The sequence below is a fragment of the Oryx dammah genome, unplaced genomic scaffold, assembly GCF_014754425.2.
Source record: "Oryx dammah isolate SB20612 unplaced genomic scaffold, SCBI_Odam_1.1 HiC_scaffold_7, whole genome shotgun sequence".
Taxonomy (NCBI): domain Eukaryota; kingdom Metazoa; phylum Chordata; class Mammalia; order Artiodactyla; family Bovidae; genus Oryx; species Oryx dammah.
Window position 1 is genome coordinate 10,417,927 of NW_024070191.1, and position 72,089 is coordinate 10,490,015.

The 72,089-nt window shown below is 38.0% G+C and overlaps 1 pseudogene; it reads right to left on the reverse strand.

Annotated features, from left to right (window-relative positions):
- Positions 1 to 14,462: 14,462 nt before the first annotated feature.
- LOC120865598 lies at positions 14,463 to 35,378 on the reverse strand (annotated as a pseudogene).
- Positions 35,379 to 72,089: the final 36,711 nt, after the last annotated feature.

A 72,089-nucleotide genomic window follows, 5' to 3' on the forward strand; every position in this document is an offset into this window, starting at 1 on the left:
AAACAATCAATCAATCAATCAAACAATCACCTCGAATTCGTTAAGTATTTATTGAACTCCCACCATAGGGTGATCACTGTGCTCAGAATTGGGTGTACAAAGATCAATGGAAAGCAATTCTTGTTCTTAAGAAGTAGTCCACATATCAATAATAAAGAACAAAGTACTAAGTGCTGTAAGAGAGCTATTGAAGCACATGAAAATCAGGAAAAGAATCATAAAAATGATGACAGGAGAGAGGAATCTTGAAGAATGGGTAGGTTCTTTGTACAATGGAACACATGGTATGTTCTGGAAATATCAAGATATTCTACTTGACTAGAGGGAAAAGATAGGAAAGAAATAGAGCTGATAAAAATAATGAAGCAGGGAAAAGTAAAAAGATGTTGGATTTCAAGAAACTTGAATGTCATGATAAATTTGGACTTTGGTCTCCTGGAAATGAAGAAACCTCCAAGAACTGCAAGCTTTAATGTATGGGTCAGTGATCCTCAGGAGGGTATGTGGAGGACAATATGGCCTCACAGGAATCATTTGATAATATTTACAGACATTTCTGGGCTTCCCTGGTGACTCAGTGGTAAATAATCTGCCTGCCAATGCAAGAGATGCGAGTTTGATCCCTGGGTCAGGAAGATCCCTGGGAGATGGGAATGGCTACCCACTCCAGTATTCTTGCCTGGAAAATTCCATGAACAGAGGAGCCTGTTGGGCCATATACAGTCCATGGGGTTGCAAAGACTGGAACACAACTTAGCAACTAACAAATAACAACCGACATTTCTCATTGTCATGGTTGGTGATATTCTAATTAGCATCTAGCGAGTAGAGAGGCATGGGGTGCTGTTAAGCACCCTGCAATATGAAGGACAACCTCACAACAAAGAATACCTAGACCACCGTAGCAGTAGTGCTGAGAAACCCCCGTGTAGCCTGTGGGATGGTTAGAAAGAGTTCTCCATGGTGGACTGCTTTCTTAAGGGACTAATGCTATAGTTCAGATAGAAAACAAAACCAGAACTAAGAGACTAAAGGAACTTCAGAAGGAGACTCAGTGGATATACTGGTAGCTTGTTGAAGGTAGATGGAGATAGAAACACTGAAAATGACTCTGAAGTTTTCAGACGTGGGTAACTCTGGGAATGACTGTGGATCTAATAAAGTTGGGGAAGTTACATGAGTTTAGCTTCTAATATATTGAGATTTCAGTTTCTGTAGCTCATCAGAGGGAGCTGTATCATAGGTAGTTACAAACTTAAGCATCAGGAATTTTTATTTTTTCAAATATTAGATCTTTATTTATTGCTTTAATCTAGGCATATGGACTCATACAACCATCTCAGACATAACAGATGCCCACAATGAACTCCACACTCTTCAATCATAAAGATAGATCGGTGGTGTATGTAGATGGTGTTGGCTCTTTTTTCATGAGAAATTAGTTGTTTTTTGAAAATATTAACATGAGGTGATAGTGGTGTAGGAAATAGATAATCTCATTTAGTTCGGCTGGGAATATTACCCAGTAAAAGGTATTGAGATGGTAATTTGTCAATGTGTTTAAGATCATCCTAAGTCTCTGCCAAGTTACTCAAGTTGTAGGAAACAATCAGAGATGAATTAAAACTTCTCAGGGAAAGCAGTTATCACAGCATGGGTGATAAAAGTGCATAGTTAAAAGTGATGCATGTGCCCCCAAAGCTGGTATAGTGTAAGATAAATCATCATAATTTCATAGGAATTAACTCTAAGGAGACATGAGATTCAGTGTAGGGGAATGGCCAGTGGCATGTGGAAATATCCATGACTTAAGGCTAAATGAAAAAAGAAATGCAGTTATTTATGAACATCTTAGGTGAATAGGTACACATTCAAATAAAAATATTTAATATGATTCTTAATATGATATTAAAAGTGACGTGCATATTCTTATTTTCTGTGTTGCATGAAGGGTGATCAGGGTGAATGAGGCAATAACTGGGGAACATAAAAACCTTAATGAAAAACTGTGGTGTTTGAACTCCATCCTGGAGATGCCAGAATTCAGTGAGAGATTATAAAGGGAGGTATATTCACCGTATTACATTGTTAATTTTAGAGTGAAGTCTAACACATGGTTCTATGAATACACATATCCTAATAATAGGTTTACAGTGGAAGTGACAAATAGATTTAAGGGACTAGATCTGATAGACAGGGTGCCTGACGAACTATGGATGGAGGATCATGACAGTGTGTGGGGGACAGGGAGCAACACCATCCCCAAGAAAAAGAAATGCAAAAAACCAAATGACTGTAGGAAGCCTTACAAATAGCTGTGAAAAGAAGAGAAGTGAAAAGCAAAGGAGAAAAGGAAAGATATACCCATTTGAATGCAGAGTTCCAAAGAAAAGCAAGAAGAGATAAAAAAACCTTCGTCAGTGATCAGTGCAAAGAAATAGAGGAAAACAACAGAATGGGAAAGACTAGAGATCTTTTCAAGAAAATTAGAGATACTAAGGGAACATTTCATGCAAAGGTAGGCTCAATAAAGGACAGAATGGTATGGACCTAACAGAAGCAGAAGATATTAAGAAGTGGCAAGAATACACAGAACTGTACAAAAAAGATCTTCACGACCCAGGTAATCATGATGGTGTGATCACTCACCCTGAGCCACCCTGGAATGTGAAGTCAAGTGGGCCTTAGGAAGCATCATTATGAACAAAGCTAATGGAGGTGATGGAATTCCAGTTGAGCTATTTAAAATTCTAAAAGATGCTGCTGTTAAGTTGTTGCACTCAATATGCCAGAAAATTTGGAAAACTCATCAGTGGCCACGTTACTGGAAAAGGTCAGTTTTCATTCCAGTCCCAAAGAAAGGCAATACCAAAGAATGCTCAAACCAGCGCACAACTGCACTCATCTCGCATACTAGTAAAGTTATGCTCCAAATTCTACAAACTAGGCTTCACCAGTATATGAACTGTGAACTTCCAGATGTTCAAACTGGTTTAAAAAAAGGCAGAAAACAGATCAAATTGCCAACATCTGCTGGATCATCGAAAAAGCAAGAGAGTTCCAGAAAAATAGCTATTTCTGCTTCATTGACTACGCTAAAACCTTTGACTGTGTGGATCACAATAAACTGTGGAAAATTCTGAAAGAGATGGGAATACCAGACAACCTGACCTGCCTCTTGAGAAATCTGTATACAGGTCAGGAAGCAACAGTTAGAACTGGACATGGAACAACAGACTGGTTCCAAATAGGAAAAGGAGTACGTCAAGGCTGTATATTGTCACCCTGCTTATTTAACTTCTATGCAGAGTACATCATGAGAAATGCTGGGCTGGAAGAAACACAAGGTGGAATCAAGACTGCAGGAAGAAATATCAATAACCTCAGATATGCAGATGACACCACCCTTATGGCAGAATATGAAGAAGAACTAAAGAGCCTCTTGATGAAAGTGAAAGAGGAGATTGAAAAAGTTGGCTTAAAGCTCAACATTCAGAAAACGAAGATCATGGCATCTGGTCCCATTACTTTATGGCAAGTAGATGGGGAAACAATGGAAATAGTGTCAGACTTTATTTTTTGGGCTCCAAAATCACTGCAGATGGTGACTGCAGCCAAGAAATTAAAAGATGCTTACTCCTTGGAAGGAAAGTTATGACCAACCTAGGCAGCACATTAAAAAGCAGAGACATTACTTTGCCAACAAAGGTCCATCTAGTCAAGGCTATAATTTTTTTCAGTAGTCATGTATGGATGTGAGAGTTGTTATAAAGAAAGCTGAGTGCAGAAGAATTGATGCTTTTGAACTGTGGTGTTGGAGAAGACTCTTGAGAGTCCCTTGGACTGCAAGGAGATCCAACCAGTCCATTCTAAAGGAGATCAGTCCTCAGTGTTCATTGGAAGGACTGATGTTGAAGCTGAAACTCAAGTACTTTGGCCACCTGATGCGAAGAGCTAACTTCTTTGAAAAGACCGTGATGCTGGGAAAGATTGAGGGCAGGAGGAGAAGGGGACGTCAGAGGATGAGATGGTTGGATGGCATCACCGACTCAATGGACATGGGTTTGGGTAAACTCTGGGAGTTGGTGATGGACAGCCTGGCGTGCTGCAGTCCATGGGGTCACTGATCGACTTCACTTTCACTTTTCACTTTTATGTATTGGAGAAGGAAATGGCAACCCACTCCAGTATTCTTGCTTGGAGAATCCCAGGGATGGTGGAGCCTGGTGAGCTGCCGGCTATGGGGTCGCACAGTCAGACACGACTGAAGCGACTTAGCAGCAGCAGCTTTCTTTATAGATCCATACATACTGATTTTTTCTTCTTTTTACTGAGATCTAACACGTTTAAATGAGACAAGTGAAAATGAAAAGTGAAAGTGTTATTCATTCAGTCATATCACACTCTCTGCGACCCCATGGACTGCAGCACACTGGGCTTTTCCGTCCATAGAGTTCTTCAGGCAAGACTACCGCAGTGGGCAGCTATTTCTCTTCCAGGGGATCTTCCTGACCCAGGGACTGAACCTGGGTCTCCTGCATTGCTGGCAGATTCTTTACCATTTGAATCACCAGGGAAGCCCTGAGAACAAAGTACACATGTTTTAAAAAGACACAGAAGGAATTAGAAAATAGCAAATCTGTAAAGGGCAATCGGTAGGCATGTAAGAGCTGACAGGTACTTGGCAAGACACAGGGAAATGCCAGGATTGCAACTAGAGTTCTTTTTCATCCAAAACAGGTTCTCCATGCCTCAAACTTAACTTTAAGTTCTTGAGGAATTATTATTTATTTAGAATTCACAGAACGCTAAACTTAAATGAATAATCAACGCTTCCTTGCAGTCATGCTATTTTCTCTCATATTTACCTTTCCCACACTTTGAGATGACCAGTTGCATCCTTTCTCCTAAAATCCTTGACAAAGCTTCCCATCCCTTTCACTCAAGGGTACACTGTCCTCACACATGATGGAGAAATGGAAGTTACTGGCCAACGCTTTCCCGGTTGTTGATTGTTAAATGCAAGCGTACATCTATACCAATCTTTTTACTTTCTTCCTATTAAGAATTATTCAATATTGTGAATCTTTTCCCCCCAACCTTATTCAAGGAATTCTTCTCCTTTGTTCTCCATCTCCTAAATTGTCTTCAAAAGTATATTCTAGATTTTCTGTATCCCTTTTTCCTCTTTGTATTAACTGCTCCATCCTCCCCAAACTGAATTCTTTCCCTAACAATTCACTGAAGCTTTTCTCATCAGGAACAACAGTGAATTTTGCTTTACCCCGAGCTTCCTGATTATATTTGCATAGATTTTCTAGCAGGTTTCAACAGTCAGTCACTTGCTCTCCCTTGAAATACATTCATGGAGCCAGGGTATCCTTTAAATTTTGCTGGCTGCTTACATTAGCATTATTATCTGTCTTTCCTCTACCCATTCTTTGCAGGCTGAAATTCTGGATTCAGCGTGTTGCTTACCACCTTTCTACCTTTATCTCAAACTGTACTATGTTAGGGGTCATCTACTTTCCCGAGTTTTTAAATACCACCTAATTGTTAATAATTCCTATTTTTTTTAAAGCCATCCTAGATGGCTATTCTGATTTTTGGATGTGTATATGCAAGTCAGTTTCCTTGTTTGTTTTATGGACATCTCATATAGTGTCCAAGCCAAAACTGTGAACTATTTTCTCCCTCATCATGCTAAATGGAATCATGCGTTCAGACACTAGTGCAAATCAGTTGCTGAGAAGTTATTGCTGTTCAGCCACTGTTTACTGTTTTTACCAACATCTTAATCTAATGCAGTTAGACTAATGCACTGTATCTACTTATTGTCTTCCTTATTTGTCTTGTCTTTCTTGATCTCTAGAATATTATTTTCTTATGGCAGGAACATTATTTTGTGCACAATTGTACATGGGTCACCTCCAAAATCCTGGACACCAGTGAGTTGTAAGGTTGTATATTTTTCTTCCAGTAGACAATTAAGGAGACATTGTGACTTAAATAACTGAATAGGACATATTTAAACATGAGGAGTTACATACTGAATTTGATAATGTTATCTTTAGTAGACCATATGGTTCAGCTATTTTAAACATCTGCCAAATCAGGACCTGAAACCTAGATATCGAAAACTTACAAATATATCAGATTTGAAGTGATTCAGAATACTAGAATAAGCTGGGATGCTTTCTTATATGTTAACTATGTATTCCTATTATTAACTTAAATATTAAATCATATTGCAAATAATTGTATTTTGATAAAAATACAGTAAATGGCCGTGAACATGGTACTAATTTTAAACAATTGTATTCAAAGCAGAAGGAGAGTTTGCTTCCTATTCTTTTGATTTAAATTCAGGTACCATTGAGAGCTCACTTCTCACTTGCAGGATATCTTCTGGGTAGCAGTTGGGACTGTGGTTTGCAGGGTCAACTGATGTTCGTATTTCTGTCCCTTCACTTTGGAATCTATACTCTACCTTTGTTGCCTTTGAGTGATGCTCACTTCGATTCCTGCATGCCCCATGATGCTGCCATCGCCTAGCAGTAAATAGCATATGCTGCCTTGTTTAAAATTGTTTTGAAACCTGGTTTCTCTCTACACTTTGGATGAACTTAGTTTTGCTCCTAACACTACAGTCTTTGAGTAATGAGAGTTTTAGAGATATAATTTAGATGATGATCATAGTGGTGGTAAAGAATTTGTGGTAAAAAAATATCGATGATAACGATAAAGCAAGAATGTCTTAGAGTCTCTGCACAGAGTAGACCTTGGATATGATGCTATGGGGCTGACTTAAATTAGCACCTACTTAATTAAACAAAGGAAGAGCTAGATATTTCTTTAATTCATTAAGGATGTATTTTAAAGGGGAGTCAGAGCACATCTGGTTCTCAAATTGTGACTTTTCCTCAATCAATAACCTCATCTCTAATGTACTTATGTGTTAAAATGCATCACATTCTACTGGGCTATACAAAAATAAAATACTCTTTTATTTCAAGAGAACATTTACTCTCCAATCACAAATTGTGAGTTAAACATTGGACATTATGACTAAAGTTGTCAATAGTGTGCTAAATTTGTGTTCAATGATTATAATATATAGTATCTTTATCAGTATATAGATAGTATACTATCTTTATACTAATTATAAAGATAGTATAAATATAAATTTATTTAGTATAAATATAGTATAAATATAAAGATAGTATAAATATAAATGTATTTAGTATTTAATATAGTATAAATATAAAAAAATATAAATATATATATAAGTAAAAGATATATATATATTAGTAAAAGATAGTATACTATCTTTTATAGTATAAATCTATAGTATAAATCTATACTATCTTTATTTAGTATAAATATAGTATAAATATAGTATATATATAAGGATAGTATAAATATAAATTTATTTAGTATTTAATATAGTATAAATATAAAATAAATATAAATATATATATTAGTAAAAGATAGTATACTATCTTTTATAGTAATATTAGTATCTTTATAGTAACTTTTAATTTATGCATATTAATGAGTTTCAGTCAGTTCAGTCACTCAGTCGTGTCCGACTCTTTGTGACCCCATGAATTGCAGCACGCCAGGCCTCCCTGTCTATCACCAACTCCTGGAGTTCACTCAGACTCATGTCCATCGAGTCCGTGATGCCATCCAGCCATCTCATCCTGGGTCGTCCCCTTCTCCTCCTGCCCCCAATCCCTCCCAGCATCAGAGTCTTTTCCAATGAGTCAACTCTTCACATGAGGTGTCCAAAGTACTGGAGCTTCAGCTTTAACATCATTTCTTCCAAAGAAATCCCAGGGTTGATCTCCTTCAGAATGGACTGGTTGGATTTCCTTGCAGTCCAAGGGACTCTCAAGAGTCTTCTCCAACACCACAGTTCAAACGCATCAATTCTTCAGCACTCAGCCTTCTTCACAGTCCAACTCTCACATCCATACATGACCACAGGAAAAACCATAGCCTTGACTAGACGGATCTTAGTCGGCAAAGTAATGTCTCTGCTTTTGAATATGCTATCTAGGTTGGTCATAACTTTTCTTCCAAGGAGTAAGCGTCTTTTAATTTCATGGCTGCAGTCACCATCTGCAGTGATTTTGGAGCCCCCCAAAATAAAGTCTGACACTATTTCCTCTGTTTCCCCATCTATTTCCCAGAAGTGATGGGACTGGATGACATGATCTTCGTTTTCCAAATGTTGAGCTTTAAGCCAACTTTTTCAATCTCCTCTTTCACTTTCATCAAGAGGCTTTTTAGCTCCTCTTCACTTTCTGCCATAAGGGTGGTGTCATCTTTATATCTGAGGTTATTGATATTTCTCCCAGCAATCTTGATTCCAGCTTGTGTTTCTTCCAGTCCAGCATTTCTCATGTTGTACTCTGCATATAAGTTAAATAAACAGGGTGACAATATACAGACTTGACGTACTCCTTTTCCTATTTGGAACCAGTCTGTTGTTCCATGTCCAGTTCTAACTGTTGCTTCCTGACCTGCATACAGATTTCTGAAGAGGCAGGTTAGGTGGTCTGGTATTCCCATCTCTTTCAGAATTTTCCACAGTTTATTGTGATCCACACAGTCAAAGGCTTTGGCTAAGTCAATAAAGCAGAAATAGATGTTTTTCTGGAACTCTCTTGCTTTTTTGATGACCCAGCAGATGTTGGCAATTTGATCTCTGGTTCCTCTGTCTTTTCTAAAACCAGCTTGAACATCAGGGAGTTCACGGATCACGTATTGCTGAAGTCTGGCTTGGAGAATTTTGAGCATTACTTTACTACCATGTGAGATGAATACAATTGTGCGGTAGTTTGAGCATTCTTTGGCATTGCCTTTCTTCGGAATGGAATGAAAACTGACCTTTTCCAGTCCTGTGGCCACTGCTGAGTTTTCCAAAGTTGCTGGCACGTTGAGTGCAGCACTTTCACAGCATCATGTTTCAGGATTTGAAACAGCTCAACTGGAATTCCATCACCTCCACCAGCTTTGTTCGTAGTGATGCTTTCTAAGGCCCACTTGACTTCACATTCCACGATGTCTGGCTCTAGATTAGTGATCACATCATCATGATTATCTGGGTCGTGAAGATCTTTTTTGTACAGTTCTTCCATGTATTCTTGCCACCTCTTCTTAATATCTTCTGCTTCTGTTAGGTCCAGACCATTTCTGTCCTTTATCGAGGCCATCTTTGCATGAAATATTCCCTTGGTATCTCTAATTTTCTTGAAGAGATCTCTAGTCTTTCCCATTCTGTTGTTTTCCTCCATTTCTTTGCATTGATCGCTGAAGAAGACTTTCTTATCTCTTCTTGCTATTCTTTGGAACTCTGCATTCAGATGCTTATATCTTTCCTTTTCTCCTTTGCTTTTCACCTCTCTTCTTTTGACAGCTATCTGTAAGGCCTCCCCAGACAGCCATTTTGCTTTTTTGCATTTCTTTTCCATGGGGATGGTCTTGATCCATGTCTCCTGTACAATGTCACAAACCTCATTTCCATAGTTCATCAGGCACTCTATCTAACAGATCTAGACCCTTAAATCTATTTCTCACTTCCACTGTATAATCATAAGGGACTTGATTTAGGTCATACCTGAATGGTCTAGCGGTTTTCCCTACTTTCTTCGATTTTAGTCTGAATTTGGCAATAAGGAGTTCATGATCTGAGCCACAGTCAGCTCCCAGTCTTGTTTTTGTTGACTGTATAGAGCTTCTCCATCTTTGGCTGCAGAGAATATAATTAATCTGATTTTGGTGTTGACCATCTGGTGATGTCCATGTGTAGAGTCTTCTCTTGTGTTGTTGGAAGATGGTGTTTGCTATGACCAGTGCATTTTCTTGGCAAAACTCTATTAGTCTTTGCCCTGCTTCATTCTGCATTGCAAGGCCAAATTTGCCTGTTACTCCAGGTGTTTCTTGACTTCCTACTTTTGCATTCCAGTCCCCTATAATGAAAAGGACATCTTTCTTGGGTGTTAGTTCTAAAAGATCTTGTAGGTCTTCATAAAACCGTTCAACTTCAGTTTCTTCAGCATTGCTGGTTGGGGCATAGACTTGGATAACTGTGATATTGAATGGTTTGCCTTGGAGATGAACAGATATCATTCTGTCGTTTTTGAGATTGCTTCTAAGTACTGGATTTTGGACTCTTTTGTTGACCATGATGGCTACTCCATTTCTTCTGAGGGATTAATGAGTTTACAGTATAGAAAATACATATTTTAATGTCTGTCCATAGTTACACAAATGTGCTTATTCCTTTCTTTGCTAAATAAAATTCCATTATTGCCAACTATTATTTAAAAAGATCATATTTCTCATTTAACTTTTACCTAGCTCAAAATTGTAAGGTAAGCAAAAATAATTAAACATAGATTTCAAGCTGGTATTTAAGAATTGATTCTTCCTTGATGCACACATTTTCATCACAGAAATAAATCTATCCATTTATATTTCTTTTAAAAATTTATTTAATTGGAGGCTAATTAATTTACAGTATTGTGGTGCGTTTTGCCATACATTGACATGAATCTGCCATGGGTGCACATGTGTTCCCCATCCTGAACCCCCCTCCCACCTCCCTCCCCATCCCTTCCCTTTGGGTTGTCCCAGTGCACAGGCTTTGAGTGCCCTGTTTCATGCATTGAACCTGGACTGGTCATCTGTTTCGCGTGTGGTAATATACATGTTTCAGTGCTGTTCTCTCAAATCATCCCACCCTCACCTTTTTCCACAAAGTCCAAAAGTTTGTTCTTTATATTTGTATCTCTTTTGCTGTCTCACATATACGGTTGTTGTTACCATCTTTCTAAATTTCATATATATGCATTAATATTCTGTATTGGTGTTTCTCTTTCTGATTTACTCCACTCTGTATAATAGGCTCCAGTTTCATCCACCTCATTAGAACTCATTCATGTGTGCTCTTTTTAATATCTGCGTAATATTCCATTGTGTATATGTACCACAACTTTCTTATCCATTCATCTGCCAGTGGACATCTAGGTTGCTTCCATGTCCTGGCTATTGTAAACAGTGCTGTGATAAACATTGGGGTACATGTGTCTCTTTCAATTCTAGTTTCCTCGGTGTGTATGCTCAGCAGTGGGATTGCTAGGTCATATGGCAGTTCTATTTTCAGTTTTTTAAGGAATCTCCACACTGTTCTCCATAGTGGCTGTACTAGTTTGCATTCCTACCAACAGTGTAAATGAGTTCCCTTTTCTCCACACCCTCTCCAGCATTTATTGTTTGTAGACTTTTTGATAGCAGCCATTCTGACTAGCGTGAGGTGGTACCTCATTGTAGCTTTGATTTGCATTTCTCTGATAGTGAGTGATGTTGAATATCTTTCCATGTGTTTGTTAGCCATCTATATGTCTTCTATGGAGAAATGTCTGTTTAGTTATTTGACCCATTTTTTGATTCAGTCATTTATTTTTCTGAAATTGAGCTGCATGAGCTGCTTGTATATTTTTGAGGTTAATTCTTTGTCAGTTACTTCATTTTCTATTATTTTCTCCCACTCTGAACTCTGTCTTTTCACCTTGCTTATAGTTTCGTTCATTGTTAACAGCTTTTAAGTTTAATTAGGTCCCATTTGTTCATTTTTGCTTCTATTTCCATTAATCTGGGAGGTGGGTCATAGATGATCTTGCTGTATTTTATGTCAGAGAGTGTTTTTCCTGTTTTCCTCTAAGAGTTTTATAGTTTCTGGTCTTACATTTAGATCTTTAATCCATTTTGAGTTTATTTTTGTGTATGGTGTTAGAAAGCTTTCTAGTTTCATTCTTTTACAGGTGATTGACCATTTTTCCCAGCACTACTTGTTAAAGATATTATCTTTTCTTCATTGTATATTTTTGCCTCCTTTGTCAAAGATAAGGTGTCCATAGGTGCATGTATTTACCTCTGGGCTTTTGATCATTGATCTACATTTCTGTCTTTGTGCCAGTACCATACTGTCTTGATGACTAACTTTGTAATATAATCTGAAGTCAGACAGGTTGATTCTTCACGTTCCATTCTTCTTTCTCAAGACTGCTTTGACTATTCAAAGCTTTTTGTATCTCCATACAAATTATGAAATTATTTGTTCTAGTTCTGTGAAAAATATTTCTGTTTTTATATATTAAGTAGTAGAATAATTGAATATAATAGTATGTTGAATAATTGTGAGCCCTCCACCCAGCTAAATAACTTCCATTTACCTGTATGTTCTTTCTGTTTGATTTACCAAATTGTTACAATAAGTAACTACATCAGGAGAAGTCATATAAACTTTTATGAAATTTTACTTCAGAGACTTCTATATAATCTGAAAATTTAAATTCAAAATACAAATGATAATTGCACAGAGAAATTAGTAACGGAAAACATTGGAATTTATTTATTTATTAATTTGTAAATCTCAACTGTTATTGTGTCCTGAGTGTACTAGCCAGGACCGGTAGCATTTTCTGTTTACTTCTAATAGAGAGGTATGGGTAATAACAATTGCTGTATTAGTTTTACTTGCACGATGAGTAATGTGATTTAATTTGTAGGCTTAGCACATATTGATTTTATAAATTAGCTATTCATTGTTTAGGGTGGGCACATTACATGAAGATTGTGGCTTTATAAAACTCTGAATTACACTCTGGCAGTTATTTGAGACTGTTTCATGAGTCTTGATCTTCATCATTTGTGGATATCTAACTCTCAATATTAAATATACATAGTCAATTTGACATTTACTTGAGTAACTTAAAATTGTATATTATTTTGAATCAAATAACAGGACACCCAAATAAAAAATGGCAACAATTATAACCCTTTGTACTCAAAGAGAAAAAAATATGAAAAGTAATGCAATTAACATTTTCACTAAATTTCTACTTTGGAATTAGAATAAGGATAAAATAATATATCACCAATGTAATGATAGTCTCATGTTTGAAGAGTTTTCTTTAAATTTATTGTATGTGTAACTAAGTTTGAAAAGGATGAAATGAATTGTTCAAAGTCACATTAGTTAGTAGCAAAAGGCCAAGGGTGGGAATCATGGTAATCTGTAGTTCAATAGGGTCATGAAGCATTCACATTCGGCAAGAATTTCAAATATCTTCCATCTCAGTCTAAAGGATTAAGAAACTTTTGTCATTTCAGTTTGCTACTTGGACTTCCTAGAATGAAGATTAGTGAGATACAATGAAAATAATGAAGACTTTTGAAATCCAGATAGATCACAGTTTGCATATCAACTCTGACATCCCGTCTTTGAACAAGTTCCTAAATATCTTTCATCTCAGAGTTCTTGTTTTCTCATCAGTAAACCATATTTTGTACCTCAGAAATAGTCAAAGATATATAACTGAGGCCACTGTCTACAAATTTTTCAATAAGTATTAATGCTTTGTTCTCCCAGTATGGTGTTTCCCAGCAGATTATGTTGCTGATCCAACCTAGGGTTTAAATAACAATTTGATCCAGCTATAAAACAATGTATAAAGAAGCTGGATTCAAGTGAAGGCATGACTTGCTTCCAAAATATGTGCAATCAAAACAAGGAGGGAGCTTCCTAATATCACAAGAACTCATAATAAATAGTGATTTCTATAAATGAACAACAGTGGAATTAGAAAGGGAGGGAGCAGAATGGTACCAGTGGAAGTGGAGCAAATGACTAATTCATAATCTCCTTCATTTACCTGGTTCTAAAACGTACAGTTCTTGTGTAAAAAACATTTTGATGCAACTCAGTGTTTTTTGGAAGAAAGTTACTCTGTCTTCATAATAAAAAGATATTTATAATACAATTAAAATGATAATATCTAGAAGTTTTGTGTATTTTATGATGTTGTTATTGTTCAGTCGCTAAGTCATGTCTATCTCTTTGTGACCCTATGGATTGACTGCAGAAGGCCAGGCTCCTCTGTCCTCCATCATATCCTGGAGTTTGTTCAAATTCATGTCCATTGAGTCAGTGATGCTGTCTAACCATCTCATCCTCTGCTGCCTCTTCTCCTTCTATCTTCAGTCTTTTGCTTAGCATCAGGGTGTTTTCCAATGAATTGGCTCTTTGCATCAGGCAGCCAAAGTATTGGAGCTTCAGCAATAGTCCTTCCAATGAATATTTAAGATATTTTCCCCTATTTTGAGGTGGAACCACATCTTATGCTGAGAAGTATGAGAACATAATGTTAATGTTGGTAGAATAGAATATTCTACATTTTTTTGTTTTGCATTTAAGGCCAATCCGTTGAGTATTTCAAAATATCCAATATTTTGAGGTATTTTTAAACTTTTATATGCAAGTATACTCTTTATTTAACTTTTAAAACACTGCTATATATGAATATTAAAATAATAGCAAGTAGTGAAAGTATGATGATTATAATCTTTCACTCTGTTAACTATTAAAAATAAAATGCCAGCAGTGAGTCTCACTCCTGGTCCTGGTGAGAAGTCTGACACTGAGCACCACCTCAAGAATGATCATCATCTTCATATGCTTCTCCATTGAACGGCACTGTTTTTCCTGATCTGAATCAAAGTCCACTAGTTTTACTTGGTCCATTTCATCAATCTTTTTTACTTCCTTTTCAGGAGTTTTTCTAGCAAAGAGAGTTTATCAGGGGAGAGAAAGCCATTCTTGGAAAGTTTAACCTCAATTCAGTGATTAGGCAGCCCTTTTCATATAGTCTATGATAAATTGGCATGCCTTCATTTAGCACACCCTTGATGTCTTTATGCTCGACAATCTGACCTGGATGAGAAGTGATGACTATGGTTTGGTCGTCAAGCGTAGATTGCCTTTTGGAAGCCACACAAAACTTCAGCCAGCTGCAAGTTCATGCACACGAGATGGTATTCTCCTCCAAGTAAAAACATGGTCCTTCTGATCTAAAGCAATGATAATATCCTCTGTCTCCAATCCTGGTTCTTGATCTTCTTCACCATGGAATGTTATCTTCTGGCCATCTTTCATGCTTTTGTTAATATGAGATTCTAGAATTTTCTTCTACATACTAAAATTCTCATTTAACACTAGTGTCACAGTGAAGTCCAGTCTGGAAATATTAATGTCAAAATTAGGGATAAATATAAAGGAGTGACAGTAAACAGTGCCCTTTCACATCTATGCTCAACAATCAGGAACTTGTCATTGAAGAGTTAAAAAAAAAAAGCTATAATCCATAATCTTAATCTTACTACTCTTTGTTTCAAAAACAAATCATGCCAAAATCTGCTCAAATCTGTAGATAGATAGCCAGGGAAAACTGTTCTGTATCAGCCTCTTAATCCTTTCTTTCAGTTAAACAACATAAAAAAGAACATCACTTTCAGCATCTGACGATTCCCAAGAAGGTGGAAGCAAGAAGATGTAAGCATCACCTTTTGAGAAAAATCTATTCCAGAAAAGTTCTTTCATTTTCAAGATTGTCATTAGACAAACTGTTGAAAATCGGTCTGCCCACATAGTGTTGTCATCTGAAAGAGATGAATAAATTTAATCAATTCAAGTAATCAGTAGGATGTTTTGTCTACATGGTGAATCCAAATATCTGTGCATTTGAACGTTACTAAAATATCTGGAGAAAAAGTTGAACTTTTACAATTTTGACAAGAGTGTCTTTCCATTTGACATATTTAAGCTGTCCCACTTAAATTAAAAATCTGTCCTTAGTTCATACTTCTTAGTAGTTTAAAGTTTGTGCATTTTCCCATGTTTATAATTAATTTTCATATACTTTTACATAGAGCTGTTTTAACTAGCTTAATATATTCAGTCAGTAGAGTCACATCAGATGTTTTAATACATAAACTAAGAAATTTAATTGATCAAGAAATATTCAAATCAAATGATATTGATGTCACACAATATAAGGCTAGAGTAACTCCCTTCTTAGAACTCCAAGTGAGGAGGAGGTTTTGTCCCTGTATAGTTTAGTATGCCAAGAAATATAGTTTTTTAAAGATCCTGGAAATGCTGATAAAGTACCAAAATACTTGATCGGGAATAGCCATGAGCCCTATTATATTTTATGCGCCAGTTAGCTCTTAATGCATTTACATGTCTCAACACATTATTAAATAAATATATTGAAAAAAATAATACCATAGAGATATTCTTGAACAATATGCCAGGTCCAGAATTATTTGGGTTGAGATTTGGATTCTGAATAAATCCCATAAGAGATGGAATGCTCTAGCTCAAGATTTTGTTTTTCCCCCCTCATTTTAAGAGGGAGAAGTGTATTGACTGGCTTCTTTCACTCAGAAACCTGGTGAACGTCTTGGTTAAATGAGACACTCGTTAATCAAGAACCTCGCCTACCTTGGTATTAGAATAGAGAATTTCCATTTACCCTTTGAGAAGCACTTCATTATATACTATTTGGTAAATAGTAAAGCTTGGTAAAGCTGATCTACAATATTTTGGCCACCTAACACAAAAAGGGGACTCACTGGAAAAGACCTTGATGGCTAGGGATGATTGACGGCAGGAAGAGAAGGGGCACAGAGGATGAGATGGTTGGATGGCGTCATCGACTCAACATGAGTTTGAGCAAACTCCAGGAAATAGTGAAAGTCAGGAGGCGTGCTGCCGTCCATGAGATTGCAAAGAGTGAGACGTGACTAAAGTGACTAACAATAGCCTCTCATGTCTAAAGGTAGGTTATTATTTTCTAAATGGCAAATAAATCTATATTAAAATTCAAGTCATAAGGTAACCAACTGTCATGGTTGGCCTGGAATAGTGACTTCCTGAGAGGCAGGGATTTCAGTGGGAAGTCTGGGAAATCGCCAGACCGGCAAAGACGTTGGTCACCATATCTGTAAAATAGGTTCATTTTCTGAAGTTGTTTTTTTTTTTTTTAAATAATTTGCCAATTGGTTAATAGCTTTAATAATTTTGTTGTTTTTCCTTATAATATCAAGTTTGATCATGTTATCTCTGAATTTTTAAAATTCACTTTACTTAGTAAAATCTTAGAGGGAGACCAATACAGGACAAAGAAGCTCCCATTAAAGGATTTCCCTTAAAAAAAAAACCCTTTGTGGTTCAGAAGTAAGCCTGGTTTTCATGCCATTGTCAGGCCCATCAGTTATATTCTGTACTTAAGGATAAAAGATTTCCTAATGTCTTCTGTGGAAAAATAGGATTCTCTTTCTTTCTACATAAGTAGCCTTCCAAACCTTCATCCTTGGCTCTTTGAACAAAATAGGAGAGGAAGTTAGAAGGTTTTGCAGGAGCTGCAAGTTGGCTGAACATATCTAAGCTAAGGATACCTTGATTTTAGGACCTCTACTTTTGAATGAATAGATCATCTTTGTTCTCTCTTCCTTTGGTACTTACTGAGTTGGAAATTTTTACCACACATGATCTCTTGCAGCAGAAAGCAATGTTAGTACAAACAAAAGGGGTATGAATGGAAATTCGTGACATGTGCCTGCCATTTTCTAGTCTAGATGACCTGCACTCAATCTTAGTGATTTTGGTATTAAATCTGTCTGTAATTTCCATTTACAGGTAACAGCTTTTACAAAGTTTTTTTTTTTTTTTCACTTTCAAAACATCCATAGTAATGTATAGACATCTATGTCTCTGTATACTTACTTCAGACTTATAGGCAGTTCAAAAAAAAAATAATAAAACTTTGGAAAAAAAAGTCATTTTGGTGATAATGATAACTTGCTTGTTCGCTTTTTAATTTATTGGAGGCCGAATGAAGTCAAACTCTTAGCCTTTTATCTCTTTGCTTATTCTTGTTCTTTGTCCAGTTTTGTTTTGGTGTTAACATTTTTATCTCTCAGAATTTGTATATAGAAGATATTATTAACCCAGTTAGCATACTTATTGCAAATAATTTTCCAAAAATGTCACTTGACTTTTATTTCATGATTATTACTTGCAAAATATTTAATTATATTTTCAAAGTTATTGATTTTTTCCCTTAGTTATTTGTTTTTACTGTCACTTTTCTGCCTAGGGAGGGATGTAGCCATATTTCTTAATCATATCTTCAGTTCACTGGCAAATAAATAAAATGAAATAATTTTTTCAATGTTTTCTTATTTTTCTTGCATTTTCACTTATATGGCTCTAATCGAAGGATAAAACTTTTGAAGGACTGTCAAAATAGGCAAGAAATCAAAATTATTTACTAAATACAAAGTTGACTGCACCCTTCCTGATATCAATACCAAGCTCTTAGGTTTCTCCGGGAAATATACCCTAAGGAGCATATTGTTAATCTTTTTTTTTTTTTAAGAGATAAACTGAAGCTTTACATCATAAAATACTACTCACCTGACAGATTTAAGTAGATCATTTTAGTCCTTTCTCCCCTCTCCTTGGAAAGTGGCAGCCACATCATCCTTACCCTTCTTTCTTGTCAAGCATATTTAATAACACGCTCAGAAGCAGATGGACACACACACTTGACGTGAAATCAAAAAATGTAAATCATCTCAACCGAGAAATTCAGGTTAGTCATCGCAGAGTATGAATACTTGAATCCAGTCTCTTCCCATCTTTTGACGTTAAAGCTGGGCCACTTAACCTTCCCCCTATAGACTTAGTTTCATTTCACAATTTAATTTCAGGGTTAGGGAGAAGGAAAAACACAAATTATAGGACTGACAAGAATAAGAATAAAGAAGATTGTAAACCATTTATAATGGTTTTCCTGCATACAAAGTTACTTACTGGATGCTTTACATATTCTCATGACAATCCTCAATGATGAATTAATTTGCATTATACCCCTTTACAAGTGAAGAATTAGGAGTAAAAATGTACCAAAGGGCATAGCGCAGCATGTTTTCCAATTGGGGGCAGGAGGAGAAGGGGACGACAGAGGATGAGATGGCTGGATGGCATCGCTGACTCGATGTACATGAGTTTGGGTGAACTCCAGGAGTTCGTGATGGACAGGGAGGCCTGGCGTGCTGCGATTCATGGGGTTGCAAAGAGTCGGACACGACTGAGCGACTGAACTGAACTGACATATAATATATTAGTTTTGGGTGTACAACATGATTAGATATTGGTATACATTGTAAAGTGATCACCACAATAGGTCTAGGTAATTTAATAATCTGTTACCATCCTTAGTTACAAAAATTCTTTGCCTTTCATTTTCTTGAAACTGCTGTACTGATTTCCATAGTGGCTACTCTAGTTTACATTCCCACTAACAGTTCACAGGAGTTTCCTTTTCTGAACATTTTCACCAGCACTCATCTTTGGTCTCTTTAGTATTTAGTCTTCTAAGAGGTATGAGATGATACCTCATTGTAGTCTTGATTGACATTTCTCTGATAGTGATGCTGAGCATCTTTTCTTGTGCCTGTTGACCATCTGTATGTTGTCTTTGGAAAAAGGTCTTTCAGTTCTTCTGCCTATTTTTTAATTGGATGTTTTTTTCCTACACCAAGATGTGTGAGTTCTTTGTCTATTTTGGTTATTAACTCCTTCTCAGATATGTGATTTGAAAATAATTTCTCTTATTCAGTAGATTGCCTTTTCATTTTGTTCCTTTGCTGTGCAGAAGCGTTTTAGTTTGACTTTGTACTTGTTTTGCTTTTTATGCTAGATTTAAAAAAAAAATCACCAAGACCCGTGTCAAAAATGTTACTTCCTATGTCTTCTTCTTGGAGTTCTTTGGTTTCAGGGATAGTACTTGAATGTAAATTCAAGTCTTAGGTCTGTTTTGAGTTAACTTTTGTGTAAGTATAGTGGTCCATATTAATTCTTCTGCATGTGGCTGTCCGGTTATCTCAGTACCAGTTACTGAAGAGTCTGTCCTTTCCTCATTATATATTCTTGGCTCCTTTGTTATAAATTAATTGACCATGTGTGTGTGCATTTATTTCTAGTCTCTCGTTCTGTTCTATTGACCTATGTGTCTGTTTTCATGCGAATACTTTACTGTTTTATCTACAGATCTGACTTCAAGGCCAACCTTTGAAACAAGTGGGAGACATTAACCATGGTCACTGCCATTGTTGTTGACACCATATTTCCTTAGTAATAAGACTAATGTCACATACCTGACTCCGTGAGTCCCTGCTTTATGCCAGATTAATCTAGAATGATACTGTGCAGGTATGCTAAATCACTTTAGTCGTGTCTGACTCTTTGCGATCCCATGGACTGTATAGCCCATCAGGTTTCTTTGTCCATAGGATTCTGCAGGCAAAAATACTGGAGTGGGTTGCTATGCCCCTCTTCAGGGGAATCTTCCTGTCCCAGGGATTGAACCCGCGTCTCTTACATCTCTGCATTGACAATAGGGTTCTTTATCCCTCATATCACCTGGTAAGCCCCAGAATGATACTGTCCTCCCTATATTTCTGTTCTGGAAAGTGTCTAGATTTCCTAAGCACTATCACAATATCCTTTGCAACCAAGTCCTCAGTATACATCACTCAACATCTCTTGTTGCTAATACTCTATTTGCAAACTTAGCCTCCATTGATAAACAGACAGCTCTTTGGACACTAAACACTCTACACCTCAGATTCTCTACCCCTGAGTTGAGACCTCATGAAGAACTGGCAGAAGAATTAAGAGAAACAGGATCCACAGAGCACTTAGTACAGTGCTTGTCACATAGTAAATGCTACATAAATGCTTATCAGATTCTTTTAAAACTCTTTTAAATTCCTGTTTCATTTATAATCAAGATTTCTCTGTTGCACAGTGCCTGAAGGTTGCATTTGGAATCAGCCTTTAATTCATCTTCTGAATCTTAAATGTGGCTTTTCCAGAGTTTTCCATTTACAAAGAGAACACATAGCCTTTATAAATGGACCTTAGACCCCACTGAGTTCACATATCTTTAATGGAATTGTAAACGATTTTTTTCATTTTTTAAAAACACTTTTATAAAAATGAATAGCTTTGACAGGACTAAAATAGAAATGTAGAATTAAAAATATTATCCTTTACACTTGGCAAGGGTATATATTATTTCATAAAACTTTTATGGGATGTGTATGCATTAGGTTGCAATGTACATTGTATATCTTATTCTGGGTCACAGTCATTACAGTTTGAAATAAATGAGTCCGTATTACTCAGTATTTAAATTGTATGTCTAGAGTGACTTGAGAATAATTGGATTCTATAATCTCACTGTAAAAAGAGACATAATAATCTACATATGTTCACAAAATTCAAAGCAATATTCAGTGAATAGTTTTTTTTGTTTTGTTTTGTTTTAGTTTTTGCTTTAAGAGAGCATAAGCTTCTTTCTGTATATTTACCCCTTTCTAAATGTCATATTTGAGATTTGTATGGGCAGGAAGAACTGTAAACTGTGCTCTTAAATATTTGGGATAGAAATCCAACATCCCAAGTACTACATTATATAAAACTTTAGCTGATACATACATGGGCTTCCCGGGTAGCTCAGCTGGTAAAGAATCTGCCTGCAGTGCATGAGACCCTGGTTTGATCCCTGGATTGGGAATATCCCCTGGAGATGGGATAGCCTACCACTCCAGTATTCTTGGGCTTCCCTGGTGGCTCAGATGGTAAGGAATCTGCCTGCAATGCAGGAGACCTGGGTTCCATCTCTGGTTTGGGGAGAGCCCCTGGGGAAGGGAACAGCTACCTACTCCAGTATTCTTGCCTGGAGAATCCCATGGACAGAGGAACCTGGTAGACCACAGTTCATGGGTGGTAAAGATTGATTTAGCTCAATAAAATAAGTATTAGAAATCTTTGTTTTAAAAGCAAATTAAGAAAAATCTTAAAATTTACCTAGATTTTCTATGAATTACCTGTTCTTCAGCTAATCTATTTGCCAGTTTCTCCTATAGAAGACATATTAATTAAAATTCAGCTTTAAAATATTAACTTTCATTGTTTTCTTATTTTTCTTTATTTTTAATTCCTTTCCCTTATCTCTCTCCCTCCCTTCGTTGCTTCCTTCCTTCTCTATTTTTAGGAGATGGAGTCTTTTCTAGAAAATTGGTATAAATCTTGACTAGATCCTTGAAATGCAATTGGATCTAGAGGATCAATTTTTTAAAAAGATTCATGTGTGACTGAACATATTCTTTAGGTTTTTTCTAAGTATGGGATAAACCTCTGTTTTTAGAGATTATGATTTATAGAGAATAAGGAATAAAGTGAAACAATTTTCTGCCTTTGAAAGGGATATAATTCCCATGAATTCCTTTCACAAAGCATAAAAAAAGATGATTAACCAAGCAAAACAGTTGGCCAGTTCCTTTATCTAGCTGTCTTGAATTGAAAAAAAATTACTTACAATTTAGCTCTATACTTTTATATGGATGTGTGTATTAGGAACTCAAGTACATTCATAAAAATAGTGTCTATGAAATCTTAAGATGCTAAAATACTGTTGTCAGATTTTACTGTCTCTGAGAGTCTTGCCATGAAAGGTAAATTAATTTTAGTTACATGTAACTTAGGTATAATATTTTTTTGCCCCTCTTAAGTTGTGGAGACTGTGCAGTTGTTATAATTGATCTTGCCTAATTGAAACCTCCACTGAGTATAGACCTTGTTAATCTGTTTTGGTTATAAACCCAGTTAGTCTGGAGGGATTTTACAGACCTTGTTACATTCTTTTCACAGATTTTACTCCTCTCATTTCTTCTCTAGAGACATTTAGTCAATCGATGCTACCAAAAAAAAAAAAAAAAAAAGGAAACAATGACACTGGGTTTTTGATGCACCTGGTTTTTTATATACATGCTTCTCAGATGCAAGTGAGTTACCTGCAAGTGAATTTCTATCTTGCCTCTGTTATTCCATACTTAACCTGATCCTATCCCTTTGAATATCTTGAGTGGCACCTTGGAGAAGCAGTCACTTGCACATCCATTCAAGACATTGTTTCCCGTACTCTGATTAAATACTGCAGACAAGTGGGTACTCCAGACATTACTTTTAATTCTTATCCTTCTTATTTAAATATTAAATATAAATTATGACAGTCTTCTATTATTGAAATAGCTTTACCGATTGTGGCTTTCCAAATAGCATGATTATATACCTTGCTCGATGGCTAATATCTAAGCCATATCTGAATTTAGCATTATATTTTAAGTTGGCTTTGAGTGTGGACATTTTGTTAGTAATCGATTGGCTCATCTTCCTTGGGCAAATTCTGTCAGTCCTCACATAGCAGCATGTGGCCTGAAACCTGGCTTTGAGGAATTCACAATTAAGTGTTGATAAGATAGTTCACAAATAGTCTAATAGAAGGAGGACTGTGATTTGGACAAAAGGGTAGGTACTAAGAGTAACAGAATAACAAGACACCTTCCGTCTTTCTGGTTTTCTTTCAGTCCTTGTCTTTGGCTCTGATGCCTGTTTTTGGAAATCAGGGGCCATGTGTGATGATAATTGCAGTGTACCTGGGCTTGCCATCCTCATTGCTAGCCTGTTTTGGCCTTTATCCAGACTATTTGCATATCCTTATCCCCCAAAGAAATCAGCTCATTCTCTGTGAAGACAGTGCTAGCCATGTGCTCCTACCCTGGTGTTAAGCACAGATCTCATCTCGAGAAGTCTTGATAGAGTAATTGAGGCCAAAGCTGTTATTGTTAAATCCAGAGTTTACCTTCTTGAGGAAGACAAGTGACTTGTGAGCCCGTGGAATCATAAAGTACAGTTTATTCAATGTCAGCTCTGTCTTCTCCATGAATCCCCTGTGAATTTCATACTGACTTTGGATATTTGGACACCAGGATATGAGATAGCCCAGCTGGGTTTGGAGAGCCAGATGCCCTAGGTACTTCCATGCCTTTGAAGACACAGCTGCTCATGCGGCAGCCCTGGAGTACCGCCAGCCACTTGTGGGCTAAGAAACAGGTGAAGCTCGGGAAAATGTGTTCTCACAGTGTCAATTTTAAATATATAATAAGCTTATAATAAAAATGATAACAAACCAACAAATGGAATTGCTTATAGAGCCTTACTATGACAAGCAGTGCATCTCATTCTACTCATGGTTTATCTTGTACCAATATCAGAGCAAGCTATGAGGTAGAGATTATGGTTGACCCTACCTTCAGCTGGGGGAAAAAAAAAAGGCTCTGAGCAAAGTTAAGTAATCTTCCCCCAAGCTGAGCAGTAAGGAAGTCATGGAGCTAAAATTTAAACCCAGAAAAGGCTAACTCTAGAACCAGTGATCAAAACACTGCACTGGTTTTGAGGATTTTGGGGAAATTTCAACTCCTCTAACAATGGCAGTCACGTTTTAAAACATATTTATAAATGCTGTATCAAACATTTTAAAACTATGACAACCTTTCTTTTCTTTGAGATGAATTGACGAAAAAATTCTTTCAGAATGTTGTTAAGGGAGCAGATTGTACAACATTTAAAAAAAAAAAGCAATTCCAACAATTTCATTTGTATTTAGAAATGAGACTCTATTTGATTCTTTTCAGCTCGTTACAGTTGAGCTATTGTTTAAAAGAAAATTGTTTAATTTATTCAATATTAAACTTATAGCCTGAATTTTTAAAAAATAGTTATTATTGATACCTCTTTGAGAATTCAGTCACTTCAGTTGCTCAGTCATGTCCAGCTCTTTGCGACCCCATGGACTGCAGCACACCAGGCTTCCCTGCTGCTGCTGCTGCTAAGTCGGTTCAGTCGTGTCCGACTCTGTGTGGCCCCATAGACGGCAGCCCACCAGGCTCCACCGTCCCTGGGATTCTCCAGGCAAGAACACTGGGGTGGGTTGCCATTTCCTTCTCCAATGCATGAAAGTGAAAAGTGAAAGTGAAGTCACTCAGTCGTGTCTAACTCTTAGCGACCCCATGGACTGCAGCCTACCAGGCTCCTCTGTCCATGGGATTTTCCAGGCAAGAGTGCTGGAGTGGGGTGCCATTGCCTTCTCCCCAGGCTTCCCTGTCCATCACCAACTCCTGGAGCTAACTCAAACTCATGTCCATCGAGTTGGTGATGCCATCCATCTCATCCTCTGTCATCCCCTTTGCCTCCCGCCTTCAATCTTTCCCAGCATCAGGGTCTTCCAGTGAGTCAGTTCTGCGCATCAGGTGGCCAAAGTATTGGAGGTTCAGCTTCAGCATTGTCCTTCCAATGAACATTTGGGACTGATTTCCTTTAGGGTGAACTGGTTGAATCTCCTTGCAGTCCAAGGGACTCTTAAGAGTCTTCTCCAAAACCACAGTTCAAAAGCATCAATTCTTCAGTGCTCAGCTTTCTTTATAGTCCAACTCTCACATCCATACATGACTACTGCAAAAACCATAGCTTTGACTAGATGGACCTTCATTGGTAAAGTAATGTCTCTGCTTTTTAATATGCTGTCTAGGTTGGTCATAATTTTTCTTCTAAGGAGCAAACGTCTTTTAATTTCATGGCTGCAGTCACCATCTGCAATGATTTTGGAGCCCCCCAAAATAAAGTCTCCCACTTTTTCCATTGTTTCCCCATCTATTTGCCATGACGTGATGACTAGAGTCACTTAGGTAATAAAAATATGGCTGGTTCTGCAGTATTCAGGTTTATCTTCTCTTTTGTAAAGTGTAGCAAAGGTAAAGTAAAGTAGTGTTCATTTAGTATTTATAATGTTAGCTTTTTTTTTTTTAAGCAGAAGTGATTACTGAACACTTACATGTCAGGCACGGTAGCAAGCCCTGGGGAAAATAATGATGATTGATCACATACCTTCCAGTAAGTGGAGAGAAGAGACCAGTAAATGAAGCAATAAGCCCTGTGTCAAAGGCTGTCCTGCATGTCCTGGGGGTACATGGCACCCAATACCAGCCTAGGAGAGGCACAAAGGTCATGGGATAGAAAGAGCAGAGGAAGCTTCTGTCCGGAGATGTGCTCTGGAAAGCAAGTGGGAGCTAGATGGAGGAGCTGGGTGGCAAAAATCCTGGGCATATAAAAAAAGATGATTCATGGGGTATACATTTTCCTTTTCCAAACTATCAAGGAGAAGAGAAGCTAAGAAATCTAAAAAGACATGAGCTGGAGCAGATGGCACTTGGCATTGTGTATCTTGATACATAGTTTTGATCTTGTTCTGTGAAAATGGGATGTATCAAGATTCCATTTGAGAGTCAGGGTGGGCCATAGTCAGATTTGTAATTTGGGATGATCATTTCTGGTGATGGTAATGTCAGAGCGGGGAGCCAGAATGGGAGGGAGAATACCAGCTAAGAGTCCGCATGGGTAATAAGAGTGATGCCAGGGGCCTGAGTTGAAATCAAGGCAGGGATGACGTGCTGACAGCTGTTTAATGGGTAGAACTGAAGACTTGGCAGCTAAGTGGATTGGGGCTGGGAGACGAAGTTGTAGGAACATGTCTCAAAAGTCTCCCAAGAATCCAGTGAGAGTATTTTTAAGTTGTTGCTCTTCTTCGAGACTGGGATAAAGGAGGAAGAACAAGCTGGTGGCTCTCTGGTGGGGCTAGGAATGTAGCATGGTATCCTAGTTTTTGATTCATGTAGTTAGCCAATGGTTAGGATGCCTTTAGAATTTCCATTGTTGACTTATTGGCCCATTTTAATTACTGTTCTGCTAATGAATCAACTGTTTCCTTGTATACAGAGAAAACCAGTTTACATTAACATTTCAATAAAAATGACATGAACGTAATCTCTGATTTACGTATTCACTCTTTCCTGAGTATGGAAGTATGGTGTGGTGATAGACAGTAGGTCTCAGGTCAAATGCTGCCTGGGTTCAAACCCTGTTTCCAGACTTAAAATTCCCGAGACTTTGGACAAATCACTCAACTTCTTTGTGCTTCAGTTAGTGTATCTTTGCAAAGAGGGCTTCCCAGGTGGCACAGTTGTAAAGAATCCACCTGCCAATGCATGACACGCGGGTTCAGTCCCTGGGTCTGAATGATCCCCTGGCGGAGGAAATGGCAGCCCACTCCAGTATTCTTTCCTGGGAAATCCATAGACAGAGGAGCCTGGCAGGCTCAGTCCATGGATTGCAGAGTCAGATACAACTGAGCATGCACACACATAATGAGGTCAGTAACTCCCCCAGGAATTGTTTTGAGGAACAAATTGGCCATTGTATGTAAGATGTCTGGTACATGGTAATCGCAAAAGGTCATTAATTAGCATCTTTTCTACTTCTGTGCTAAATCTTGTTTTTGGAGCTTTAAACACAAAGTCAAATGGGACATAATTATATTAGGCTGTGGTACTTTGTCTTTCATTAACTCACTAATCAGATGTGTTTAACACTAGAGAGTTCATGTCCTTTTCTTTGTAAATAAATTTTAGTTTAGTGACATCCTCTATTTTTAGATTTAAAAAGTAAAAAATGATTTCACTGTTTCCTGGAAAACCATGCTACTCTAATTTAATGGAAAAGGATGTTGAATTGTGAGCAACTTCATCCTGAGTTTGATAAACAAGTTATTGAAAAGGAGAAACTACTTTTTTCATGTAATTTGGAAACAATTTTCTAGAACAATATATTTTCTGATTAAAATATTTTTAGTCTATTTTGCTTTGTATCATGAGTTGAAGTGTAAAGTATTTACAACACTGTTAGCCAAATATTTAAACAATATACTTTATGGCAAGATTTTTTTTCTTTTCTTCCTTCACATTTATTGTGAACTTATATATCCTGAGAGTGTTTCTAGGAAAACTAGGTGAATACAGATCTGATTTTCCTCCATTTAGTTTTAAACTTTGTGCTTTTAGAGCTGGTTCCATGAACAACAATGAGTGAAGCAAGGCAAAGGTGACTTTCCAGAATGGCACAGGAGTTGTTAGAAAGAGAAGATTTCTTGTTCTAATGGGTGGAAAACTGTCTTTTCTTCCCAAGGTAAACAATATCACATCTGCAGACCATGGAGAATACAGAATCGAACATGTATTGAAATAATAAATTGGCAGTAACCATTAATGTTCAGAGCCCTGAGACTTAGGCAGCCCCTTCCACTGCATTCCAGAGCACCACCTACTTCTACGGACTCCCATAAAGCATCACTACTCAGTGTGTGCTCAGGCATACGCGCAGGCTTCTTCAGTCTCCTTTTAGGGTGTTCTTAAGCTCCAAACCACAAACCAAAACAACGCTAAAACACGATTTACCTTCTTCAGCCACTGGTGAACAGTGAGTTTTCCAGAGACTACTTGATATGTGATACCACAAAGCAAAAGTTCCTTGAAACAATTCAAAATAATAACATTTTCTTCCCTTTTATTAATGTGAATTGTAATGTTGTATTAGTTTCAGTTTCAGTGTTAGTTGAAAAGAGTTCATTGAGATTACAAGCAAATCAATATTTAGATCCCATGTTAAAACTAATCCAGCTCAAGAAAGAGAAAATGGATAAGAATTTTTCTACTATTCACCCAAATATTTGTCCCTCCATGAAAATAAAAGTGGAAGATTTTCCATCTCTGATGATCATTTCCAAGTGACATAATGTATTAGGTGGATCTAAGTGGAAGAAATTTTAACTGGGAACATACTTTTAACCAGAACAATCAACAGATTGATTAGAGAATACCCACTAATATTATTTGTCTCTTTTGACTCTAAATACAATGTTAATCATAAATATAAATCATAGTTTGTAGGACATTTAGCCCCATAGAGTCACACAGGTTCCTTCTCTCAGGTAAGACCCTTTATGGATGTCTGTGATGACTAAGCAGGGACAAAGGCATTTATGTTACATTCCTGAACAGGGGATGCTTGAAAAATTGTTGTCTCTGAGGATTAATGTTGTGGCAGCAAAGGGTGGATTGGCGAGGAGAGACCAGAGTCCAAGAAAATAGCTGGAAGCCTCTTAAAGATGTTTGGGGTAAAGAATTCCACTGTTAAAATGGAAAAATTAAAAGAGAGAGAGAGAAGATGCAAAAGAGAAACTGCAGAAGGAGGACTCAAAAAATGATGCTCTCAAATTAGGTCATATTAGTAGCAGCAGAGTCAGAAGCAAGTCAGAGTTTCTAGACGTTACCAGTGAGTCCAGTGGCTGGCAGATTGTGATAAGGAAGACTTGGTGCACAGGGGAAAAGAAAGAATTCAGTAGTGAGCAAAAGTTTGCCTTCAAAGCAATACCAACAAGTTAAATGTTTTGTACTAAGTTGTGAATTAAAAAAAAAAAAAACAACCTTGGATTAAAAATGAAGCATTGGGCATGAAGTCTCCTGGAGCAGAGAAACAGTGACAAACTCAGTCAAAAGGAGGACTGCCCTGAACTTGAATGAGTTGGAGGAGAGAGGTGAACCTGGACCACTGTTGCAAATTGGGTTGTCTCATCTTTTCAGGCAATCTCCGTGCACCCTGAGGCTGCAGAGCACGGTGCCAGAATCTAGCTGGACCTTTATGAACTGTCATGTAGGTGGAGAAAAGAGTGTACACGTCTATTAAACCTTGAGGCTATAATCAGAAGCAATCAACACATATTTCAAATGAAGTGTGAGTTGCTCAGTTGTGTCTGAACCCTTGGAACCCCATGGACTGTACCCCACCAGGTTCCTCTGTCCATGGAATTCTTCAGGCAAGAATACTGGAGTGGGTTGCCATTCCATTCTCCAGGAAATCTTCCCAACCCACAGGTTGAACCCGGGGCTCCGTCATTGCAGGCAGATTCTTTACCATCTAAGCTTAATCATATATGTCATTATCTTCATTAACTACTTGTGGAACTAACGTCACTGTAATGACAGCATGTTTTGGCATATAAAAAGTTGTCCATCCATTACGGAAATAACTAGCACATCTCCTGTTTGGATAGGGGTAAGAATGGCAGCTTCTGACAGTGGGAAATGTACATAATGAGTTTCACTGTTTATTTATTGAAATTGTCTGAGAAGAAAGAGTGACAAGTAGGCTAATAACACTCTTAGTGTCAACAGTGGGACGCTAGCGCTCTCCTTACATGGCCGCTGTTTAACGATACTATGTATTTATGAGACATTTTAACCTTGGTTGTTTTTAACTGTGAAATACCTAGATCATATTATGTATAAAAAAAGTATTGACTGGGAATCAAATTTATGGAGAAAAATATCACCCTTTGGGTTGAAAAATTGACCGCTACTAGAATATAATTTCTGAAAATGCAGCCTGAAGGCAATTCACTAGAGGGTAATTTTTCAGCGCAGTAGGCAAGTTTTCACAGGATTCTGACAGCCTCGCTCTCCCTTTCTCTCTTTCCCTTAACCTTTAAGGCATATTTTTGTTCTAAATATGCTTCAACATTATTACTCCTTAAGACATCTTGGTTAATTCATATAGTCATATGACATATGAAGCATAATTAATGCCTAATATCAGAGTCTGGGTTGTTAGTCAAGATTTTTGAATGATTAATTTGCAAAACAATATAAACATATTAAGTCTAATTTTGGTCAGCAATGATAGACACATGTACTATTTTGTGTACAACACCCTAAATAATTTCCCAGCTCCTAGGTTTTTTTTGTTTGTTGTATTTTTTTCCCCTTTCCTTGAGAATTCAAACACTGTCTGACTTTTCTTTTCAAGCACGTAACACTGGCTATGTCATCCTGCTCCAGAACCTTCGGTGGTTTCCTAGTGTTTGATAAAAGTAGAAAATTCTAAACTGGCAAGTAAGGATCCTCTAATCCAATTCCAGGATGTTGTTGTTCAGTCATATCCTACTTTTTGTGAGCCCGTGAACTGCAGCATACAGGTTTTCCTGCCCTTCACCATCTCCTGGAGTGTGCTCAAAGTCATGTCCATTGACTCAGTGATGCCATCCAACCATCTCATCTTCTTCTTCTCCTGCCATCAATCCATCCCAGAATCAGGTTATTTCCTCAAGTGTCGGCTCTTTGCATCAGGTGGCCAAACTATTGGAGTTTCAGCTTCAGCATCAGTCCTTCCAATGAATACTCAGGGATGATTTCCTTTAGGATTGACTGGTTTGATCTCCTTGCAGTCCAAGGGACTCTCAAGAGTCTTCTCCAACACATTTAGAAAGCATCAGTTCTTTGGCTCTCAGCCTTCTTCATGGTCCAACCCTCATATTCATACACGATTACTGGAAAAACTGTAGATTTGACTATATGGACCTTTGTCAAAAAAAAGTAATGTCTCTGCTTTTTAATATGCTGTCTAAGTTTGTCATAGCTTTTCTTTCCAGGAGCAAACATCTTTTAATTTCATGGCTGCAGTCACCACCCACAGTGATTTTGGAGCCCAGGATAATAAATTCTGTCACTGTTTCCATTGTTTCCCCATCTGTTTGCCATGAAGTGATGGGACTGGATGACATCATCTTTGTTTTAGAATGTTGAGTTTTAAACCAGCTTTTTCACTCTCCTCTTTCACCTTAATCAAGAGGCCCTTTAGTTCCTCTTCACTTTCTGTCATAAGGGTGGTATCATCTGCATATCTGAGGTTATTGATTTTGTCCCAGCAATCTTGATTCCAGCTTGTTCTTCATCCAGCCTGGCATTTCACATGATGTATTCTACATATAAGTTAAATAAGCAGAGTGACAATATGCAGCCTTGACATACTCCTTTCCCAATTTGGAACCAGTCTGTTATAACATGTCTGTTTCTAATTTTTGCTTCCTGACCTGCATACAGGTTTCTTAGGAGGCAGGTAAGGTGGTCTGGTATTTGCATCTCTTGAAGAATTTTCCACAGCTTGTTATCCACACAGTCAAAGTCTTTGGTATAGTCAGTGAAGCAGAAGTAGATGTTTTTCTGGAATCTCTTGGTTTTTTGATGATCCAACAGATGTTGGCAATTTGATCTCTGGTTTCTCTGCCTTTTCTAAATCCAGCTTGAACATCTGAAAGTTCTCGACTCACATACTGTTGAAGCGTAGCTTGAAAAATTTTGAGCATTACCTTGCTAGCATGTGAAATGAGTGTAATTTTGTGGTAGTTTGAACATTCTTTGACATTGCCCTTCTTTGGGACTGGAATGAAAACTGACCTTTTTTGGTCCTCTGGCCACTGCTGAGTTTTCCAAATTTGTTTGCATACTGAGGGCCGCATTTTAACAGCATTATCTTTTAGGATTTGAAATACCTCAGGTGGAATTTCATCAAGTTCACTAGCTTTTTCGTAGTGATGCTTCCTAACACTCACTTAACTTCACACTCCAGGATGTCTGTCTCTAGGTGAGTGATTACACCATTGTGGTTATCCAGGTCATTAAGATCTTTTTTGTATAGTTCCAGTATGTGTACCGGGAGAAGGCAATGGCACCCCACTCCAGTACTCTTGCCTGGAAAATCCCATGGACGGAGGAGCCTGGTGGGCTGCAGTCCATGGGGTCGCTAAGAGTCGGACACGACTGAGCAACTTCACTTTCACTTTCACTTTTCACTTTCATGCATTGGAGAAGGAAATGGCAGCCCACTCCAGTGTTCTTGCCTGGAGAACCCCAGGGATGGGGAAGCCTGGTGGGCTGCCGACTATGGGGTCGCACGGAGTTGGACACGACTGAAGCGACTTCGCAGCAGCAGCAGCAGTATGTGTACCTGATTATTCTCCTTACATGGTATACTCGTCACCCCCTCTATGCCTTTGGTCATGGTGAGGATTTTAATACTAGATTTTATAACAAAGCAGTAGCCGAAGGTGGCATTTAATAGGCGTTTCCCTTAGGAGCAGTTTTTAATAGTAAGTAGTGCACAAAGTTTAAATATTTCAGGCATTCTTTGTAGATTCCTTTAAGGTACATTTGATTTTATGAGTAAAGGATGTAATAGGAGTTTAAAGAAAAGAGAGAGGGATAGAGGGAAAGAGAAAAATAAACACAGAAAGAAGAGAGAGAAATCTATCTATTTAGTTGCAAAGTAGTTATGTTACAAATCCAGTCAAATGAGAAGCTCTCCTTAAGAGTTATTTTGGACACAGATTTCATTCCACAGTTGGATTTTCTTTTCTTTTCCTCTGAGCCATTTAGGCATAATAACTTATATTGGGATGTTAAATATTAATAGTTTTATATATTAATGATAGGCCTTTGCTATATTAAATTATAAAATCTATTCTGTTAATAGTAAAAATCCATATCTTATGAGGTGGTGTAGATCATCGTAACAACCAATACTTCAAATTAAGAAAGAAAAAAAAAAAAAAAAAACTCTTGGAGCTTAGGACTGACCTGGTTCCATTTTATATTCAAATGTTACCTTAAATGTCTTGGTCTTTTCACTATAATCTATATAGATAAGTGTTAGTTGCTCAGTCATGTCTGATTCTTCCCGATCCCATGAATTGTACCCTGCCGGGCTCTTCTGTCCATGGAATTCTCAAGGCAAGAATGCTGGAATGAAAGAAAAAAAAAATACTAGAATGGGTTGCCATTCCCTTCCCCAGGGGATCTTCCTGACCCGGGATTGAACTTGAGTCTCCCCTGTATAGGTTAATCTGGTAGCTTTTATAAATTTGTGTTTCAGACTAAAACTATTGAGTGCTCCCAATTTTTATATTTTTGGGCATATTCTTTTAGTCTCTCTAAATTTCTTCTCCTGACTCCTAATATCCTTTATAATGATTCTTCTGTCTAGCTGAGAACTTAGGTATTTTTTCTGCCTGTTTATTTTATGACCTATGCCACGACTTCCTCAGTAGATGACCTTGGATAAGTTCCTCACCTGCCTGAGCCTACGTATTCTTGTCTGTATAATGGGGATAACAGTAATACTGACTTCAGTGAGGTTATACATGTAGAGAAGCTGATGTGTGCTTAGATTATAGTAAGCACCCAATAATAAGCATGCTGTCAGAAAGATGAGAAGCCTATGTGGGTGAATGTTTAACTGAACATCTTACTGTAGCCCTTGTGTCAATCCTGGATGTCAGATTGGCTGAGAAGAAGAGGTGCAATGTAGTGCTCAACAAGCCTTTTTTCATAGACTTGCTGTAAGTAAGCAGCATGATATTTTAGAATTCAAGTATTTTTGAAACTCCTTTTGAAAGTATGGTTTCTAGGCAGTCAATAGTCCTTTATTCCACTACACGCCACCAGTAAAAAGAGAAAAAAATCATGAAGAAATATTGAGTAATTCCTTGCTAAAAAATCCAATTTTTAATTTATAGCTTTAGGCATGAAATAGTTTTATTTTACATTAATTGCTAAGTTTGGCTATTTTGTGAAATATTTTGATCAGGCCTCATTTATTTAATTGACTTCACTTCTCCATGTATTCATTAAATCATTCCACAAATACTTATTAATACTATGTGTTTGGCACATTGCTAACTGCTTAGAATACTATGGTAAACAAATAAGGCTCCTTGTCTCAGAGAGCTCGCCATCTCTAAATAACTTCTCAATGTATTTATATCTTGACATTAAAATTGACATTGAACATTTCTTGAAAACCAATTAGGAAAACATCTACACCAAAATTATATTTTTCCTGTACTATGTAATTTTCAAAAACACTACCGCTGTGTAACATATACAGATATATCCAAATAATGTCAATGTGATGAATTAAAAGAAACATTGCCTTTTCTTATTTACAAATTAGATTTTGAACTGTTTATTTAGGTGCAGTTTAGCATAAAATATCTCTAATTTTCTCATCATTCTGGTAAAACTACTTCAATATGCATCTATATTATGTTTAATGAAAGCATAGCTTGGATTTGACAGGGAGAAACATCGATTTTACATATAAATTCTGACCATTTATGCACTTACATGGGTTAATTTGCAATCAGACTTGGTAGGAATCGGAATATATGAATAAAATTGTACATAAATGTACAACAAGTAAAAACAGGGCTTCTATTTTTCTTGAATACTGCAGTGAACAACTGGAAAGTGGTATGTATGAACATATACCTGGTCTTTCAAAGATGCAACTTGGTGGGGTTTTTTTTGTTTGTTTGTTTTTTCCAGTGATGTAACAACAACCCCTAATATATGGAGCAGATGCACACTTATAATAAGCTTCTAAATAGTGTGGTAAAAACCAGAAACAAACTTTGCTTAATATGACATTGTTTGGAAGGTTGGTGGATTGAAGAAGGGATTTTTTTTTTAAGCCACTCATAATTTTGATGTCTTTTTCTCAGTTCTAACCCAAAATGTGTTGAACACACAAAAACCATTTTCCAGGGCTGAAGCTTAGGCTTCCCAAACATACATCTCTCAAATCTGCCTAAGATGTTACTATGCAACCCCGTTTTATTTTTTCATCCATTTGCATTTTTAGATGCGTTTCTCTCCCTCTCCGGTTATTAAAGTTGGCGGCTGCATGGGGTAGATAGTGAGCCCCACTGTATGTCGGTGTCTTCGTGGAAATCACCTGGGGCCGAGAGTTCCGTCTTTCTCACTTTATCGTATCTGGAACACAGATTTGCTCTGCTCGTCATATTTTGGCATCTGTGAATCACCGTCATGTTGTCATATTCGCAGTTACAAAGTAGCCGATGGGAAAGGAGCCAACTACTTGAGGCACTTTCAATAGGGGGGAAAAAGTCTGATTTCAGCATTATTCATTGGAAATGCTACTTGTGAAAGCATTTACTTCAGTTTCTGAGATGCTGGCAATGACTTTAATAGGCAATGCATAATCTTGCTTTTTAGAAAGGCTCCTATGTGCTAGAGAGCGAAGCAACCAGTAATTATTGAGAGCTACAGGTAAAATGGCACGTTTAGGAACCCAGAGTGAATACTTATCCGTGACTTATTTACAGTTTATCAAAAGTTCCTGCAACTTAAATGGACAATGAACAAGTCATGTCAATAGAGGTTATTTATGAGAATTAATTCTCTTTTTTTTTTTTTTATACTCTTCAGAGAAGTCAGGCTGTATGTTAAGACCGGTGGAAGCGAATTAATTCTCTTAATCATGTACTAGTCCCTTATCATTTTCCCTTTCTTCATAAATTACAATGGGCAAAATTAAAACTAAATTTTAAAATTAAGTGAATTCAGGGTAAATCCTGAAAAATAGTAGCAAATAAATTTGTTAAAGAAAAGATCTAATGTTTTTAAGTGAAGTTAAAATCCATCATAAGTATAGGCAAAAATGCTAAAAATATTTTAACATTATGTTTTGTTTTAGCTCTATATATTTACTAAAGGTGTCTCAGTAAATTAAGTTCCCATCTCTGTGTACCTATCTATTTGTATATTATTTAAGTTAAGAGGATTCCTTTTGGTAACCTTCATGGAGTGTAAACACACACACACACACACACAGAATGACTCTACAACTTCTAACTACATTAAGGTTCTTCCAACTCAACTTAAACTTTGAATTTATGAATCTTCTCAAATGGTCCCCTAGTAATTTTATATACATTTTGCTGTTGTTTGAATGACTGTGGTGACTAGATGGCAGTGCTAAGGCAAATATCCCAGGAAAGCTATTCATTTACAATGGAGTGTATAGATATTTCCTTAAGCAAGCAATTATAAAACTTTTATTCTATGAATACTATCTGTGGTTGTATACTTTGAAAAATAAGTCTCAAAGGACTGTAGTTCAATAATTCTGGAAATTCTACACATTCAAGTTTTACTTAGAGCTTCAGAATGAACATTAGCATTTAAAAGTGTCTGCAGAATCCTTCAATAAAAACACTTTACAAAAACACTTTTAAATATATTTGGCCACCGATTATTTTTTCTCCCTTAAAACACAGCTGTACCCCAGGGAACATATTTTGTTTGGAAAATCTATCTTAACAGAGAGACTCATGGCTGCCTACAACGATCGAAGTGTCCTTCAAAGCAGAATGGTGAGATACATACGTATTCTAGAAGAATCAGCTTGTTTAGTCTTTTGGCAGTTCTGTTCTAAACCCACATTTTAATCATTCAGACCACCACATTATTCAGAACACCACTCCTAACACAGGAATGCTAGTCTTTCCTAGGGATTATATCCCCAAATCTTCACAGCGGAGTCATCTAAGTTTTCAGTCTTTCTGTGGATGGTATCAGGAGAAGGGAATGGTAACCCACTCCAGGGTTCTTGCCTGGAGAATCCCAGGACAGAGGAGCCTGGTGGGCTGCTGTCTGTGGGGTTGCAGAGTCGGACACTACTGCAGCGACTTAGCAGCAGCAGCAACGGATGGTACAAGGCCCAGGCCCACACTGATGATGTGTGGGAACATGTTGAAGTTGGGTGGCCTCAGCCTGCAGTGGCTTGAAGCAAGGTTTCCATTCCTGGCCATAGGTTAAGTGGGGTCATGGAAATGAGAGCACCAAACCCTAGCCACTAGACCAGTGGTCAGTGACAAGGCCCTGGCCCTTTGGCTTTGCAAAGAAGATTTCCCACAAAGACAGAAAGTAGTGAAACAAGGAAAGTGGTTATTAGGAGGAAAAGAGTACTGTGCTTGTGGATAGACACTCCCGCAGACTCAGAGTTGCAGTCTTGTGAATCATTTTTATGGGACGTTTCTTCCAGGTTTCCTTTGGTCAGTCATCTTGATTTGCCTCGTTCTGAGTCCATATTTGGTTTATCTCTGTATCCTCTCACATGTGCACATGCATCTCTTAGCCGAGATTAGTTTTGCCAAAGAGGACTTTGGGTAGTTGGCATCACTTACTTAGGATGACACTCCCTCCATTTTTGACCTCCAAGGAGGCTTTCTGTGAATGTGTAGTCGGGAAGGTATCCTGGATTTGAGAATGAAAAGTACGTGGTCTTTCCTCTCTTATCTGGGCAGGGCCCAGCCTCCTCTGTCAGTTGTCCTGCTATTCTTGCCTAGAAGTACCATTCCACAAGGAATGAATCTCGAATTGCTTTACCCTCTGGTGGGTGGGGGCATCTGCTTCCTGCCTCAGTGTGAGCCATTTTGCAGAAATATATGCGTGTTAAATGAGATGATCTTCTGAAATATGACAAATGATTAATGCCTTTAATATAAAAAGAACTTCTACAAGTGAATATGAATTAGATCAAGAGTCTATCAGAAAAATAAGCGAAGTGTGTGAACAGGCAAATTCCAGGGATGAGAATAAAAGTAAGCTTTAACTCTATATAAAAAGAAGTTTGCCTTCAATAGTGGACGTGAAATCCAAATTAGAGCAAAAGGAGATCTCGTTTTCTTTCACCCATCAGATTGCCATATGGATTCACATCTAGAGCTGGTGAAAGTGTAGGGAAATTGACACTATTAATTTACCAGTGGATTATGAATTATAACTTTATTTAAAGTATAGTCTGTCAGGAGCTATTAAGATTATAGGTGTATCTCTTGATCCAGTATATTTAACTCTGGAGGGAGGAAAAAAAAATAGACATTACAAATTTCTTCCTGGCTGAGTTCTTCAACCTCCCCTCCCTCTTACCTCCCAGCCTTCTGCATCCACCTATACAGATCCACCTCCTTATCCCGTCCACTGTAAGCTCAAATACCACTGCTGAGTCAGTCAAGGTGGAGCTGAGCATCTGGATAGCACTGCTTATGGTGAACTTACAGCCACTGCTGCTGGCCAAGTTCCAGGTACCACTAACCCACCCAGTCACCATCTCTAGAAGCTACATCTCCCACTATCCTTGTGCTGTTTTTTTCAGTTGAGATGACTTCCTTTCACGGTGGATGAAGTCAGGCTTCTTAAATCTCGAAATTGCAGCTTTTGGGAAATGTAGCTCATTTTTCATACACACATCGCTACCCCTCCCCCAGTGCACACAGGATCAATACAGTGAATATGAAAGGTCTTCTGAAAGACGCTGGTCCAGGGTAGTTGGTGGTTTTAGTCACTCAGTGGTTTCTGACTCTTGCCACCCTGTGGACTGTAGCCTGCCAGGCTCCTCTGTCCTTAGGATTCTTCAGGCAAGAATACTGGAGTGGGTTGCTATTTCCTTCTCCAGAGAATCTTCGTGACCCAGGAATCAAAACCAGATCTCCTGCCTTGCAGGAAGATGATTTACTTTGGGTAGTTGAGCTATGAGGGATGCCCTGCCCAGGGTAGCAATCCCTGACTGCTGTGTCCTTAAAGACTAGTTGACTGTCCTAGACTCCTTTCAACCTCAGGGTAACTTCCCTCCCAGGAACACTTGACCTTCTTGATCCGGCCTTAATCATTAGCGATTTAGACGACCAAGGATGACCATTGGATGTGTTTGTATAAGTCAGATGTGTTCTAATTCAGATGACAGTTAGGAACTCAGGGTCCTCTGGAGCTCCCTCCATCTTTTATGCAGATACTGGGAGGAGCATCAGCACCCAGGCTTAAACACAGCGAAATACATTGAGGAAGGGCTGACGACCATTTCTCATCAGACCCTTACCCAAGCAGAATATCCTGCTAAAATAACTGAAGATGATGGAAATTCTCACACTGAGGCTGCCTCATGGTGTTTAGATGCTATTTCTCTCAAGACAATATTCTGGAAGCATTATTTTCCTGCCCTTGTTTACCTAATCAAGCTCATTCTTATGAACCACACATGTTCACTCTCTCCTGCTGGCAAGAATAGCCTCTCCAGGAGTCCAACCCACCACACTCATCAGGTTTAATTTCTGCCTAATTGACTGCCTTGCCAGATCCTCCTTCTCTGTTCAGATTCTGATTTCAGAGTCCCCTGGGGTTAGCCTTCTCCTCCCTCCCCACCTCTTCTCATGAGATCATCCATATTCCCAGTGTCAAACTCAGCCTTTATTTTTATACCTAAATGTGTATCTCTAGCCCAGTGATCGTCAACCCAGAGAAATTTTGCCTTCCCGCCATTTGGCAGTGTCTGGAAACATTTTCATCACAACCATGTGAGGGATATACTGTCATCCAGTAGAGAGGGGCAAGAGACAAATGTGTGCTTTGTAGGGTAGTTCACAGCTTAGGACAGAAGCATCTAGATTTAGAGAGAATGGTGTGGAGGTTGAAACTCCCTGTTGCTGAGACAAGCTCTGTTCTAGAATCATGTATGCAACATTACCACTTAAATGTCAGTGTGGTCCACACACTTGATACTGATAAAACAGAAATATTTTCTTCCCCAATTCTGTGTTATTTTTCCTGTTTCAATCCCATCTTGGTAAATGGCAGCATATCCTATTTTGCCTCCCTGAGACCTGGGAGTTAATGGTGCTTTCTCTCTGTCTCATATCCAATCTCTCTCACATCAGCAAATCCTGGGAGCTCTATATCCCAGCATCATTCTGGCACCATCCCTGTGTCTCTCTCTCACTTGTAACTGCTGTATCCAACTCCCATCATCTCTTTCTTGGTCTTTGCAATAACCTCTTAACTGCTTTCCTGGCTTCCACCCTTGACCCTTGCTAGCAATTGACACAACAACAGAATTTTAAAAATATAAATTGGACCAGTGCCACCCCTCCTTCCAAACCTCAGTGTTGTCCCTTTAGCACTTAAAAAACAGCCCTGAAGTCAAAATCTGCTCCTATGCCCATCTTCCTGACCGTGCTCAGAAGCCTTCCTACTCAAAAGATTTCTGCTCACAGATTGCAGCAGTTTTATCCCCATCTATGCCTTCCCTGTTGGACTTCCTTCTTCCTGGAAGGTCCTACTGCTGGGTTCCTCCCAGACTGATGGCTGCTTATCATTCATTCCTATCTTCCATTAAATGTCATATCTTCTGAATGTACTTTCAATGTTATGCAAAATGCAGTGGCCTCTCCCATCCACTGGCAGTGTGCCATCTGTTCTCTCATAGTATTTAAGCTGCTTTGTTCATTTTTAATATCACTTTTAAATTTAGATATAATTGAAAAGTAACATAGTTCTAGGTATACAACATAATGATTTGATATTTGTATGTATCGCAAAATGATTACCACAATAAATCTGGTTGACGTCCATCCCCATCCATCCATCCCCATACATTGTTACAATGTTTTCTTACTGATGAAAAATTTTAAGATTGATCTCTTAGCCAAATTTCAAAGACACAGTTCACTATCATTAACTATCGTCACCATGCTATTCCCTCCTCATGGCTTATTTAATTTATAGTTGGAAATTTGTGTCTGTTCACTCCTTTCACCTATCCCCTCACCCCCACCCCCACCAGTAATTAGCAGTGTTCTCTGTATCCATGAGCTTGGTTATTTATTGTAGTGGTGGGGGTAGTGGATTTTTGGATTTCAATTACAATTTGTCTTGCTCTGTCTGATTTATTTCACTTAGCATAAGACCCTTAAGCCTATCCGTGTTGTTGCAAATGGTGGATTTTCTTTCTTTCTCATTCCTGAATTGTATTCTACTGTATATACATACCGCATTTTTCGATCTGTTCATCCATCAGCAGACCCATAGGTCGTTTCCATATCTTGACTGTTAAAAATAATGTTGCAGTGAACACTGGTATATAAATATCTCTTTGCCATAGTCTTTGTTTCCTTCACATATATTCCCAGAAGTGGCACTGCTGGATCGTATGCTTATTCTGGTTTTTAATTTTTGGAGGAATCTCCATGTGGTTTTCCACAGTGGCTGCATCAATTTACATTCCCACCAACAGGACACAAGTGTTTCCTTTGCTCTACATTCTCACCAACATTTGTTATTTTTTTGTCTTTTTATTATTAGCCATTTTGACAGGTGTGAACTGACATTTCATTTTGGTTTTGATTTGCATTTCTCTGGTCATTGGTACTGCCAAACACCCTTTCATGTAACTGGCCTCCTGTTTGTCTTCTTTGGGAAAAAAATGTTTATTCAGATCTGATTTTTTAATCAGATATACTTTTTGCTGTTGTGGTGTGTGAGTTCTTTTTGTATGTTGGATATTAACACGTTAAGAGATACTATTTGCAAATATTTTCTCTCATTCAGGGGCTTGACTTTTAATTTTGTTGATGGTTTCCTTTGTTGTGCTCTGCTTTTTATTTTGATTCAGTCCCACTTGTATATTTTTGCTTTTGTTGCCTTTTGTTATCAAATCCAAAGAATCATTTCCAAGACCTGTGTCAAAGACAGTTTATGATTTCTTCTCAGAGTTTTATGGCTTTGGATTTTGTGTTCAAGTCTTGGATCCATTTTGAAGTAATTTTTATGTGTTGTTAGGGGTCTGTACGGAGAAGGCAATGACAACCCACTCCAGTAGTCTTGCCTGAAAACTCCCATGGATGGAGGAGCCTGGTAGGCTGCAGTCCATGGGGTCGTGAAGAGTCAGACACAACTGAGCGACTTCACTTTCACTTTTCACTTTCATGCATTAGAGAAGGAAATGGCAACCCACTCCAGTGTTCTTGCCTGGAGAATCCCAGGGACAGGGGAGCCTGGTGGGCTGCCATCTATGGGCTTGCACAGAGTCAGACACGACTGAAGCGACTTAGCAGCAGCAGCAGCACCAGGGTCTGTAAGTTAGGGATATGGTTTTCTTCTTTTGTGTGTAGCTGCCCAGTTTCCTCTGCGTCATTTATTCAGGAGACTATTCTTTTCCCCAGTGTGTATTCTTGGGTCCTTTGTTATAAATTAATTGACAGTGTTTGTATGTGTCTAGTTCTGGGTTCTGTTTATTTCATCAATCTATGTCTGTGTGTACGCCAATGCTATACTGTTTAGATTACTGTAACTTTTTAATATAGTTTGAAATCAGGGAATGTGCTGCCTCCAGCTTTCCTCTTTCTTATGATTGATTTTGCTGTTCTGAGCCTTATGTGTTTTGTTCATTCCATTCTCCTTGGTGCACTCCCATAAAGACCCCTGTCTCCTGTGTTGGTTACACTAATTATGGTTTTCATCAATACAAATGATCAGCAATAAACCATTCACTGTTAGCCTGACATTAAAGCTTTGTAGAGAGGCTAGAGATCATAGTTTTAAAATTGAGTAAAATATTTCCAAACAGCAGTGTGGACCCACGTAAGATGATATAGCTTGGACATCTTTCCCAAACTTTGCCTGCCTGCCAAAATTAAAATTAACAAAATTAACAATTTCCCTCAGTTCTCTCTTCTGTTATCATTTTCTCATGGAAATAATCCTCTGTTACCTAACATTGTATTTATTCCTGTTTCATTTTCAACTAGATTATGGATTTGCTTAAAGGCAAAGATTCTTTGTATATTTGTATCACTTGCAGCATAGTGTTCCACCTTAAAACAAAACAAAACAAAACAAAACAAAACTCTGAGACTCCTCTGTATAGCCAACATATTTCAGATGTTGTGCAAAAAATTTGTGATATGTATTTGGCACTCATATTTTTATTACTACTTGATTTTCTGCTGAGTTCAGGGTAATTGAGGCTTTATAGTATTTCATATTCAGCAAAGCCTAACTTATATAATAAATATCACTTGGTAACTAATATACCAAGAAGTAGAGCAATAGAGTCACTGAAACTGTTATAAAAACTAACATATTGAGGGTGAATTATGTGCCCAGCCATATTCTAAATACTTTTAATATGTTAACTCATTTAATCTTCATAATAGCCCTATGAGATAGTGATTATTTTCCTCTTTTGACATTTGATGAAACAGTGGCAGAGAGAAGTAATTTGCTGAAGGTCACACCATAATAAAGAACTACTAAGTGCCCTTTCAACCTAGGCAGTATGATTCCCAAGTCAATATCCTTAACCTCTAACCAGTCACTTTTGATAAAAAATACAATTGACTTTGTACAGGACTGTATACCTTTAAAGTAAAAGAGTTCTTTCCATCTAGATGTGACTTCTTAAAATTATAGAATGGATTTATTACTGTATACACTACACAATTACAGATGTCTCAGCCTTCCACTAATTTTGGTGATAAATAATAGTATTTCTGCTTTCTGATACAATGAAAAATTCTTTTTTTATCCTCTATGAAAATGCAAGACTTTAGTTGAAAACAGTAACATATCTCTGCATAGTTGGTTGGGGGAGGGTGGAATGCAGGAAAATAAATCACTCTACCAATGCATCTTGGCAGCGTAATCATCTATTTCTAGCAAAGAGCAAAATAGACATTATATGACACACTCTTATTTGAGATAATCTTTTATGTTTTGCGGTTAACAATCCAAATAAATCAATGTGAGCAAAGTTTAAGAATAAAAAGATAACCCCAAATCCCTGTAATTGTCCTTTCTAGCAAAAAGAGTACAGTTGTTATTTACAGCCACAATGAACCATGCTAATTTTCGCAAGAGGCTAGAGAGGCAGCATATTCACTAACAATAGATTTGCATAACAACGATGAAATGCAGAAATAAAAATCTCCATTAAAAGCTTGTTAGAGGCCAGCCTGGAAAAGAGAAATTAAAAAAGATTCCGAGGACATCTCTCACTAGGTAGCCAACTCAACGCTAAGAGCCATCTGGTCTCTTTTCATGCTCCATATCCACTGTCCTCACCGACGTAGACATGGACATGGTTTTTGGTCCTCTAATTAAGTGGAATCAATGTGGAATGGTAGGGCCGAGCTGCAAGACCATTTGCATCATTTTTTTGACAAGGTAATTGCCCGTCAGTAATTAGGCTTCAAAAGGATCTCACACCAAGGGAACGAAAACGTTCACCAGAGAGATGACTGCTTTCGTTTACTAAATCTTAACTTCACAGTGTATTAGATAAATCACAGGTTGAGACACCATCAGTGCCTCATAGATGAAAAAATGTGGTATGTAGGTGTGCATTTAAAAGTCAGGAGCCAATTCTACAACGGAAACAGAATTTGGAGGAAATAAAATCTTTTCTTTACCACCTAGTAGCTCTATGCCTTTGAGATAGCATATATGTCTTGGTTTAATTTTGCTCAATTATAAAATTACAGTGATGTACACCAAAGTGTTGAGCCAAGTCTCCCAAGTTTTTCCTGAACTTCAATAATCTGAAAGCTTTAGTCTGTTAACCCATCATCTTCTCTTACCTCTCATTCTTCTTATTTCTTACCTGATACACTCAACTGAAAATTGCAGCTGTTGTCACTCATGCCAAACCTGGAAAGATATTCTATAAATTTCTGTTCACAGATGGTCAAAACTCTATCAGTTATACCACTTAAACATTTTGGGAATATGTTGCTTGCTGCTGCTGCTAAATTGCTTCAGTCATGCCTGACTCTGTGCGACCCCATAGAAGGCAGCCCACCAGGCTCCTCTGACCCTGGGATTCTCCAGGCAAGAGTACTGGAGTGGGTTGCCGTTTCCTTCTCCATATGTTGCTTAATTCTCCCTTTGTTCACTTCCCATTGCCTCTGTCTCTGTGACATTCTTCACCTTCTCAGTTATGGATTGCATAAAAAGTCTCTCAATAGGCCTGTTTCCCTAACTGTAACCAGCCACCATACTGCTAACCTGATTAGCAAAGTAAAAAAATATGATATCAGTCTTCCTTTTTAGAATCCCCTGTATCCTTCAGTTAAACAAGTAGAAACATCTTAACGGAGCATAAAGATTTGGGCCCTTCATCATTACTTCCTTTCCCCACTAATTTAGCCAAAGTGATGTACCGAATAAAATTCTCCCCATTGTCTTTGACTTTGATCTATTCTTTTGCCACTGTGTGATTAAATTCCACTGTCTTTAAGAGTCACAGTTGGACGTCAACCTTCAAAGAAAGGAAAATGTATTACCTCACTCACCCCAATAGTGTATCACACACACACACACACACGAATTTAACCAGAGTACTGAACGTCTGAAAGAAGAGGCCGATTTCAAGGACCTCAGTGTTCATACAGTCAGCTCTGTATTTACCCATCTCTGTGGAGAGTTTATTTGAAAACTGATGGTCTGAGGGGGACATTACTGCTCCCAGTTGTGCTCAAAGAGGATTTTGCTTTGGCCTGATTACTAAGAGGGTAGCGAGCTCTTCAGTTCAGTTCAGTCAGTTCAGTCGCTCAGTCGTGTCCAACTCTTTGCAGCCCCATGAATCGCAGCACGCCAGGCCTCCCTGTCCATCACCAGCTCCCGGAGTTCACTCAGACTCACATCCATCGAGTCACTGATGCCATCCAGCCATCTCATCCTCTGTCATCCCCTTCTCCTCCTGCCTCCAATCCCTCCCAGCATCAAAGTCTTTTCCAATGAGTCAACTCTTCACATGAGGTGGCCAAAGTACTGGAGTTTCAGCTTTAGCATCATTCCTTCCAAAGAACACCCAGGACCAGTATTGTTCAGAATGGACTGGCTGGATCTCCTTGCAGTCCAAGGGACTCTCAAGAGTCTTCTCCAACACCACAGTTCAAAGCATCAATTCTTCGGCTCTCAGCTCTTAGGAGTGTTGAATGGCTTCCCCTCCCCTGTCCTCACATCCAAACCATCATCAGTACATTCGGATGGAGGAGTAAACATCAGCTGCTGCAGCCCGTGGTTGGAAATTAGCTGATAAATGTGAATGTGTTGATGGCAGAGAGAGAAGCTGATAAGAGGTTTGCCCAGAAATGAGCCCAGGTTGCCTGTAAGTGGCAGTGATTTGGGCTGTGGTCCAGCTGCTGAAAACCTTATAAGTTTATCCCACATTGTTCTGATTTTACTTAAAAATATTTAGGGGGGTTCTTTTTATGATAGCTGCATGGTACAGGAAAAGAACAGTGAGGACATTTTCCACCTTATGTAACATAGAATGTGGGCAATCATCAGGCCTTAAGGCTTATCAGCTTCTTCAATGTTTTCACTTAAAATTGGCCTTCCCTTCTGAGTATTCACATAAAGCTGATGCTTCCTCCACAGAATGTGTGCCATGTGGGTAGCCTTGCTCAGACCTGCCCTCAATTACATGTAATGCATAGCACCTAGCTTTCATTGGTCTGAGAAGTTCCCCCATTTAGATGGTAGATTGAGGTTCACTCTACCTATAGGGAACCAAGCAGAGCTCAAACTTTCTCTCTGCAGTGCTTGAAAAGAGAAAACTGAGCAAAACACAATTGCAGTTTTGCAAAAAAGATCCAGTTTAGGATTCTTGGGAAGAATCTTAGAGAAAAAAAAATGTTTGAAATTTGTAAGCGAAGTCAAGGGTCATAAAGGTGAAAGGACTTTCTCAGCTTTCACACTGGCCAAGATCCTGGCTTGAGACCAGGAAGAGGGTCACTGATGGGAGCAGGAAAACTGGCCAGTATCTGTAACGTCATGAGAAGGTGTTGTGAGAAATTAGAGTAGAAAAAGTCAGAAAGTTTCAGAGCAACAAGCCTTAGAAGCCAGGTCAAGGGTTTTCAGATTCATTCTGAGTAATAACCAAAATATTTAAGTAGTGCTGAAACTTGATTATATCTGTTCCTTAAAAACAAAAACAAACAAACAAAAGAAACAGTTCTCTGCCATGTGCATGGATAATGGATCAGGGGTGAGGTTAGGTGTGTGGACAGCAGAGGAGTTATGGAGGTCCCATAACAAGGCGAGTGACAGTCATCGTAAGAGATTGTGGAAATTAATCTATTGTGGTGGTTTTGGGGAACAAAAACTATTTATCTTCAAGGACTTGAAGTTGTTGTTTTTGTCCTGAATGCTTCCATTTATATCAAAGCAAAGAGACACCTAGAAGTCATCCCTATGGGCAGGTGGATATTTACATCATATGATTTACTCAGTTTTGGCCTGAATGGCTGAGAAGGGCATCTTCAGAGAGGGAACATGGCCTGCCATTTGCAGGAGCAGTCAAAGGTGATACGAGACAGTGGGGCACCAGAGGTGACAGAGGGTCTTCTGGGAGCACAGCCCAGCCCCACATCCAACAGCATCATCAGGCCACCTCTCCTTCCATCCCTGAGCACCTCTTACCCTGTCTCTAAATCTTATTAGAAAGAGTCCATCTAGGACTCTCGTGAGAAGCGATTTTCCTGTCCTGACAATTTAACACTCAAGTGAACTCAGATGAATTTACACCAGGAGCCACCTCTGTTTGCAAATTCGTATCAAGACGTTATCAATTTTGCAAGTCTTTGGCTCTGTTTTGAGGATACAGTTAAACTCGGTTAAAATGATATTTTTCAATACCTACAGGCACCTCTCAATATCCAGATTTGTGATACATTTAGACAGTAGGAGAAAAATGCATCTGTGTAGTCTTACATATGCAAATAGAGTTCATAAGAAAATTATTCTTGATTTTTTTTTCTTTCTTGCTTCTAAGAAAATGAATTCAGGTCCTGTGGGAAAGAAAGTACCGTCAAAGGAGTTTCTTCTACAGCTAGTATTTCTCCTACTATAGCCTAGCCTCTGATTAGGATTAAATGTTATATCGATTCAAGCCAGTGTTGTTTCAAGTACAATCTTGGCTGCATATTGTGTGGGACCATGACTTTGTTTCATCTCAGTGACAGTTGTCAGGCATTGTAAATAAAAATCTCTCTGACTTTAATGTGTTTCAGTGAAAAGTATATGAGAAATTGAAATAACTAATGCAATCTTTGAGAAGAGTACATCTTATATTAATAACTTTTCTCTGGTTTTTTATTTTTATTTAGTAGGAATGAAAGTTGCTCTAACACCTAACCCTTAAAACTTCCAGCATAGACATTAACTCCCATGTGTCATATTACAGTCACTGAGCAGAAGGTACTGAAATCTACAGCCGTGACCTGGATAATGTGCCCCGTAATTTCTGTTTTTGCTCTCAAACATGAAACTCGTTAGCTTTTGTGCTTTCAGTGCACATGTACTGAACAGAAAGGCATTTAATTATTATAAGCAAGGAGGTGAGTTTAATTTTTAGTGAAAAAGAAGCTAAATGAGATCAGGAAAAGTTTTTAAAGTTGGCCTATAATTGTGCTGCAGATAACAATGGATCATCCTTTATTTTACATACTAGAAACCAATAAATGATATGTTTTATTTTAACAGACAATTTGCTGCCAGAACTGTGCTTTTCCTCTAAAAGGTAAGTGCATTTTAAGAATTATTATATAAAATTATCATGGTTTCTGATTTATAGCTTTGAAGAGCCTATTAATTTTAAAGTCTCATGGTTGACAGCTGTGTTGTTCAAAGGCAAGGATATATAGTATTAATTATCTTAAGCTCCAGATTATTGTTCATGGTGGAGACATTGCATATAAAGGACAGACTGGCACTTTTTTTCTCTTTTAGTAGGAATAATTAATTAACCTAGTGACTTTAAAAGAAATACCTGTTGAAGTAAAATACAAAGAACACAGTTTTAGTTTTGTTAATTTGCTTCACTTCTGGATGGCTTTTGACAATTTTCATGGAAATTACCAGCCAATTGGAGCTTGCCTGCAGTTTTTGCTGCTGATCTTTCTTGATTGGTTGCTTGGTTGACTTAGTCATTTTGAGGGTGAAAAATGGTTGTATCTTCTTGGTAGTATTTGACAATTACACTTTTATTGAATATATAGACTTTTAACATTTTGGTGTAATATATTGGGTTTATTCTAAAGGAAATAAGCCCTGGGTGTTCTTTGGAAGGAATGATGCTACAGCTGAAACTCCAGTACTTTGGCCACCTCATGCAAAGAGTTGACTCATTGGAAAAGACTCTGATGCTATGAGGGATTGGGGGCAGGAGGAAAACGGGATGACAGAGGATGAGATGGCTGGATGGCATCAGTGACTCGATGGACGTGAGTCTGAGTGAACTCCAGGAGCTGGTGATGGACAGGGAGGCCTGGCGTGCTGCGATTCATGGGTCGCAAAGAGTCGGACACGACTGAGCGACTGAATTGAACTGAACTGATTGGGTTTAAGTATGGATTAAATTTTGTTGCTGCTTCAATCTAGTAAGTAAATTTTCAAAAATCCTATGAGGTTGAAAAGTAATCTTAATGCTTGAGTATAGTGTATTCTATGTTTACTATGTAATAGGAAGCAACCAGATCATGGTCTTGTGTTTCTTCTTGCCCGTCTTGAAGCATTCGGTCAGACAGTGAAATCATGACAGGATTATTAATTACCCCAGCTGTAATTACTCTAAGCAGTATGCCCAGTCTAGCAGGCATAGAGTCTCTAGCAGGCATAGAGTCTGCTTCTTGATAAAGGTGTGGTCTTTGTCTTCAAATGATGCCCTTCAACACTTTGCACTGCAAACATCGATCTCTATTACCGATCTTGATTCCATATCTTGTTGTTTCTGTATGTTGGTTGCCGACCATCACATTTTTACCATTACATTTGTGGATGCTGGAAGGTGAGGTTCCACTCTCTTTGCGCCACTGGGCCCTGAGATGGGTTGTAGTAACCAAGTAGCTGTATGTGTCCCTAAGTTGTTAAGAATGAGTAAATTCATAAATTATCACTTTTACCACCTAATAGTTGTTTCTTTGTATGCTTTGTATTTGTGTGGTCTGATGATCTTGGTCTATTAGCCCAATTTATTGTATTAGGACCCTCATGCCAGGTTGTTTAGTAAGCAAAGAAAAGCATTTTGGGGAAAAATAAAAAACACTGCTGCTTTTCAAAGTCCTGCAACTGTTATGATTGGAGCCCATGAATAAGTGACAAAGAGATATTTTTCAAAAGCGTAGTTCAAATTCTCCCTTCACAGTGGGTGTTAGCTAATAATAATTTCAACAAAGTCTTGTTACTGTTTAATCTGAACTATATAAATGTGTGATATGTAAGTTACAGTCAGTGTTCAGATCCCATTGCCCAAAAACAACCAAAAGAAGTTGAAGTTTCAAGCATGTTCCAACACCCCACCCCCTCACATGCTGTGATGGAAAGAACACGGACTTTGGAGTCAATTAAAATTCATTTGTACACCTAATCCCAGCTCTTACCCTCTGAGCAACCTGAGGTAAACTCCTTAACCTCTCAGAAATAGTTTCACTGTTCTTCAAACTGGATATTATCATACCTACAATGCCAGCCTGCCATCAAGATGCCAGAAGGTGACTTGTCAGTTCCTTACTTTCTAAGAGTTCATTTCTTATTATGGACAAATTTCTTATTGCTCTATATGATAAAGCAATAGTTTTACAGTGTGCTTTCTTCTTCTTGTGTCTTTTTGTCTTGGCTCTGCTGACTTGGTAAGATATTGAGATTTATAAACATGAGGGCATTGTGTCTTGCTCACTGTTTGAGGAGATGTTGTTATATTCTGTTGGTGGTGTCTGTGTGTAGAATCAGGGGATTGTCCCCAGGCATTTGTGGACACAGACAACACTTATTTAATACTAGCTCTTTATATATCTTAAATATTTGTCTTTTCTTTGATGTTCCTACTTAGGGTCCCACATCTGCAGTTTCAACCAACTGCAGATCAAAAGTGTTTGGAAAGGAAATTTCAGAAAGCAAGCTTGAATTTAGCTTAGCTCCAGATATCAAGCTTGAATTTAGCTTAGCTCTAGAAAGAGAAGCTTGAATTTTCTGTGCACTGGCAACTATTGATATAGCACGTCCATTAGGTATTCTTTTTTTTTTTTTAATTTATTTATTTATTTTTAATTTTTACTTTACAATTCTGTATTGGTTTTGGCATAGATTGACATGAATCCACCACAGGTGTACATGCGTTCCCAAACATGAACCCCCCTCCCACCCCCCTCCCCACAACATCTCTCTGGGTCATCCCCGCGCGTCAGCCCCAAGCGTGTCATATCCTGCATCAGACATAGACTGGCATTTCGATTCTTACATGATATTATACATGTTTCAATGCCATTCTCCCAAATCATCACACCCTCTCCCTCTCCCTCTGAGTCCAAAAGTCCGCTATACACATCTGTGTCTGTTTTGCTGTCCTGCATACAGGGTCATCATTGCCATCTTCCTAAATTCCATATATATGTGTTAGTATACTGTATTGGTGTTTTTCTTTCTGGCTCACTTCACTCTGTATAATCGGCTCCAGTTTCATCCATCTCATCAGAACTGATTCAAATGTATTCTTTTTAATGGCTGAGTAGTACTCCATTGTGTATATGTACCACAGCTTTCTTATCCATTCATCTACTGATGGACATCTAGGTTGTTTCCATGTCCTGGCTATTATAAACAGTGCTGCAATGAACATTGGGGTACATGTGTCTCTTTCAATTCTGGTTTCCTCTGTGTGTATGCCCAACAGTGGGATTGCTGGGTCATAAGGCATTTCTATTTGCAATTTTTTAAGGAATCTCCACACTGTTCTCCATAGTGGCTGTACTAGTTTGCATTCCCACCAACAGTGTAGGAGGGTTCCCTTCTCTCCACATCCTCTCCAGCATTTATTGCTTGCAGATTTTTGGATCGCAGACATTCTGACTGGTGTGAAGTGGTACCTCATTGTGGTTTTGATTTGCATTTCTCTAATAATGAGTGATGTTGAGCATCTTTTCATGTGTTTGTTAGCCATCCGTATGTCTTCTTTGGAGAAATGTCTATTTAGCAATTTACAAATAATGTAGAGTATATAAGAGGGTGTGCAGTAGGTTATATGACCTGAGACTTGAGCATTTGTGTGTTCTGGTATCCCAGGAGGTTGTTGATCCAGTTCCCCACTTGGATACCAAGGAACATGTATGCTGAAGGTTGGAACCAGGGCCCTTTTCTTGCTTCTTTTATTCCATTAACTAGAAAAAAATCTCCTTTTTTTGCAATGCTTTCTATTAAAACACTGCTGGGTAATTGGATAGTTAAATAGTTGAAAATGGTTCAATAACGTTCCTAGGTAATATTTACATTTTAATGAGCTTTGTAATGGTCTAACCTAAATGCAAGGGAGTATGATGACCTCTGTGGCAGTGGGAATCATTTGAGGCCATTAAGTCTTTGCCAGGCAGCCCTATAAACTATAAAAAGTAGAGTTGCTTCCTCTCCGTCCTTACGGTAAAGCTTCTATGTGTGTGCACAATCTCTCATTCATATTCTTTCTTCCCCTCTCTCACTGCCTGTAAAAAACTTTAAATTGACAGAGATTGATATCCAAGCCTCTTCTGAAAATTGTAAACACATTTTCCTCTGTATCCATTTTAAATATCCTCTGTTCTGTTCTCCAATCCCTTAGGTTTTATTAGTTTCTTCCAAACTTTAAGAGTAATTTCCATTTTTAATTGTGTTTACTTGTCACAGATTTTCATATACCTTAGCCAAACAGTTCCATTAAGGTTGGAAGGTGTTATCTAGTGTTGCTCATTGGGAAATGAGATGAGGTTGCTTGGCTCATCAGAAGAGCAAAGATGGGTTAATGCTAGGGCTTTTGACATCCAATCCACTCCAGGTAGGCAGACATTATTCTATCATGTAAAAGCAATTTATGTGCTATTTCTCTTCTACAGACTTATTCATATGTATGGAAATAGGAGGGAAAAAGAAAATCAGACAAAATGTACTGCATGTGGTAATGTGACTGAACTCTTCAATAAGTCAGACTTTCACCAGGCTGCTTGCCAGGATAAACTCAGTGTTGACAGGGTGCTTGATTTTTTGGGGAAAAAAATTAAATAAATAAATATATATATATATATATATATATTAGAAAGCCTAAAATGAAAATACTTTACAAATGATAAATAAGAAATTCATTTTAAAAATAGAGTTCTCTGCTTAAATAATGGAATATGTATATGACATTGCTAAGCTTTTTGACAAAATAGGCCCTGCTTGCTACATTTTGTTGGACACAGTTAACGGATTCTGGCAAGGAAAAAAAAAGTGGATTCCCCAGAGAAAATTTTAATGTCATTCCAACTGCATTAGCAATAAAGACTTAAATTATTGATATTTGTTTTCATCTCAAAATTTTATGTGGATTTATTTTCTGTTATTGCTGAAAAGTGACTGCTGGGTTCCAGTGCTTGCAGAAAATACCTTTTTTTTTCATCTCAGTTCTTTCATCTGCTTGAGTGTAGTGGTTCACTCTACTTGAGCCAAAGCTTACCAACTGTATCTGTCATTACATGAATTTTCCCCAGTTGGCCAAATGGATGCTTTATCTGCTTCTTGATTAATTTAAAAAAAAAAAACTATGTTAATTTTGATAAGTTCAGATAGGTTAAATGATCATGAGAGGATTCTTCTTGAAGTGATTATCCATCCACGCATTTAGTTTATCTCAAACAGGTTGCAAGTGAGGTAGGACTGTCTGTATATTATCAGGGATTGCAACTGTATGAGAAACACTCAAAACTAAAGTTAACCTTTCTGAAAGAAGTTCAATTTTATCATTCATTTTTTTCCTAGAAGACTGAAAAATCTTTTCCTTTACAGTTAGAATGCCCTCTCTTAACACTAACATTGTGTTGGTATACTCTTGGTTGTCTCACCCTGTTTGGTGGTCTCTCTTTTATTTTTGATCACTACTCCCAGTCATTTTCAATAACCATTAAGATGTCTGACAAACAATGTAGCAAGTTATGAAAGTGAAAGTGAAAGTCACTTAGCCGTGTCCGACTCTTTGAGACCCAAAGGGGTATACAGTGCATAGAATTCTCCAGGCCAGAATACTGGAGTGAGTAGCCTTTCCCTTCTCCAAGGGATCTTCCCAACCCAGGGATCGAACCCAGGTCTCACACATTGTAGGCAGAGTCTTTACCAGCTGAGCCACAAGGGAAGCCCAAGAATACTGGAGTGGGGAGCCTATCCCTTCTGCAGTGGACCTTCCCAAACCAGGAGTCAAACTGGCGTCTCCTACACTGCATGTGGATGCTTTACCAACTGAGCTACCAGGAAAGCCTTCGGCACTTCTTAAATTTCTGAATCTACCTCTTATGTTTTTCATACCTTTCAACTTGTGACATATTTTCACTGGCGATTTGATTATTGACATATATATGAAACCTAACTTTGAATCACTATTTTATGTAAATATTTAAAGTATAAAAGAACCCAAAATTTGTTTGATTGTTCTTTAATGGGTTTCTCTCTGTGTAGAAAAAACCCAAGATTCATTCCTTTTTTTTTCCTACATATTATTATTTGCCTTTATATGTTTATCTTGAAGTATAGGATGGTCTCACTCAATTTTAGAAAAGGATTTAGAAGCATCCCTGGACCACCTATCTGTCCTCAGCATTCCTAGTGATTAATTTTTTTTTTCATTTAAACAAGTACTAGCAGTATAGAAACCTCCTACTGACAATAAGTATAGATACTAAAACTTAAGATTCTATTATTAAATGAATATAGATAAGCTTTTCTTTGGGCAATGAAAAAATGTTTGTCAAAAGAGTACTGCTATAGCCAGTAGACTGGTGAATTTAAAGGAGAAAAAAAAAGAATTTACCATAATCTAATCATACCATCTCTTGAGATATTTCTGTGTGTTGTGACATTTCTGTGTGTTTTCCTACTTTTTGATGCATCTATTTAGACATAAAAATTTGATTACACCTGTGCAGGCTTATTTCAATCATTTTCTTAGATAGATGAATTTCCATCCATCTTTCTATCCCAAAAGGCACCAAGGCCTCCCTTGCCCTCTGGCTTCGTTTGGTTCAGTGAGTGAGAGATGTCAAAAATGAGAAGGAGAGAGGAGAGGAAGAATCAGGTTTTATTTCTCTGGTACTCTTCTTCCAGAGTTGCCTCCAGCAACCTCAGCCATAGCTCAGCTCCTCTCACTCAGCTTCCCTAGACAGCTCCCCGGGTTCTAGGAGCTGTTTGACAGGGATGCAGAGCTAAGCATTCTCTTGTGCAGCCCTCTGGTTTCTGTGAACAAAACAAATCTTTGTAAATAGTCCTTTCTTAAATTCAGAGTTGTCCTAATTTAAGCATACCGTCTGTTTTAGTTGGAACATTGACTCATGCTATACTTTATAAATGATTTTATCACCTGTTTTTATTGGGCTCTACAATATGTCTTGAACATCCTGGCATGCCATTCAGCATCATTTTACCACATTCTAATAATTCTTGGGCCATGCACATCATGAACAAACATTTACTTTGTTTTCAATGTTTTATTACTAGAGAGTACCTCATTAGAATTGACTCATTGGAAAAGACCCTGATGCTGGGAAAGATGAAGGCGGGAGGAGAAGGGGGCAACATAGGATGAGATGGTTGGATGGCATCACTGGCTCGACAGACATGAGTTTGAGTAAACTCGGGGAGTTGGCAATGGACAGGGGGCCCTGGCGTGCTGCAGTCCCTGGGGTCACAAAGAGTCAGACATGACTGAGGGACTGAGTTTATCCTCTGTAGGGATGTACATGTACATCCAGTGTGCCCTAGGGATACATTTCTGGAAGTGAACTACCAGAAGTACTTTCCAAATATTAACATGTTATTATTGCTTCAGATCTGTAATCAAAGAATGCTCTCTATTGATCGTCCTTTGACTGTACCAGCTCTGCACTACTTCAAGCCATTCAGCAGTCACTTTTAAGTCCTACTGCTTGAGAATGAGACATCGCTTCTCCAGGCTCTAGGGTTTCCTCCATGTACAATCTAAGTTTTGTTTACTCAGAAGGCCATCAACCCACTCTTCTTAATTAGCAATAGGGGATCTGTTATGGCTGGAAATCAGGTCAGGCAAAGAAGTAGAAGCCTCTGCTACCAGAAGGCTATTCAGTGTTTGGGAGGGCATTTGGCTAGAAAGTTCTCTATTTACATCTGTCCAGGCTTCACTCATCCCAAACACCAGTTCTTCCCAGTTTGGGACAGAAAACCCATGTCTCCTGAAGAAGTAGCAGAGGAGCAGGGAGAACCCTGCAGAAGAACACTCGGGAATAAAGCTACTGACCATGTTGGAGCACCTACAGAGTGCGTTAACACACAGTGCCCTTTAGCAACTTCATGGTTAAGAGTCCAGTGATTCCCTTTTCTTACCCACCTGCAATAACATGAGGCTGACCATCGTGGCCAGTTTTCAATCACATAAATGCCCAACTTTATATTCTCAAGGAACTGAAGCAGTTGAAATAACATAAAACAGAAATTCAGGCTTTTTTTCCCTCTTTTTGTTAAATAGAATTATAGATTGCACACAACTCAAGTACTTTATTTGTAGCTATAATAATGACCTAGGTGATACAAATTTTGTCACCAGAGTTATCAGCATGTTTCTACATCTTGGCTAAAAGCCCAGAAAGAATAGATTTACAGACTGAAAATCTGGAGTGTTTTATAAATATTATAAGTATTCTTCTTCCTGAGGAAAATGTGTTTTGGGGGCAGCAACTCTTACAAGAAAAATGCAAAATTTTCATATATATCATTTTCTCAAATATTTTCTCATCATTTCTATGTTCAGTTCAGTCGCTCAGTCGTGTCCGACTCTTTGCAACCCCATGAATCGCAGCACGCCAGGCCTCCCTGTACATCACCAACTCCTGGAGTTCACTCAAACTCATGTCCATCGAGTTGGTGATGACATCCAGCCATCTCATCCTCTGTCATCCCCTTCTTCTTCTGCCCCCAATCCCTCCCAGCATCGGGGTCTTTTCCAATGATCAACTCTTCGCCAAAGAATTGGAGTTTGGCCAAAGTATTGGAGTTTCAGCTTTAGCATCAGTCCTTCCAATGAACATCCAGGACTGATCTCCTTTAGGATGGACTGGTTGGATCTCCTTGCAATCCAAGGGACTCTCGAGAGTCTTCTCCATCACCACAGTTCAAAAGCATCAATTCTTCGGCGCTCAGGTTTCTTCACAGTCCAACTCTCACATCCATATATGACCACAGGAAAAACCATAGCCTTGACTAGACGGACTTTTGTTGGCAACGTAATGTCTCTGCTTTTCAATATGCTGTCTAGGTTGGTCATAAATTTCCTTCCAAGGAGTAAGTGTTTTTCAATTTCATGGCTGCAATCACCATCTGCAGTGATTTTCCCCCAAAATAAAGTCTGACACTCTTTCCACTGGTTCCCCATCTATTTCCAATGAAGTGATGGGACTGGATGCCATGATCTTTGTTTTCTGAATGTTGAGCTTTAAGCCAACTTTTTCACTCTCCTTTTTCACTTTCATCAAGAGGCTTTTTAGTTCCTCTTCACTTTCTGCCATAAGGGTGGTGTCATCTGCATATCTGAGGTTATTGATATTTCTCCCAGCAATCTTGATTCCAGCTTGTGCTTCTTCCAGCCCAGTGTTTCTCATGATGTACTCTGCATAGACATTAAATAGTCAGGGTGACAATATACAGCCTTGACATACTCCTTTCCCTATTTAGAACCAGTCTGTTGTTCCATGTCCAGTTCTAACTGTTGCTTCCTGACCTGCATACAGATTTCTCAAGAGACAGGTCAGGTGGTCTGGTATTCCCATCTCTTTCAGGATTTTCCACAGTTTATTATGATCCACACAGTCAAAGGCTTTGGCATAGTCAATAAAGCAGAAATAGATGTTTCTCTCTTGCTTTTTTGATGATCCAGTGGATGTTGGCAATTTCATCTCTGGTTCCTCTGCCTTTTCTAAAACCAGCTTGAACATTAACCAAAAAGAAATCACTGTTCCTGGAAAACAAATAATAAGCAAATAAAAGCAATTAAAATACCTCTTCTCCTCATGACTTTCAGTGTTTCAGAGGTGTTTTTCAAACTTGATCTCCTCAGAAACTACACATCCTCAGACTTGTTTTCAGAGGTCCCTGGATTCCCAAGCCAGGCTTCAACAGTACATGAACTGAGAACTTCCAAATGTTCAAGTTGGATGTAGAAAAGGCAGAGGAACCAGAGATCAAAATGCCAACACCTGTTGGATCATTGAAAGAGGAAGAGAATTCCCCCCAAAATATCTAATTCTGCTTCATTGACTACGCTATAGCCTTTGACTATGTGGATCACAACAAACTGGAAATTTCTCTAAGAGATGGGAATACCAGACCACCTGACCTGCCTCCTGAGAAACCCGTATGCAGGTCAAGATCCAACAGTTAGAATGAGACATGGAACAACAGACTGGCTCCGAATAGGAAAAGGAGTATATCAAGGCTGTATATTGTCACCCTGCTTATTTAACTTATATGCAGAGTACATCATGGGAAATGCTGGGCTGGAGGAAGCACAAGCTGGAATCAAGATTGCTGGGAGAAACATCAATAACCTCAAATATGCAGATGATACCACCTTTATGGCAAAAAGTGAAGAGGAACTAGACAGCCTTTTGATGAAGGTGAAAGAGGAGAGTGAAAAAGTTGGCTTAACCTCAACATTCGTAAAAGGAAGACCATGGCATCTGGTCCCATGACTTCATGGCAAATAGATGGGGGAAACAGTCACAGATTTTATTTTCTCGGGCTCCAAAATCACTGCAGATGGTGACTGCAGCCATGAAACTGAAAGACGCTTGCTCCTTGGAAGGAAAGTTATGACCAGCCTAGACATTACTTTGAAAAAGGACTGACTATTCAAAGCTATGGTTTTTCCAGTAGTCATGTATGGATGTGAGAGTTGGACTATAAAGCTGAGCACCGAAGAATTGATGCTTTTGAACCGTGGTGTTGGAGAAGACTCTTGAGAGTCCCTTGGTCTGCAAGGAGATCCAACCAGTCCATCCTAAAGGAGATCAGTCCTGAATATTCATTGAAAGGAGTGATGCTGAAGCTGAACCTCCAATACTTTGGCCACCTGATGCAAAGAACTGACTCATTTGAAAAGACCCTGATGTTGGGAAAGATTGAAGGCAGGAGAAGGGGATGACAGAGGATTAGACTGTTGTATGGCATCACTGACTCAATGGACATGAGTTTGAGCAAGCTCCAGGAGTTGGTGATGGACAGGGAAGCCTGGTATGCTGCAGTGCATGGGGTCTCAAAGAGTCAGACGCGACTGAATGAACTGAACTGAATTTCCTGTGAGATGTTTATAAATAAGTATATATCTTCAAACATATTGATAAGATAATATCAGTGAAATCCTAATTAATCACCTTATAATATTGGCTGCCTTGCTATTTCAAATTGTGATGCTATGATTGATAAGAAGTCACCAAGATGGGGAGGAAAGAAAGAGAGAGGAAGATCATTGAAACAATTCATTAATGTTAAAGCCACTTGGTACCTGGAAACCTTTGCTGCTGCCGCTGCCAAGTCACTTCAGTCATGTCTGACTCTGCTAACCAAAATTTCAGTGTATATTGAATGTAGCAAATTGCTGGGAGAACTGACACATTATTACATGTCAAATAATAGCACAGTCATATGAAATTTATAAAATTCCCTGTGCTGAAATTCAGCAATGCAGTCACTTAGAAGTGCCAGTTTATTTTCAAATAAATGACATCATCTATTATATTGTTTTGTGGTAGTATATTAGTCTTGTTATTTTGAATTGTATAGGCTTTATAGTTTTATTTATGAATAGGTTTTTAAAATCATCAGTGTTAACTTTCTGTTTATATGCTGATAAATAATATTAAAATGAAAGTAATTTAAGCTAACTTAGGCATTTGTGTCAAAATTTGCTTCATATGTGACATATTCATTGCAAAATTTTGAGACATACTTAATATTGGTTATTCTCCTAGCACTCAGGATCAGAATTATATCTATTTTTGAAACATGCCTCTGCCTCACCACTAGTTTTTCCATGTATTCAGTTAGCCATTAAGTGTCAAGGTTAAATTGTAGTCTAGCTGCTAAAATTAGCTTAGGAATTTCTGTGGAGAGTATGGACATTAGTCATGATACACATAAATATTTCTCCGTAAAACATACATCTCACTGAAATGTCTGGAAATGCAGAACTTACTTTATAGAAAGCATTAAGTAACCAAATGAATGTGTGCTATGCTTCACTGTGAATCTCACAGGGATATGGAGGATGATTAAATTTCTAAGCATTTTGAGACTAGGACTTGCTGAGGTGTGAAGAGCTCTTAAATTCATTGTTGAAAGATCTTCTTGAGTATTTCTAGGCCCTTCTCGGGCTCTGGTTTCACTGTGAGATTCAGATATTTTGCAACATTATTCCTTATTAATAAATATCACATGTGATTCTTCACTACTGTATATAGTACAATATTAGAAGTGGGTTAGAAATAAATATATTTCTAACCATTTTGCCTTCAGTCTGCCAATCTGCTCCATACCATCTTTCTTGACACTGCTAAAATAATCTCTGCAAAGGTTTTTTTCACTTGTTTGAAAATCTTCAATATTTTTCATGTCCTAAGGTCTTACATTGGCATTTAATGCCCCTCTTCCTTAACCTGTCTTTCTAAATGTCAACTTCCTAACCCGTGCAATGACCCTCTGTTCCAGAAAGACCTGCTCGTGATGCTGAAATGAACCTTACTCATTTCACTCTGTCATCTCAGAATCTTTTTGTGCCCAGTCTCTAACTTTGTTATCTACCTCCAAGCCTCATTTCAGATAGGATACAGATCATCAATCCTTCGTTGATTATATTTCTGATATTTGGAAGTGGATTCATATTCATCTAATTAGATAATACATTTGAGGAGAGTGTAAACTTCATTTCTTATGTAGCATGTAGAATGATTTTAGCCTTATCATAACATTCAATAACTTGTTGCTGCATTAAGGCCTTAATTTTTATATTTATTACATTGAAGCTATTTTATACTTAAAGATATATTTATGTTAAATGATATTACATTTTTTATGTGCTCTGCAGTAATAGCCTAGAATAATACCTCTCTGATTCCATGGAAAATAAAACAACCACAAAATAAATATTTTGAAAGGAAGTAAGGAGACAGTTGTAAAATCTCTAAGGCATTCTGGAGTTTCAAATTAGCTACAAAATACCAAAATATGGATGTTCTTTGTATATAAGCAACTCCATTTAAAAATCTGCAAACTGCTTAGCTCCATACCTAATTTACCCAATGTCGAGTTTTACCTTAAGTATGAAATGCACAGACATGGAAAAGATATTTTGCCAAAGTAAAAATACCTGACTACATAGATATTAACACAACTAACTTTCTGAGTACTATTTACCCTCAGTACAGAGAATTTATTACTTCCGGGTATAAATCAGGATGATTTCACACATGTCATACATAATATATAATAAAATATTGACACACTGTATATTATCCACTTGGAGGGGAAACTGAAAGCTCCATGAAATTGATTCAGGCCTCACCTCTGTGAATTATCTGAGAATGTAGAAAGTGTTAGACAAATTCATAAATGTGGTTTAGTTAGTTAGCAAGTCAGCCCAGAATCTTGTGTTTGGTGATGCAGAAGACACTTCTGTGTGAGAACACAGTTGCCCACTATGTCAGCCTCATGACAGAAATTTGTTCCTCTTGCAAGATCACTGCCCAGTTCCAAAGAGCCTTCTATCTGCCTGCTATTGGAGAATAGCAAGACAGATGGTATAACACATATGTGTTCTCAAATATGCTTTATTTCTTTGAGTTGGCAGTTGCAGCTTCTCTTATGATAAAAATACACATGGAAGCATGGGCCACAGAAGTTTTACTACTCAATGATAGCAAAACTGAATAAGAATTTTGTTCTGAAAATGGACTAGAATGAAAAATTTGTGTGCAGTTAGTTCAGAAGCTTTTGAAGAACGACAGATTGAAACTTTCAACTACACGATTTCAAGAAAGCTTTTAGGAATTTTTATAATAGCAATTTCAACAGATCATTTAAACAGATGTAAATACACATTCAAAGGGATGTTGACGTTATAATTAGACTTTAGCCCTAGAAAATCAAAAGCATCAATATGATTACAATTTAACCATAGACTAATTAACATATTATTTGTTTTGACACTTTAGAGACCCTTTTAATTCATTTAGGCAACAAATTGTACAGTCTTAATTTCTTCTTCTTCAGGAGGAAACAAAGATAAAAGTGCTATTTCATTAGGTTCTGACCTCCATAATGGCATCTCTAAGCAACATCCTTATTAGTAAAATATGATAGAAGTGCCTTTAGGGTAGAAACGATGAATATTTATTTAAAAACTGGCTTTTGGCCAATTTTTCTGTACCCCAAAGGCATAAATATTACATACCAGAGTATTTCATTTCCTGGGCACTTAGAATTTTGCTCTCTCCACTTTTGTGAAAGGAACTAGTATCTGCGTGGCACTTTGGAGAGCTCATTTGTCAAAGGCGCACTTGCAGTTGGAAGCCATAACAGGCATTTCTGTTCAATCATGAAATGTTAAATAGGTATAAATTTTGAGTAACCATCTCCAGTAAACAGTTCAAATATAGGGGAGAGAGTGCTAACTAGTTGCCGAGATTTTGAGTAAGTGGATTTTAAAGGTGAGGGAAGCAGTTAAAATGAAAATAACTTGTATCCCTGAAGTCAGCCTTTAAGACAGTGCAGAAAACTGGCAAGCGGTTTTTTGAGAACATTCTCTGTGTTGTCTTTCTGTTTTCCTGTGGAAAATGTTTGCCACACCTCTCGGCATAATCACTATAATTGATGGAACAGGTAAGCTGAATTATGGGTGTTGATGCCACAGCTTGCTAAAGGGAACCATTGGCGTTATGTTCGAAACCCTCACATCCTCTTGAAAAAAATGCCAGGGTGGTTTCCATGCAGCAGAATTCCCCTATTACTCATTTTTGTTTTCTTTTGACTCTCATTGCATTGGATTGTCTGCAGCATTCACATCTCTAAATCCTTTGTAAGGAGGGAACAGCTTGAGAAATATTACATTTCATCACCTTCACTTCTCTACTACGACTCAATATTTACTTTCTATTTAATACTTACTGTGTTTTATGTCTTGTAAGTGAAAGTCACTCAGTTGTGTCAGACTCCTTCCGACCCCACAGACTGTAGCCCACCAGGCTCCTCTGTCCATGGGATTATCCAGGCAAGAATACTGGAGTGGGTTGCCATTCTGTTTTTCAGGGGAACTTCCTGACACAGGGATCAAACCTGGGTCTCCTGTAATTTGGGCAGATTCTTTATTGTCTGAGCCACCAGGGAAGCCCGTTTGTGCCTTAAGTATTATTATTAAGATGTCATATGCTCATAAAACACTGAAGGAACTGAAGATTTTTTATTTTATTAATTGACTTTTCAGTAAGGATTGTGCATGAGTTGACTTCACAAGTCATTTGGATTTTTATTAAACTTGACAGAATTGGTTGTATGAATTCTTTCTTTCTTTGAACTTGAAAAAACAGTGAGTGTTTTTAATGACACCACTCAATCTTCTTGGTATTATAGTTATTTTGGTATAACCATGCCCATACTATAGTCCCCCAAACCTAAGCTCTGCACCAACTAACTTTCTTGTTCTTTGTTTTCAAATACAGGGCACATGAGAAAGTGATTATTGCTACCAAATTCACAGTCACCAACATAAACCATGGACTTAAATATTTCATAATAACTTTGAAAATTAACGATATCTCAGCAATGTAGGTAAACGTTTCCCAAAAAGCTGGTTCTGTGGATGTGAACAAAGTACGTGCAGCAAATTCAAATATGGGCTTAAGAAAAAAAAAGAAAAAGATAATTCCTTGTTTTAGAAACAGGAAACTACAAACAAGTAGTAGTGGGGAATGAGGAAAGAGAGAAATCTTTCTGGGGTTCAGGTGCTATTTGATTAAGCTAAGAAAGTTTTCTGGAGGAAAGAGCAACCCAGTGAAGCCCAGCGCCTAGATGACAGGAAGGCGGTCAGGTTGGAGAAAGAGAAGCCAGGCATCAAGAGGCAGAGATGGAGGGTCTGCTGTGTGCAGGATTCAGTGCTGTGTGGAGTAGACATGCATTTTGAAGATTAGAGAGTGTAGTCATAATCCTTCAGGAAGATAAAATCACAGAGAAAGGCAAGATCTCAGAAAACCAAAAGCATTAGTGGAAAGTACAGTCAGTGCTTGAAATCACTGCTGAGAGAGCAGGGTAATAGAATCCTAGGAAGCAAGAGGTTTGTGAACAACATATGACATCATGGATGTGAAAACTCCATGTCACCTGTAGGTGTCACATGTCACCTATGTGACTCAGTGGAAAGGAGTCTGTGACTTTCAGCTAGCCCTTTCAAAATGATGTATGGTAATACCAGGGATGTTATAGATACAAAAATCAGTTGCATAATATCAGGCTAAGCTCATCTGGGATAACGGGAGCAAGAATCAAGGATTGTTGGTAAGAATTTACATTTTCTTCTCATTAGGCCTTGAAACAGATTTCCTGATAGTCACATTAGATAGAAACACAAATTCACATTTCAGTCATCATTCTAATTATTTATTTACAATGTTCACACAATGACTTTAGTTATACTATAAATTGTAGTTAGGTATCTCAGCCTGATCATAAAGCTGGTTAGCACTGTATATATAAACCACAGTATATCTGTATATATGGCAAGAGTGGAACTTTGTTAGTAAAAATATTTTAAGAATTCATACCCAATATTAACATAAATGTTTATAAGTCTAGTGCATGTATTTCATGTTAATATATCATGTACCTTATTAAGCATTCATAAAAATAGAAAGTAAAAATAGGTGAGACTAAAAACAGTCATAAGTTAAAATTCTACTTTGCATACCGTCATCCATGGATCATCTGGAACACGCGTATTTGTGGGTTTTCACCTTACTTTAATGCCTTGATTTACCATTGATGACCATCATATAACTGAGGACCGTTATATGATCATATTTATTAGTGAAGTCGCTCAGTCGTGTCTGACTCTTTGCAACCCCATGGACTGTGGCCTACCAGGTTCCTCTGTCCATGGGATTTTCCAGGCAAGAGTACTGGAGTGGGTTACCATTTCCTTTTCCAGGAGATCTTCCCAACCCAGGGATTGAACCAGGGTCTCCCGCATTGTAGGCAGACGCTTTACCGTCTGAGCCACCAGGGAAGTACCCATGATCATATTGGGTTGGTCAAAAAGTTCATTTGGATTTTCCCATAAGATATTATAGAAAAACCTGAACAAATTTTTTGGCAAACCCAATGCATAGCCATCATTTGTAGTAACAAATGTTTTGCCATTGAAACATACTCATTTCTTGTTCGAAAGACCTGAAAAAGATTTCTTTCTGGGGGTGTTTCTCTTTTGGCAAGCAGACACTATTTCCTCTAGACATTTCTATTAGCTAAGTGAGGACATAGAGACAACTGCAAGTTTTAGGCAGTTTTGTGGTTTCAAGCAAGCCCTCCAGCATGATGGGAGTGGATGGAGGGCAAAGGAAAAATGAGTGGGGGTCAGTCTCAGCCGGAGCCAGTGGACATTCGAGAAGATCCACAGTCTGTGTCTGCAAACACCACAGGTAGCCAATTAACCAGTGTATCCAGGATTTATCTCACCTAGCCAAGGCCTTAGTACAATATTTGAACTTGTTCTATGTAGATTTCTCATTCTAACAGATAAAATCCTTAGTTTTTTTGTTATCCCTCTTTACAAAAGGAGCTTATGAGAACATGCCTACTTTACAATGTAGTTCAGGTTGTGCTGTTGCCCAGTTTTGTGTATGTTTGATACTGTTCATTTGTCTTCTAATCCATTGCCTCTTGGATTAGATGCAATCCAAGTCCTAGTTTGTATATATAACTGAAATATATCTTATACAGTAGTGATTCAAATCATGTGCTTTAAATGGCATTTTCATGACTGAAAAAAGTGTGTTTATAGATATAGATATGTGTATATATATACGTGTGTGTGTGTATTTAAGCTCTAAGACAGAGCATTGTTTCTTTCTAGGTACTCAGTAGTAAAGGATACAATTTAAAAATGAATAATATTTTGAGGGATTAATGTAAGTCTTGGTGACTATAACTGATAGCACTGTATTATATAATTGAATTTTGCAAAGAGTGAAATTTACATGTTCAGTGATGGGTGTGCTATTTAACTAGATGGGAGAAATCCTTTCACAATATATATGCATATCAAATCACATAATCTGTACTTTTGATGTCAGTTTACAATTTGATGTCAGTTTTATCTTCATAAAACTGAAAAACTAAAAAAAAGAACCTAAAAATTAGGATATTCTTCAGAAGTTAGAGAAAGCACAGTTAGGGTAGCCAGGAAGTGGTAATTGATTAGACCTCTTCATATGGAATATGAAGCCATAGTTAGTGGTACAAATATGTGCCGTAAGAGTCCCTGTAACTAAATGCCAGGGGGCAAACTATGACCGGAGAACTCAGGTATAGGTATTAAATCTTATGCTGCAGGAAATTAGACTAACCTGGGAGGACTGGCCATTCTATGCAGCAAGTTTCAAGTTCAGAAAATAGGGTTAATCAGTATTTTTTTCTTTTTCCCCTCAGCAGTGTTACTGATTGCTATAGTCATCATGTCATTCATTATATCCTAAGTATCCTCAGTACTCATTTATATTATTATTGGAAGTTTGTACCTTTTGATGACTTCCTTCCATTCTGCTAATCCACATCTCCTACTTCTGGCAAGCAAAATCTGATCTCTTTTGCTGTGAGGTTTTTTTTTTTTTTTTTAAGAGTGATCACAGCAGTGAAATCATGCAGTATTTATTTTTATCTGATTGAATTCACTTATTATAGTGCTCTCAAAGTCCAACTGTGTTTCTACAACTGGCAGGATTTCCTTCTCTTTATGATAGAATAATACTCCTTTGTATATGTCACAACTTCTTTATCCATTCACCCATCAATGGACACTTAGGTTAATTCCATGTTTTAGATATTATAGATAATACTTCCCTGAACATGGGACTGTTTAGATGTCTCTTTAGTATAGTGTTTTTGTTTACTTTGGACATATTTTCAGAGGTGGAGTTGCTGGGTCATGTCATGTTTATGGTTTTAATTTTTTGAGATTCCTCCATACTATTTTTCATAATGGCTATACCATGTTACAGTCCCACCACCAGTGCACACGGGTCCCCCTTTCTCCACATCCACACCAGCATTTGTTATCACCTGCTTTGTTTTAACAGCCATTCTAGCAGATGTAGGGAGATAAACAGTCATTCTAACAGGCATAAGGTGATAGATCATTGTGGCTTTAATGTGCATTTCTCTAAAGACTAGTATTACTGATTATCTTTTCATGTACTTGTTGGCCATTCTTGTATCATCTTTGGGAAAAAAAGTCTCTGTTGATTTCCTTTGCCTATTTTTATTTGAATTAGTGCTTTTCATCTTGAGTTGTATGAGTTCTCTATATATTTTGTATATTAACCCCTAATCAGAGAGCTGACTTATAGATATCTTTCCCATTCTGCAGAAGTCATCCATTTCTCTCTGGGCCAAATTAGAGACATTAAGAGAATTGGGACAATGGGACAGCAGGGCCCTATTGTGGTGGAGAAGGTGAAATTACTGAAAATGTCTAGGAGTTGTTTCCATGGTGTAAACAATGACTATTACATTGCTTCAGCTTCCAGCAACAGTAAAACCACTTTGGAGTTGGAATTCCATAATTTTTGCGAATAAGTAATTCCAGGGAAGCTGGCAGGTTGGTTCTTCTACCAGGGCTGGGATCTCCTCTAGTCAGAGAAAGGAGCTGTTGCCTACAGCATCACATTCCTGCTCAGGCAGCATCACCGCTTCCTCCTTTTCTCATTGTGCCCAGAGCAGGTGGCTTTTCTATCACTTTCATTTTAAACTTTTGATTAGTGCCTTGTGACTAGGAAAAACTGAAAACACTTTAAAAGAGTCTACTAGAAGACTGTTCAAGACATGCATGAGGAAATTGCTTCTCCAGATTTCTCCCCTGCCCTTTCCTGTGAAACAAAGACCCCAGTAGTCCTGCCTCAAACCTCCACCTTCAGACACAATCCCTTCAAAGCACACTGCACACATAAGAAAAAGATCTATATATGCTCCCATGTTTCTTTGAACACCCTCCTGCTTGAAGTTTAAATGTAGCTCAAAACCCCATAATTTTCAAACCTTAACTCCCATCAGTCTCATGACTTTACTGCTAGAACCAAATGAATCAATAGTAACCATCAAACCATCCCATGCATCAAACAAAGAACTCTAGGAAACGCAATGTATAGCAGAAATAAATGGCAGGTGACGCATGTTTTAGAGCTTATCATTTAATGCCTTAACCATAGTATGCACTCATTAAACGATATTACTGTGCTCTAGCAATGAAAGCAACAGAGTACTAACTTGATTGTTACCAAGCGCACTGTTTCTATCACTTTAATCCATCACTTCACGGGAAATAGATGGGGAAACAGTGGAAACAGTGTCAGACTTTATTTTTTTGGGCTCCAAAATCACTGCAGATGGTGACTGTAGCCATGAAATTAAAAGACGCTTACTCCTTGGAAGAAAAGTTATGACCAATCTAGATAGCATATTCAAAAGCAGAGACATTACTTTGCCAACTAAGGTCCGTCTAGTCAAGGCTATGGTTTTTCCTGTGGTCATGTATGGATGTGAGAGTTGGACTGTGAAGAAGGCTGAGTGCCGAAGAATTGATGCTTTTGAACTGTGGTGTTGGAGAAGACTCTTGAGAGTCCCTTGGACTGCAAGGAGATCCAACCAGTCCATTCTGAAGGAGCTCAACCCTGGGATTTCTTTGGAAGGAATGATGCTAAAGCTGAAACTCCAGTACTTTGGCCACCTCATGAGAAGAGTTGACTCATTGGAAAAGACTCTGATGCTGGGAGGGATTGGGGGCAGGAGGAGAAGGGGACGACAGAGAATGAGATGGCTGGATGGCATCACGGACTCGATGGACGTGAGTGTGAGTGAACTCCGGGAGATGGTGATGGACAGGGAGGCCTGGCGTGCTGCGATTCATGGGGTTGCAAAGAGTCAGACATGACTGAGCGACTGAACTGAACTGAACTGAATTTCAGGAAACACGCTTCGCCTTCCATCACCAGCTGGGTTTATTTTTTTAACATACTTCAGAGAAGTTGTCTATACTGTTTCAGTGAAAGCATTGTCACACATGACTCACTAGCCAGGAAAATAAAACAGACGGGGAAGGGTGACGAAAGAATCATGACATGACAGATGGCCCATTTGGAGTATAGCAGATTTGTTGATTTGGGGGATAACTGTCCAACTCCACCTCAATAATTTGTAAACAAAGAAGATAAGATTTCCCTTTCACTTATAATAATTTGTTTTGTTCTTTATATTTGTTTCATTAAGTGTTGCTATTTTCTGCATGAATCTTCAAAGCAAAGAATGCCAAGTAGAAAGTTTGTCTATATAAATCATAGCCAAATTGTCACTATCTTTGAATCGAATAATTTCTTTGTGTATGTCAGGAAGATAGGATGTTCCGGTCAGGATCAGAGATCTGAGACAGGTTTTCTAACATAGTAATACAGAGAGGTCATACACAGCAGCCATGAATTAAAAGATGCTTGCTCCTTGGAAGAAAAGTTATGAGCAACCTAGACAGCATATTAAAAAGCAGAGACATTACTTTACCAACAAAGGTCCATCTAGTCAAAGCTATGGTTTTTCTAGTAGTCATGTATTGATGTGAGAGTTGGACTATAAAGAAAGCTGAGCACAGAAGAATTGATGCTTTTGAACTATAGTGTTGGAGAAGACTCTTGAGAGTCCCTTGGACTGCAAGGAGATCCAACCAGTCCATCCTAAAGGAGATCAATCCTGAATATTCATTGGAAGGACTGATGCTGAAGCTGAAACTCCAAAACTTTGGTCACCTGATGCAAAGAACTGACTCATTTGAAAAGACCCTGATGCTGGGAAAGATTGAAGGTGGGAGGAGAGAAGGGGATGACAGAGGATGAGGTGGTTGGATGTCATCACCGACTCGATGGACATGAATTTGAGTGAACTCTGGGAGTTGGTGATGGACAGGGAAGCCTGGCATGCTGCAGTCCACGGGGCCACAAAGAGTCGGACAAGACTGAGCGACTGAACTGAATTGAATACAGAGAGGAGGTCATGACTGACTGTGGCTGATGGGGTTGGAGTTGGGGGACGGTGCCTTACAGATGGCTACTTCCTCACCCTACAGTGATCAGATGTATTTGTTCAACCATCCATTCATGTAGCAATCTCTCCATTGATTGAATAAACACACCCTGAACCCATTATCTGTGCTAAGTATATTGTGAAGACACAATTTCCTCTTTGAGGAAATTGATGTTCACTTCTTTCAACAACCTTCCTCAGTCCGAACTGGGTCAAATGTCTGCTACCTTTCCCATCTTGTCATAACCCCAGTACTTTTTGCAGAAACCTGCCTTTGCTGATGAAAGTGAAATATGCCTTATAACAAAGTTTACATTATAGGGTCAATGAAGAATTATAAATTCAGAAAATATTATTTAACATTCAGAATAATGATTTTGTGGAACTCCATGTTTAGAATAAAACTGTCTCTTTGGAGTTTTATTTTCACATAGAGAAAAAAATCATATCAAACATTGTGAACTACTGTGAGCCTTATAAGCAAAAACATGAGATTAACTTTTCCCCTTAGATACAAGACTATTATGTATTATTTGGCTGGAATAATTAATTTAATTATTTTCTAATGACATTGAAATGTTACCAAAGTAATGCAAAGATATTAAACCCACTTGCCCTCCTCCTGATACCGTGAATGTATCTCTATGGTAACAGATCTTTCAGAGTGCCACTGTGAGATGAAGTCAATTAAGATAAATAATGAGAGATCAGTGTACAGTTCACTCTGAGCATAAACTTTTTAGGAAATTGTTGCCATCATTGGGTTGCAAATAAATCACTTCAAAGTATTTGGTAAAATCTGAAGCTTGGAATGATTTTAAACACAAGCCTATTTGTGTTATTCACAGCATTAGAATTTACTCGTGAATAACATTCTATTCAAATTTATATTTTAGAAATGTCAGATCATTTGCAAGGAGTTTTTTTATCATAGTCATATTTTTTAATGGTACCCAAATTGTTGCAAAAATTGTCAGCTAATATAGAAAGGAAGTTTTTATAGATTATAAAAAAGGTTATTAAAAAGAATTTTTCATCCTTAGGAAATTAAGATATAGGTTTCTTTTATTTCTGCTTAAACATTTTATAATGCATTCCCTCAGTCATCAGGAATTTTGTTATTTTTACTCAACATGTGTCATATTAGAAATTTGAAGCAAAGTTTTTTATATTTTTATTTTACTTTCTAGGATCACGTGATTTTAAGGCATTATATTAACAAGCATAATAGACTATTTTTACAATGAGACTCAATACAACAACAACGATAACTTAGGGGGAAGTTTTATATATCCTGTCTTGCACATAGGTGTCAGTTGCCCTTTTGATATGTTTGTATTTTTCAAATAATTTATTCTTAAGTAATGTATTCATAACTTTTCTTCCAAGGAGCAAACGCCTTTTAATTTCATGGCTGCAGTCATCATCTGCAGTGATTTTGCAGCCCCAAAAATGAAGTCTACCACTGTTCCTATCGTTTTCCCATCTATTTGCCATGATGTGAAGGGACCAGATACCATGATCTTAGTTTTCTGAATGTTGAGCTTTAAGCCAACTTTTTC